Raw genomic sequence first — 72,089 nt, 5'->3', positions numbered from 1 at the left:
AAGACTGTAAACCTTGATTAGAGATGTGCGGCGAAGTCCAACTGTGTGGCAGCCGAGGGGTTAAAAAGCCTCGGGCGTGCAGTAACAATGTGAGGCCAACTATAGGTCACTTTTAAGTCCCAGCCACTGGACGGCCAACCTGCAAGACAGAGCATAATTATCCCAGCCAGTTACAGTTCAATAACTCCATCAAGCTGTTAGCCAGATACAAGGTTTCCCTGGTAACGCCTACAGAGTGAATCCCAGATTGGAGAGAGAGGGAGGGCAAGATGACATGGGACCTCAGGAGGAAGAGGAGCCAGAGGAGTCTCCTCCTTAAAAACAACATATTTTTGCAAAACACACACACACACACGCACACACACACACACACACACACACACACACGGAACCGTGTCAGAGTCTCCTCCTGTTGGCTGTGCTCAGACCTCTGGCCCGCCAGGCTGACAGCCGGCTTCCTCTGAGCTTTGCTGTTTAGTTTTCAATCATCGGCCCCTCTTTCCAGGTTCCTGCTCCGTACCCACAGGCCCACTGTGACAATCCGCCAGCCTCAGCGCCTTTAAACAGACATCCCCCCCTCTGCTCCTCCTCCCCCAAACCTCCCACAGCACTCGCTGTAATCTGTGAAAGTTAATGGAGTTTATCTCTCGTCCCCGTCGCCCCGAGAATAATAAAGAAACTTTTGTGCTTTTGATGCACGGGGATAATTACATTACAAGTGGCACTGTGATTTATACCCCCCTGATTGAATTAAAAATTAAATTGCTTGTTCGTAAGATGTGTGTGTGAGCGCGCGAGCGAGTGTGGGGCGACTGCACACGCCGTCGTCGGTGCACTTTCTGCGTGTGTGTGTGTGTTCAGGTGACTGTCTGGCCTCCTGCCGCAGTGTCTGGAAACACAGACGCCGCCCCCTCTGTTCTGCGCCCCGTCAGCCGTTTACCTACACCCCACACTCGTCCCCAACACCTGCGCCCCTCCACCACCTCCACCCTGATGGGATTCAAGATCCAATGAAAGCAGAAAACAAGATCCATCAGATCTGAACCTAAACCCAAACCTGGCAGATAAATATGAAATCCATCCTTCCTGCCGTTATCAAAACTGTGTTACGTGACCACCTTTGAACAATAGAGCGTAATCTCTCTCCCTTTCTCTCTCTCACACACACACACACACACACACACACACACGTGCACACACACACACGCACACACACACTCTGGAGTCATTTGAACCGAGAGGCACAAGGAGCGCTCCGACTGTTTGTTATTGGGAAGTGACGGTGAAAGTGTGACGCTTCGCTTTGAGTCGAGCTGAGGCGCGAAGTGTTCGGTTTCACTAAACGGGTTTCAAAGCCACCTTTAACATGAAATTAAACACACTCAATTTACGCTGCCACTGATACCAGATTGTCATTTTGTCAAGTGGATTAGCCGTTTGGAGAGGATGCAACAAAATCAAGGAGAAACAAGCCAAAATCCCCGCCCCTCCCCCCGCCGTGTGGTGATGCACCAATCAGACGTCACCTGGCTCCAACCAGCTCCAGACGATATTATAAGATTAAGTCCAAGAATTACAAGATTGTCTCGATTTATGCATCAATGCATCTCTCCCTCAGCTTTTTTAAAATTTTGTAATTAAATAAAATCATAAAAAGCATCAAAGAACTTGCTCTTGTTTCTTGTGAGTTCTGATATTATTTACCGAGACGTCAGCGTGTAACGTCTCATCAGAAGAGAAAAACAATGAATCCTGATTCTACGTCTGTAGAACCTTGGCGAGTAAATAAGAAAAATGTTATTTTATTTTACCATCGGGAACACACGTCACAGTCTCCAGAATCAGATATGTCATGACTGTCAGCTCTATCAACGTGGACACACCTGAAGCAATTTTACTGAACAAATCACGCTTTAAAACTGGTTGATATGAAAATATCGGCTGCATCAGAGTCAATGTTGAAGAGATTTTAAATGAAAGAGTTTCTTGTAGAAATGCAGATCAGCAGCAGATCACCGAACTTTGACTTTGAACAGTTGCTTTTCCCCCCATAGAGGAGCTACAAACCAGCCAGAAGCTGATTTTTACAGGGTGATATTTATTGGCTCCTTGGTGGATTATTCTCAGCTTGCTACTTTTTTTTTTTTTTTTTCTGTTGTGTGTGTATGCGTGCGTGCGTGTGTGTGTGCGTGTGTGTGTGTGTGTATGCGTGTGTGTGTGTGTGTGTGTGTGTGTGTGAGAGGATCGGTTTGCTGCCAGACTTTGCTGTGTGTCAGACAGACCCTAATAAAACTGTCTGGCTGTTTTGTGGCCACCAGTTTCATTCCGGTGCGCCGTCGCCGCGCTGCGCCCGGCTGCTTGGTATTCACGGGGCACGGCGCTCTTTCAGCTGTTGCTGGGAGCGCCGTGGCACAGACACACACAGACACACACACACACACTGATTAGTTTGGCATCGACATTTTTCAGTGCAACACCAAACGGAGGTGGCGGGAAAGAAAAAAGAGAAAAAAAAGAACTTAATTAGGGAAGGAGAGAGAAGTGGAAGACAGACAGAGAGAAGGGTATTAGAGGAAATCAAGTGTTTTGAATACAAGTCATTTAGGAGAAATGAGGTTTTCAGAAAAGCGTGCTGCCTTGGGAAAAACGTTCAAGTTTAAAAAGCAGGTCAAGCTGCTACACCGAATGAATTCAAGCCTTTCCATGGCACACAGAAGAGCAACTACTCTTTAGATCCTAATTACACCTCTACCGTCAGTGTGAGAAAGAGTCGTGGAATACTTTCATTCTGCCTCGTCTCCTCTCAGCTCTGTCTGAGCTGTTCTCACCCGCCTCGTTAATGCGGATTTAGGCCATGAACTAATTTCGTTGGGACATCTCGCCACCGTGACGGGACAGAAAACACAGGGACGCCTGTGGAATTCAATCAGCCTTTTAAATCATAAACTCTGGTGATTAGATTAAACACAGAGAGGAATTTGGTGTGTTTGAACAAATCCACTTGTTCCCGAAATGAAATTCCCTAGTTGCTTTTCTCTGTTCAGTGAAAATCTATTGCCTGTACTTGTGAGTGAGCTGGTTGCTGCAGGTGATTATCAGAAGTTTAAAAATCAATATTTCTACCTTTCTCACGTACTATTAGTTAGCTGAGAGGTGGCGTATGCACAAACACTGACTTCAGTGATGAACTAGATCTGTTAAAAATTAAATTTAAGTCTCTATGCGTATATTAAGCAACTGCAGAGGTGAGAAAACACAAATTGTGAATCAGAAGGAAGTGTTGAAAGCAGCAGACGAAGAATTAGTCTCATTACTGATTGATCAGAACGCGATTCGGTGACCTGCCATTTCTAATCGGATCGTATCGCACCAGAGTGGCGTTCGAGTGTGGATGCTGACACAAAGACTCAGAGGCTATTTGACAGAATCTGGAAGCAGTGTTCTTGCCGCAATCGTAAATTACATCCAACATGTTTGTTGTCTTTTCAACAAAAAATGATTTTAAAATGAAAAGCAAAACATGCACATTCCTTTACGTTCACACAGCAGAAACGCCGAGATGTGCTTCCCACTTCCTGAAAGTTGCATTGCCCTCGTGCAAATGCATTTCTGTTGCCGCTTGATTCCGACTTCCACTTTTGGAACGTTTGTTAGAAAGTCGATTGTGCCCTCCGCCCGCGTCCCGAGAGCCGAACCCGTGATTTTTTATCAAGAGAGCTCACAAGTTAGGGTCTCAGGGAGCAGGTGAAGTACGACAGAGTCTACAGAGGAGCTGCAGTCAGCTGCAGGGCAGTGAATGACACCTTATTCTCCTCGTCACTCACAAATGCGCGCACACACACTCACACACACACACACACACACACACACACGCAGTCTCTTCCAAAAGCACTGACACTTTAAAGCGCTGCGGTTTTAGCCCAGAGGCACCCAGAGCCAGAAGGTATCTGTCTGCCGTCATAAAACCAGACAACTCAGTCCTGGGAGCGGAGGAAAATGCTCCCGCATCTTCAGTCTGAATGTTTCTCATTTAGCTCAAAAAGGCTTGAACGCAACAATATGTGAAGGTGAAAACATGTTTAGATGTAAGATCAACTCGGTAAAAGCAGACGACAGCAGCGGCAGGAGAAAGCGATAAATTGTCGGACCTAAAAGATCTCCGCTGCTCCCGGCTCAAACAGACAACAGCCTGCACCGCCTGCTCTGTGCTAACTAGCCTTTGTGCTGGAAAAAGAAAAGCCTTTGTCCTAAAGAGCGCCAGCTGATCGCCAGTCCACATTTCTCCCTTCCAGGTTGGTTGGAGCAGAACCTCTCTGCTGGACTGTCCCTCCCTCTCCTTCCCCTCTGACTGATGGGTGCAGGGAGCCCCCCCGGCAGCCTCTGGCTCACCGACAAAAGGTGCAAACGCCATCGAGTTCACTTCGATGTTCGGCAGCTCCACGGCAGTTCTGCTTCACGGAGAATGCGAGTGAAATACCACGTACGAAGAAGATTTTTAATGAACCGTTACATGAAAACAACAAAGACGAGCAGACTCATCCCCGGCGCAGGTTCACAAGCCGTCTGCTGATCCTAAACCTGACCTCCCCACCCTCTCACCCCCACTCCCCTTCCCAATTCACTTTCCATCACTTTCAAAGCCAGCCGAACCATGGCGGCGACTTGTCAGAGTCAAAGGAACCGAGCTTCAGGCTCACAGAAAACGATGCAGCGCAGCTGGAGGGAAGAATCCAGACAATAACAGCAAAAAATGACAAACTAATTTAGACTGAAACACTTCCAAGTCCTTTTTTTGGCTACTGTACCCCCCCCCAAACCCTCTCACACACACACACACCACTGTCTGCCCCCACTCACTCTCCCAGCCCCCCACCCCCATCTCACCAGCCACCTCCTAACCCCTCCCCTTCAGCCAGATAGATGTCTTTGACTCCTCTCTGGGGAGCGTCAGGCAGAGTGGAGGCTTCCGCTCCACCTGACGCGCCACCGCCGCGCCGCGCTCCTTCCTCCGTCTGCCGCCGAGTCCTTTTGTTGTCCGCCTCGGTGCTGAGGATGAGGAGGGATGGAGGCTGGAAAAGGGCAGCGGGGGAAGAAGGTGTGAAAGAAAGAGATGCAGAGGGGGGCTGTGGGGGGTTCGTGGGAAGCTGCAGCCAGACGCAGGTCAAAGGCGTGGGACAACCCGTCCCCTCAACTCACCCCCACCTTTCGTCCTCCTCATCCGTTTGCACTGTCAGCTCCATCTCAGCATCCTAGCCCTCCCTCTCCCACCACAACTCCCCCCCCCCCACCACCATGCCAGACGGGGGGGACATCAGCCATGTCGTGACACCCTGAGCTGGTGTTCTTCACTCCTTCCTTCTATCCTGCAACACGACACCGACAAACAACAACAAACAGCCAGAAACATCGCTCCATCCAGCCTGACCCCCTGCGTCCTGAGCCCTGCCTCTGCTGCCCCCCCATCCCACGCCAACACGCACACAAACCCCTCCCCACACCCTCAGCCCACGCCCGTCCCCTCCCATCCCGCCAGGTCTGTACCTGTCTGCTTGTCTCGCTTGTCTGCAGCTGCTTGCCCAAAGTGAGATACTGCAGCAGGAGTCTGCAGCGACAGCGCGCGCTCTATCTCTCCCCTCTTTCTCTCTCTACACACACACACACACACGCACACACACACACTCCCTCCATCCAGCCTTTGCTGGTGAACACGTTCCTCCCTGTGTGCTGATCAATTTTTCCTCCTTCCAGCAGCACACACAAACACACACACACACACACACACACACGCACACACACACACACTGCAGTGAACTGTCTGTGAATGGAAGGAGATGCACTGGAACGGACGGTACCGTCACAAACAAAACACGAGCCTGGACGCCAACGACGGACGCCCAGCGTTACCGGTCACTTGAGACCGACGGAGACGACACACACAGACTGTGACACGGTCACCACAAGAGGCGTTGTCACAATATTGCGTCTGCGGCTGGAAAAACGGCACTTCGGTCAGCCCTCTGTCCAACAGCCGAGAGTTTTCTCTTTACACTTTAGAGGACTTGCAAAGTCAGATTCGCACATCTGCAGCAACAAGGCAGTTCAAAGTGCTTTACAACATAAGAACATGCTACAGGCTCCAACTACGAGACCAGCAAGAAACATTACAATTTATCAAATGCCAACATCAAAGCCATCAAGCAGCTACACATCAAATACGCTGATCAATGTTCTGCTTACGAAAGCAACTTTGAACAGGTGGGTTTTGAGTCGTGATTTAAAGGAACTCTGTGTTTTTGCTGTTCTGCAGTTTTCTGGAGGTTTATTCCGCATATGAGGTGCAGAGAAGCTGAATGCTGCTTCTCCAGGCTTGGTTCTGGTTCTGGTTCTGGGGCTGCAGAGCAGAACCAGAAGACCTGAGTGGCCTGCAAGGTTGATGTTTTTGTGACAAGCCGTTCAGTGATTTGGTAAAAAACAAAAAAAAAGGTAATTTGCTGAAAGAACAGTCACGTCACTTCAAGTGGCAGTTTTAGCTTCACCTGGTTCAAAATCTGTAAGAAAATGGGAAAAAAATCATATGCTATTATTTTTTTATTTATTTTTTTACCTGCATGTGCCTCCTTTGCTATTGGTCAACGTTAACTAAATGAATGCTATGTTGTTGCATTTTTGGAAATAAAATGTTGATTTTCTCATTTAAAAAAAGAAATAAAATTTTTGTTTATTTGCATCTTATAAATTATTTCAAATATTGTATTTTTTTTTCATACAAAATAAAAAGGTTAAATGGAAAATCCACAGAATGTGCCTTTTTTCTAATAATAAATAGCATAAATGATTACTAAAATACTTATTAATTGCAGCCCTAGTCATAAATGTAATACACATTTGAGCTACGGAGATAAAACTTAAACAGATCAAACTTTTTTCTAAAGATCTATGCTAAAGTCTCTTTTGGTGTCACCTTTGTTACCAAGAGTCTGCTTTATCTTCAGACATATATTTTGCATAATTATCAAATAGCTGCTTCAATTTTGAATAATTTTTATTCTAGAATCTGGACTCTATCGACTTTCTCTTGACCGGTTCTGATTTTGGTAGGCAAAACTGATGCACTCTATTCATTAAATATTTATTTTATGAATGTACATTTAATGAATTTCAAAACTTAACCTGTTAACTTGCGGCATTAAATCCCCAAAAAACACTTGAAAAAGCATGCCAAAATTCAATCAACTACTGTTCTTGAATGCTTTGGTGTACATGCAACAGCTTGGTTCATCTGTAAAGATATCAAGCAAAATTTTAAAAATGTTTTAACAATAATTATTATACAGTTATTAAATTTGAAACACAGCAAAACTAGAACATTTTTGACCTCGCCTGGGTTTTTCTTCTTTATTTTTAAAGAAGAAAAATGTATAATTTTTATGCATTGAGTGTTGATAGTATGGACTGGAAAATAAAACCAACTGTAAAATGAAGTCTTTTCTCTTTGTACTTCAAAATTGATCAAAACAGAACAAAAAATGACTTTTCTGTTTTTGTGTGCTGATATCCAGGCGATGTTCAACCCACCTGGACGACGCCTGGCATCCAAACTTCAAAATGCTTCAACACTTAAAACTGGCCTTTTCTTAGAAGGTAGTCATAAAATAAATAGTTACATTAAACATGTTTACTAACAGCATACACTATTGTTTTAGATTAATAAAGAGCAGATAAAGCTTGGGTACAAATAGATTTTGATGCATAAATGTGATGATCCTTTAATTCCTTTATTTTCCTACCTCCATCATGAAAGCTACAGCAATTTTTTTTTCTGTGACAGTCCCTAGACAAAAAAATCTGAATTGAAAGGTCAGCTGTCAAACAAAAAAACAAACAAACTATAAATTGGTATATATATTAATGATATAAATACAAGCAGTTGGAAAGATGTTAAAAAGGATATTTTCCTAGCTGCCCTTCCCTCACACCAGATTTGTCCTTGGCAGCTTGTCCTATTCTCAGAGCTTAATCACCTTCAGGACCCTTAGATAGATTAGGGTTATGACCCTGATCCACATAAAGGGCGAGAGGGAGAGATCTGCAAATGTTATCATTGATTGATTATTAATTCAAATGGAAATCTGCTGTCCGAACTGAAAAATATCTATATATTCTTAAACATAGCAAAAGATTCGTCGCGCTTCCATCTTGCAGAAAAACGACGAGGCACGTCAAGTTATGCACCCGGGATGTAAAGAAGTAAAATCCTGGAGCCAATGTCAAAACCGTGGCCAGGTTGAAGTCTATAGGGGGGATGGTTGGCGCGGTGACGCAGAGACTGAGCGGAGGGGGTTGGTTGGGAGTTGGTGGTATGCTAAAGCCAGCGGGGCCGGCAGGCGGCAATACAGGTGATCAATCAGCTCCATTACAGCCGTGTCACTGCGGAGTCTGGGACCGTCGCCACATCTCGCCCCTCCTCATCCAGTGCCGCTCAGACAAACACCAACCCCCCCCCACCCCTGAACTCCCAACCCCCCATCTTGTTTCAGCTGCAGACTGAACACGCAATTCGCCAGAGAGGAAACGAGTCCACAACCATAAACCCGTACACAAACAGATTCTTGATTTAAAGAGACCAGAGACATCACTCGGCTCACACATTTGCTTTTCTACAGTCCACTCTGCGTGCAGTTTGGTCACTGAGAACATTAGCGGTGAGGGAGGCGGTGGGGAGGAAATATGTGATGCACAGCGCCTCGCCTCGCCAGCCAGCCAGCCAGCCAGCGGGACATTAATGACGATCATGTCTTGTCACACTAGCTGTCGGGCCAGTCAGCAGATCCTGCCCTTGTCCCTGCCCTTCTCCAATCGATGCTATTGATCTGTCCCAGGGGTCAAGGGGCAAGAGCGTATCAATAGGGGGAGAGTGGCTGATGCAGCAGGCGGAGAGGGGCCGTCTCCAGACAGATCGATGACAGCCCCGTCTGCCATCGCTGTGTTATGATTATTCATTTGCCATTAACCAGACCACACCGAGGGGCTACGCTTCCTCGGGAAGAAGCAGAGCAGGCGAGCGGCTCGATTTTACAAGGAGAGAGAGATTTTGTGAGTCGGTGGAGCCGAAGGGCCGCTCCGGCCAGAAATGTCAGCGTTCTGACCTGGGCCGATTTGTTACCAAGGTTTTCTCCCGTCTGTGACGTCCAGCGTGAGAGGCCAATCACCGCTCTCTAAACCGAAGGTGGTAACCGGATGACTTTGAACTTTTTTTTTTTAATCTCTCTCAGGTACTCCCTAAAGAATATGTGGCTGTCCCTGAACTCAAGTTAGAACACGTATAAAAGAGTATTTTATCTGTTGAAATGCAGAAGTTGGTGTGTTGGGAGATCAGTTTTCTGTTTTCCTAACTACTGTTTCTGAGTCTCTGTCACTTTAGCTGGAAAGACTTAGAGGACAAGAATGTTTTGGGGCTTTTTAAAATAGAAAGCAGTAAGGCTTTCCTTTTTGCATCTGTTAATATGATGAACAGTTGCAGGAATGAGTTTTGTTTTAATAAATTACAGTAGTGAAAACTTTTACTTATTTTCCAGAATAAGAAGTCCAGCTTACAGTGTTCCTACAAAAGTTAAATTTCAAGCCAATGTGAGAACATTCTGGGTGTAAAACATTTCCTTCTTTCACTTTTACTACATACTTGTTCTTCAACTCATTAATTAGCACAATGCTAAACTTACTAGCATCTGGATCTGGAAACTTACGAGTTGTCATACACTAAACAGAGTCTCAACAGGTCGTATTTATGACTTTTTCAGCCTACTATCATTTTAATTTATGAGTTAAACCAAAATGTGTTCATACGATTGGTAGATTTAGATTTAAAGTTTTGATCTCATCAGTGTGTTCTTTGTGGGAGGAAGTAATAATAACGAAGAGAAAACTTGAATTATATAAAAGCTGTGATTACTGAAATGCCAGTGCAGGATTCTCCACTGACTACTGAGGAGGTTATAAATTATTTTCAACATGCTGTTTTTAAATTTTAACAAGAAATCTAAAAAAAACTCCCTTGTATATTGTCTCATCACCTTTTGGTTATCAGACAATATTATTGGTCAGCACCAATAAGAAAAGCCTGACCTGTCGACACTGATTTTGTTGTCTGAAAATTTGTTAAATATAGCGACAAAGTTACTAAGATGGCAAAAATGGAGCGACTATTGATAAACGCAGACATGAAGACAGGACCTGGTGACTGTAAATCACTTTTAGTCTCTATCTGAGAGGCGTATGAATCAGATTTGGGCATAGCTGTTCAAAACAAGTGCATGATACCAAACAATAACAGCTTTTACACAGATGTCTGTACAGTAAGCATTATAACAGACATTCAACCAATTTCTTTAAGAGGGACCAACATTCCCTTCTAATGGAATCAGTAGTGGATTAGATAATAAAAATATCTAATCCAATCAAAAACACAGTAAGACGGTGTCATGTAGAGTTTTGTTTTGCGGGTGTGTGTAAAATGCCGTGTGAAAAATGTCTTCCAACGGCGCTGTTAGCAACGCTGCATCAAGAGCCTTGTAGTTTGGCCACAGTGTAGCAACATCCTAGTTCCTTTGACAGAACTACAACACAGAGCAATGACTGCTGCCAGCACAATTCACCCTAAAACACAGAATTGAATAAAAAAGGTAAAAACTGAATAGTAAAATAGAGACAAAAAGATAAATTAAATGTGAAACCTACGAAGGAAAATCTGCACATACTGAAGATATTTTAAAACATGAAATTAAAGCGTATTAGTGATTTTTTTTTTTTTTTTAAACCTTAAATGCATATTCTTTAGAGCAGTTTGTGATCTGATCCTTTCATTTCTGGATCATAAATGAATCCATTGTCTAAAGTCCAGACAACACAGAACCAGACTACAGTCCTGATTTATTAGGGTGATTTTGCCCTTTGTTGATTTTTTAAGTAGTGTACATTTATCTAAGGGTTTTGTGAATAACTCAAAAACATCAATAACTTGTTGATTTGTGCTGTTGCCAATGAAAGCATAGAGATTCATTTAAATAAATCAATTTTCAGACATTTTTCCCTTTTTTTAAATTATTTTTATAAATGAATAAGGGAAAAGTCAAACATATTTCCATTTATTCTTAATACTTATGCAGACTGAATATGTAACATGTTCAGGCTTTTCAAGACTATTTAGAAACGAAGTTAATAACAAGCTAGTTTGGAGACGAGCTGAAGATGATTAAAATGATCTTTTTTTTCTCTGTCATCCAACTGTTATGGCAGTGTAGGCTGGAAGAAAATAGAAACACTGCAGCTATTCAACGCACCAAACTTAAGTAGTTCCTATCAATCCCTATAATTTATCTGTTTTACCAAACCCTAAATGTGGGCGCAGCTGGACCCGACGGCTTTAAGCCGAGCTGTCGGAGCAGCTGGACAGGGGAGTGCTGAGGCAGCACGATTCGCAGCAGCAAAGCCTCCCTCCACACATCTGGAGGAGCCATTGAGGTCCAGAGGTGAAGAAAGATGAAAAGTAATTGCAGGTCTTAAAATAAACACTGGCAAGGCCCGGCTTGAGTCTCTTTCTGCTCTGCTAAAGATGAGAGATGTTTCCATCTTTGAAATAATCTGTGATGAAATAACGCCACAACATTTGCTTTTGAAGGAAATATTACCTTGCGCACTTTGCACGTGGTAGTAGCCGGGTTTTTTGAAGTTGCTTCTGACCGTTTTTTGTTTTTTTTGTAAGCGAGAAGCCGGATGATGTTTAGGTGACTGAGGAGGCAGAGCTTCCCGACAGGGATGTTGAAAAAATCCAGGATAAAAAGGGCTTCTAGGGTTTCTGGGAATTCACCAGGATCGTATTCCCACACGGAAACCGGTTTAATGACAAAGCCTGGGATGGCAATCTGAGGCTGATTCAGGTTGAAACTGTTGGCATTGCTAGCTGTCATTGCTGATAACCCAAAGATCTCTGCTTCATTGTGCTCAGTATCTGCACTAATAGGAAACAGAGGGCTACGTTGAGGGGTCTTTGTGCTTGATTTATCCTTTCACTTAGAGTACGTTTCAACACTAGCCATTAGGAGAATATTGTTGATAAAATCAAGGGCTGAATTTCAACTAACATAAAGCCAAATCAGTTCCAAGCGATCATCAAACAACCACAAAAAAAATGATGCAAAGTCATCCACTTGAAACCTGACCTAATTGTTTAAATGACAAAGTTTTAAGCGAGTCGGTCCAGTCAGCGGCGGCCCCAGACATAGCGAAAACACCGCCATCCATCAAAGTGAAAATACTCTGTCACAATGATAAAGAACTACAGCAGGAATTACGACCAGCGCTCTCTGCACAGGCTGCATTTCAGATCAAGTCACCCTGAAGAGAAACAATTTCAAGCCATTTTTCTCCGGCGTGCCGCTTCGGAGTCATTTTACAAGCGGCCGTGGTCGAGATGAAGTCTCGGGCAGCCGCACCGCGTTCACGTCCGCAGTAAACAGAGATGCAAGCTTCAGCCTGAAACCAGATCTCACATCGCAAATGGTCATCGTACAGAACTGTGGACAATGCATCACCAGGCGCAGAGGAAACCTAAACAGATGAGGCAGCATCCAGTTTGATCATCGAGGAAAAATTGTCAACTGTTCAGGAGGATATAAACACCTTTCTGGCTAAAACAACACATTATGTGTAGTGTATATAGTGCACATGGTTTCTTTTTTTATAGTTTTTTAAATTGGTATAATTTTAGAAATTTTTAAAAGAAATCTCACTTTAAAGCATAAAACCAGGAATGCACCGATCCACTTTTTGTTTTACTTCCAGTACAAAAATCTGAGACGTTTCTTTTATTTTAAACAAAGACTTAAATGAACTGATTTACAAATTTATTTGAGATCACATTTATTACCCCGATAGCTTCACAAGCTTGGTCAAGCATGTAAAAACAACACAATTTTAATTTATTCAGTCAATGAAAGTAGCAGTAAAACAGCCAAACCAAAATAAATAATAAAGAAACCGAAGCTGACAAAAACAAAAGGTTGACTAACTTTGTCAAGAATAAACTGCGACAAACCTTAAGAACTCTAAATATAATGTAAAGTAACTAATAAAGCATGACGTTGCTCAGAGCACAAAGCGTAGAGTTAGACTGGATAGATCCACTCTTATTCATTGGACACATTGTCATCGATACTCAATTTAGAATTTTTTTTCAATATCAGGACTGATAAAGATATTAATATCAGATAGGTGCACCTCTACATAAAACTGGACCTATTTTGTTCTTAAGTAATGTTTTTATTCTGCATATTTACAGGCCAGTGCAACTGATGCGTAATGTCTGATATGACAGCATATAAACATGTAGATGAAATATTGATTAAAAGTTTTGAGCATCATGCGGTAGACCACATTTAAAGCTGATCCTTCATCATGAGATGCACAGATGGGTAAACATTCCAGTTTTATTAAACTTTTAAGAGCCACTCCTAGATGTTTAAGCATGTTGATGTCATACATGTACTCCAAGGAAAGCTAGAAGGTTGTACAGTTAACTCCCAGGGTATCATTCTAAACCATACAACCTACTACCTCAACCCGGATGTACACATTTTCAACAAGGGCCCCTCCTTCCCTAAATGCAACAAAAACTGATTTGTTTTCTGTTTTATTTTAATTTTTAGCATCGTCAAATTTCATGCTTAAGCACAGGGAACATTCTAGATCAAGTGTCTGCAACCTGCAGACCTGGAGCTGAAAGGGGATATTTTACTTTGGCCAAAACTAATAAAGAACCAACAGGTAGTTTTAAAAGCAGATATTATCAGATTTTAGATTTTTGCATTCAGTTTCCACAACAATATCACATAAAAAATAGATTATTAAAAAAATTAACTTGACTATTTATTGGGTTAGAAGCTATGTGTATTTTTTTTTCTTTAATTTTCCACAAACATCATCACATAGAATAATATTTATCCATCCTTTTGTTGCTTAAGTTTTATATTTTCCTCTATCGTAAAACCTATAAGTAGAAATAAAATAGTTTATTTAATGAGAAATTTCATGTAGATATTTCTGAAAATGTGTGTAACAGTTGCAGCTATAAACTAGTCTCAGGTAGCCGGACTGAGGGCAAAAAATGCATCTTTGGTTTGAAAAGGTTGCAGACTCTTGATCTAGAACTGGAGATGCACCGAGAATTCAGCTGGAGATCCGGGATCATTTTTCACCCTGATCCGACCCGATTCACAGACTGGGCATGTTTTCTGATCGGTGAAAGCACCACACATAAATGCTACGGAGTTTAGAAGACGACAATGCTGTTTGGTGTGGAAGTTGTTATAAAGTGAGGAGAGTTAGCCATTTTCAGCTCCACTGAGATGTTTACAAAGGAAGTCAGAAACTATTTAAAAGAAAACTTGAAATAATTGCCAAAGAGTGTGAAAGAGATGAAGACTTAAAAGAGATGTGTGTGAAACTGTTTTGGAAATCTCAGAATTACTCTCAAAGATTAATGCTTTATTAATGTTAACTATCCTAACTCCGCTAATTGCTAATTTGAGTACTAATAATTTAAAATGCAAGCTGTTTGTTGGTAAATGTTCAAAGAATCCTGTTTTGTAACGTTTGCTCTCTCACACTCTCTGCTCCAAATATAAATAATTAATGACCACTCAAGGTACAAAGGTGTTGTGTATGTCGTTATTTTATATCTTCTTAAATTTCCAAAGAGATTCTGAAATCAGAGGATTCTGAATAGACAGCTTTGTAAAAACACACGGTGCATCTCCATCTTCAACAAAGCTAAGACAACCAAGCTTCCAGTTTCCACACGCGTTATGGGTCTGTTATGTGAAACGAAAAACAAACAAAAAGTCAAAGGACGATGTTCACACCACAGTGACAAAGACCCACAGAAGCGAGCTTGTGCTGTTAGATTTGCCACAAGATCGGATCTACGGGTTTGTGCCAAATGGTCATGGGCAAAGTACCAAAATAACTGGGCAAAAGGCTACTGATGTACTGATGTGACACTAAATAACGTCATCACAAAAACATTTCTGGCCGAATGTGCTAGAGGGTGTTTTGGCAGCAACTCTTCTCTTTAGCGTTCACACAGTTCTGGAACAATTCCTTAAAAGTCAACGCAAACAATCAGAGTTCATCAAACAGATGGAGAGAGGACTGGGCTGACTTACCCATGAATGTGTACTGGGCAAGGACTTTCTGCCGAGACAAATCGGAAGTTCACCGCCCTAAAAGAAAGGAGAGAAAAAAGTTGTTTTTAGATACCACACAACAGAACACAACTGTAGGCCTCTGCTGCTGAAGATCTACAGTTTTAATCCTGAACCAAAAGCCCGCAGTGCCTGAGAACTCTATGAGGAGTGTCCTGGTGAAAAACTAAAATATCACATGACGAAATCTGCCGGGAACTGTTCTGGCATCCGATCTACATGGGAAAAAAGCATTTAAACACAAATTACAGAACACTCTAGAGTTGCCGTGCCTCGGCTTAGAAACGATGCACTTCTCAGCAGTTAAATATGATGATGCGTACCTCCTCCGAGGCTGAAAAAAAAAAAAAAAAAAAAACAAATCCTGGATTTCCACCCATCTCTAAACCAATCCGAATCCCACTTTTACAGGAATTTCCCCGAAGAAATATCGGACAAAAACTTCTTAACCTCAGAATCTCCTTGGCAGAGTGAATTAATAATAATAATAACCAGCATGGTGGTGTTGCATGTCATTATTCCAAAGTAGGCCGCAGAAGCGCCACAGTAGTCTCGTTGCTGGCCAAATGCAATGTGGGGAGAGGTTAGCTTGACTTAGCCAAGACCGCAGATAGCAGAGAGCAGAGCTTGAGAGAGATGCCAGTGTAATCAAGCATGCTACGGTCAGCTAACATTAACTGTGGCGCTGCCAGAGAGCCACAAGCTGCTGAATATTCCTGCAGCCGCAGTGCACCAAAGCAAAGTCTGAAGTGAGACCTCTCTGTTGAAGTTTTCTGTCAGCTTCAATAAAGCAACACGTCTGCAGACGCAATCTGAGCCAAAAGCGTGAGAGTCAGTAACAGTATGGTTCATCAGTGACCTGTCCGCCATTTTCTCTGACGCTAAAGAGAAATTAGAGACGACCAAAGAGGATAAAACTAATTTTCTTGCCTCACATGTTAATGTTCTCCCCTTCTCCTTCCCGTGTCTTTCCGCCGGGCTCCTGCCTGGCAACGCTAAATAACCCCGACTGAAAACATCACCTGGTCTGTTGCCACAGAGCCAAAACATTCCCACTAAGCGTTCTACTGACACTGGAAAGACATCTTTTGTCTAAATCAACATGTTAGCCCAGCCTGCCCCACTCCCTAAATCTGGCACCTTCTGGGGGGAAAGCGGTGCAAAGCGGTGCCATGGCAACCTCTGTCTGCCAGGCTGCCCGGCTAACTGAGTCGGAGGAGTGAGGACTATTGTGCGGAGCTGGAATACTCCACACCTTCCAGAGTCAACTCTCCTGGCTCGTTGCTCAAGATTTCACTGCAGATGTCACTTTGTTTTCAAAATAGAAGACACAGCGAGATAACGACAGTCCATGTCCCACCTCTTGATTTAAATATATCAAGTTGAATACAATAAAGCTCACAGCCACAGGCTTTATTACCCACTTTAGCTCAGCTGTATGTGACGTTTCAGCAACACAAACAGTGAATTGGGTTTTAAATAAGTCATTGAAATACAATAAGTGATGAAAGTGGAAAAAACTAGGTTCTCGGCTACGTATTACATTCCTCTTAAATCTCCCCTTCAAAGGAAGCCAGGAAGTCTGATTTAACTAAAGCTTCAGTTTAACGACCAGAAAATGGAGGATGATTCTCTTATGAATTAACAACAGCTCTTTGCTTTTTGTTTCTACACTGTTGATTTTATAGATCTGCTGTTACAGTAGTTACTGAGTTACACTTGACGACACAAGAATATATGCTGAGTGAACCTCTAGCACTAAAAGGAAGAATTATGGCAAAGATTATGGCTTTCGTATTGTTGTGTAAAGCTATTTTATGCTTTTAAAATGGCTAAAATCTTCCATCATATTATTCCTTCACTTAAGAGTTTTAATGAGATGCTAGAGAAAATGTCCGAGTGACCGGAGTTTGTAGAGTTTTGCTTGTTTTGTTTTTAGACCTTTGTAGCTCACAAGATGTAAAGGGTATTATAAATAAAATTTATTATTATTATTATTATTTATTATTACTATTATTATTAGTAGTAGTAGCAGCAGTTTTGCCACAACTTCACACTCGCTGCTAGTCAACTGTTTAAAATATAGTTAATTTTTTTTAACTCACTAAAGAAAAAACCCCAAACCTGTTCAAGAAATTCTACTTTGAAAAACAATGTTTAAGAAAAAGAAGTACAAACTATCACTTTTATGCACACATTAAAACTAAATTAAGAATATGTCTATTCTATAGTTTACTTTATGCAACCAAATCAAACTCACAATATATGAAGATTACAGATAAATAGTAGCAGAAACCGAGTTTTAGTTTTAAACAAAAGCAATTAAATCTCTATACATACATTGTTAATATTCTGTGCAATTACTTTGACATCATGATAATTTAACTCGAGTTTATTGTACTAATTCTGCCTCGTCATGTTAAAGGTTGCCACATTTCATAGCTGTCAGTCGTCTTTGTGTCTCGTGTTTTTTGTTGTTTTTTGCGTTGGGATGGGATAATATTGGCATGTTGCTTATGTTTTGTTAATATTCTGCAAAGTTAAAAACCTTTAAATTAAAAAAAGACTCACTGGCCAAAATATAACACATTAATTTTCTAATTTTAGTCCATAAAAGGGTGACTTGAGGTAATGAGCTGACAAGGTGGCTAAAGTGTAAGTAAATTTAGACGTTTGCTGAAAACTTGAACAATTTAAGCACAAAGCAGAAAGCCAAATTGCTTCCTGCCATTTTAGCTTCAGGACATGCAGCAGTTCTATAACTAGATTTAACATAACATGTGTTAATATGGGTTTCTCACTCACCTACACACACAGCACAAACACCACATAGCAGAGCTTCACACTCAGTGAGCTGAGGTTGAAAACACAGAGCCTGTCGTCGATTAGAACCCAAACAAACTTTTCACCAGCTGGGATTTACAAACTGGATCGGCTCTCAGTGATGTTCCTCACACTGGCCGACTCAGCTGGGTCGTCAGGAAGCGCTGCTCGCCATGTTCCCGGCATTTTAAACAAACGCTTCACAATAAACCTCGTATCTAGCATCATCAGAGTGTGGCTGTGATTTGATTTAATTTGATCTGGAATCTGTCAGTCACCGTCCCGAGTATATTACAGCAAAGGACACTGCTAATGTTCTTGCTAAATTATTATTTCACAATAAATAGCTAGCAACACAGATGAATGCAAATGTGCATCATCTTCACTCTAATTTGCCTCAGTTTTCATAAGTTCCAGGAAGTCATTTTTCTATCTACCTGTTAACTTACACTGGACTCATTTAATTTAACTGGTTTGTTGTAATATGAGGGGAAAAAACACTAAATCAAGATATTTATCCAACTCTAAAAACTCCTTTTGAGTGACGAGAATAAAAACACATGACGTCTACAGCCAGCTGAGGAACTGAAATAAAACACAGGCAGTCTCTAACTTGAGAAGTGTTATGCCCTGGAGTGTTATCATAAACGTTACAACAAAAATAATGGATATTTCAATATAATTGGCATAATTTTTTTTCTCTTTTTTTCTGTATTTTTCCCACATACTTATTTTTCTGCCCTGAGCAGTGGCTCACCTGAACTGTCTGGGCTGCCAATCAAAACAGTGAGTTGTTGGAAGGATAACACAGCTGTGACATGGCAACGTAATGCTTTCACAACGAGAACGGTGACTTATCAAGCATTGTAAGAGTTCTGTATCCTTCTCTAAATATTAGCAAATTTCTGATGGCAAATGTATGGCTTCATTGCCCAGTTGTCTGTGCACTGACCATCTAAAACATCCAGCAGAGGACGGCTTCATTAGGTACGAAGCGAAAAAAAACTACTGAGTTTCCAACCCCATTTACACTGGTACAGGAAGGGTTTTATTAGTACTATACAATGAGTAATGTTAAAGAAAATCACAATAAATGTTACACGTCTCAATAGTTTGGGGCGTCATGATTTCCCCCTGAAAGAATCGCGGACATTAACAATCAAATAAAAGAAGAAATGTCACAAAATTTGCAGGAAAAGCTACACAGAATTTTGGCCTTTTGGGCTTCCGTCTAGTAGGGCGGGGCTTGAATCAGCTCGGCTCAACCCTCCAAACAGACAGAATAAACCAGTTAGCCGTAGTTGAAACACTCTCTTAAACATGGACTTTCTCCAAAAAACTGAAAAATTAAAAAAAAAAATTAAAAATGTGAAGCTCAGTGCAAAGCTCGGGGCTAGGAAAACTTTTCCATAAGTTTTGTCAGGACACGGTGGACTGGAGGTGTAAGGATTCATGTGATGAGTCGCATCAGAAACATGGATAAGCCACAAGCTAGCAGGAGCCGGTCACACCTGCTAATTCTCCAACATTCAAATACATCAGGAGGAGTGAGGAGAGACTTTGTGAAGGTTTTGTTGCTGTGTGCTGAATCAGATATTCTTTTAGGGGAAAAGAAAAACAACCAACAACTTATTTTTGGTTAAGCAATGTAAACAGAAGGCTGCGAGGACATGAGTGCTAAACACAAAAACAGTCGTGTGTTTTACTGGAGATGTCTCCATATGTCTCAATAAGCATTTTTAAAAAGGGAGATTTTCATGAAATGTGAAAACAGATTTTTAGTTTTGCACTGTTTGAGTTTAAAATAAAAAAAAGACAGGAAAATACTTAAACACCTTGTTCTGTTGAACCACTGCAGTTTGTTATATTTATGACAGTAAATGTGGACATCTGGGCGTGGATCTGTTGAGCTGCTTTAATTTCATAGTTGAACACATTTTGGGTTAGTAAATGTGGTTAGAATGGAAAAGTGGAAATCGGTAAAATTAAAAATGGAAAAGTGGAATTTGGTAAAAAAAAAAAAAAAGTAATTTGGAAAATAACTGAGAAGAAAACAGAACTATTTTATTGCACTGCTAGGATCCCTGTTTTTCACTTTTTGAGCTGAATCAGAGCTACATATTTTCATTACGGACATTAAGTGTGTTATTTTCTACGGTTTTGATAAACAGAGCAGTGGTACTTCTCTGTCGACGTGGCTGTTGAGTTGCCTCCTACTTATCTACTTACAAAGACAATAACACCGTCATAGCATTACTGAGTAGATGTTTTAGGCCTTTTTATGTTTTAAAAAAATCCATCGCAGTAAAAATTGTATCACTTATTAAGTATTTCAGAATAAATATTGGGTTTCAAATTTAGCATTTAGCATAATTTCAGATATTGGTGCCTGCTCAGCTCCAACTGTCTGTAATGTTTTGGTAATCAGCCTGCAGAAAATGGCGACAACAGAGAACACACAGCCTCTTTGATGCAATCAATTCCTTTATCAACACTTTCTATCGTCACCTGTAATTTGAATCTGTTTCGTTACAAGATTAGAGAACAATAAGGTAACAATATTAGATTTGTGTTAATATCACACAAGCCCTTTACTGGTAGTGGCTGGGTAAGGGTGGATTGCCTTAGGAAGAAAACCTTTCTACCACGTTGAATAATAAACTGAACTTCACTGAATCGATTTAGCCGTCGTTCTGACACCCAAACTGTCCACAAACCTCAAAGCAAGATGGCCAAGCTGTGGCCACCTGAGCCCCTCATCTACTGTAGACGGCATTAAACAGGCTCAAACCAAAGCGGCTCCAGCACATCCCCACACCAAGAGCCTCATTTCATATCCAGGAAGGCAGGAGGCCTGGGTCAAAGTTCAAATGAGAATTGGGGGGGTAAAAAACTCCCCTTAGGGAGAGCATATACCATGGAGAACCAGACAGAGGTGGAAAAAAAAAACAAAAAACAGACAGACTTCTGGACGGAGCGATCTATAAAATGCAATATATCATTTGTCAGAGGGGGAGGGAGAGGCCAAGGAGGATGAGACAACAAATTAGAAGTGGACAGACATGAGAAGCTGAGGAGAAGTACGTTATTTTTTCAAAATGTGTTCGTATACACCCTAAAGTCAGCCACGTGGATTTTATGTGATAGGCTTAAACAAAAATGGTGCATGATGTGAAATGGAAGGAAAATGAGTAAAACTCTGAGAATCCATCAAGCAAACCCCCAACACACCCAGGAATGCTTGAATTTTAACACAAACCACAAACCCTGAATAATAACATTTGATTACAGAAAATTAGAATACTATTAAATTTGATTTACAAGTTTCAGATAAATTAAAACATTTTAAATGGCTGAACATTAAAGTTTAAGATTTAAAAGAACTGTGCACAAAATAACCTTCATACTTTCATTGCTGAGTTACCATAGCTACAATCGGATACTTTGAGTTTAATGTTCAGAAATAATATCTCAGCAAATAACCAATCGTTCAGGCTATGCCAATTAAACTCCGCCCCCTCCAAGTCTTTACTCAAATACTGTTAGTGACGGTGATGGTGATGTTTGTAACACGTAGAAGTTCAATCATATTGGGTTTCAGGCCCTGTCATCTATGCAAACTATTTTAAATGCAGCTGTTCTGTTTCTGGCTTTAACAGGTTGTTACAGAACTATTCGTTGTTCACTCCTTCATAACATGTGGCATTAAAAAAACCCATTACTGAAAGACGGCCATCTTCATTCTTTCATCCCAACACTGTAGATTATGAAGACATCATATCCAAGGCCAAAAATGGTGGTGGGCTTGTTTTTTGTTGTTTCATTTTTCGTGTAGCAGAGAAAGGGGAGCAAGTCTGAGTTGATGTGAAGATGGGCAGAGAAAACCCTGGGAGAAAACATTTTAGAGGCTGCAGCCCAAACTACAAATTATGTTCAAGTGTTCAAATTGTCCAATCAAAATGCAGACCTAAATTTGTAATTGGTTACTTTTCAAATGCCAAATTGTGTAAACTGCTGAAAACTATTTTTCTTTCACCTCAAACGGGGGCTGGCCTATCACACAAAATCCCAAAAAGGTTTAAGGTCCATCGTGACGAAATGCAAAAAAGTTTTGACTTTCACAAGGTACTGTAGTTACCAAAATCACAAAGTTAAACTTAGAAGTTAAATGTCAAAGAAATTAGAGGAAAAGTAAAACCTAGCACTCTTTTCCAAAAAGAACAAACATATAATGTGATAGATTAAGAGCTAAACACAGGTCCCCTTTCTCTCAGTCTTTCCCATAATCATGCACTGATTAATTTGGAAAACCTAGAACTTCTTTTTGAGCTATTTTATTCTTCCCATCCAAACAGGAGACATCACTTCTCAAGCCATGACAGGAAAAAAAGCCAAGAGTTTAAACCAGACAGAGGTTTAACAGCAGAGGTAACTAGAGCCCAACTACTTGACAGGACTTTAATCAAGGTTTCTGCAGGTTGCACCAACTCAAATATAAGACTTTTTAAGGCCATTATGAATTAAATTTAAGACTTACATCATGATGGAAATATGTGGCAGTAAGCATATATTTTTACATTTACTTACTTTAACAATGTTTATTAGGTTGTTGGCTGTTGTATGCCTGATATCTGGACTGTAGTTCCCAAAAACTTCAGTGTAGGTCCAACTTTTAGGTTCTGGTAGTTTAATTTAGACCTTCACAATGCAATTCGTATGGTTGACAACAGCAGGGAGTTGAAAATGAACTTTGTTCACGCAACTGGCGAAAAATTTCCACTTAAAACATGGCTGAAGCAACAAAGCTAGCTAACTAGCTAGCAAGGATATATTAGCAGCTAGTTGCCAGTAGCCTCATCTGTCTCCAGTCGCATAATGCAAGATGTTTGTGTGCAACATGGTAGCTTAAATATCTGCCTGACAGAAAAGTCCTGACAGATAAAAAAACAACAACATATAGTTAACGAGAAAATACGCATATCTGCCTAGACAGAATGTAATACCTGTGATTAGCAGATTTTAGGCTAACTGACCTTTTTCATATGAATTTAAGACAATTTAAGGCCTTAATTTTAGATAAATAAATGTAGGATCTTTTTAAGGGTGTGGGTACATCCGGTTTATAGAATAGATGTAGAAGCCAACAGGAAATGTGACTGCTCTTTTCAAGATGAAATGGTGCAAATTCTGTAAAACAAAAACAACCAGCTCAAGGATCATTTTAATTTGTCAACACAGACACAGCAGTCATCCGAGTGTAGGACAACAACAGAATTCAAATGCCACGATTCTCAATCTGCATTTCGGGGTTCAGCACACAGAGCAGTCTGTCTTTAAACAGACCTTTTGTTTATTGTCAGGAGAACCAACTCGGCTTGTTTAGGATAATAGAAGTATTGTCAGGGAACTGTTAAATTGATGTGATGTTGCTTTAAGAGCCAAACTGCCATCCATGGGCGATGACTTTGCCTGACCCACCTATCTGTTAATGCCGCTGCCTAGCACCAGACTAAACACCGAGATTTCATCACGCCCTATTGGCCACAGATGGCTCCCCTTCAGCCAATCACTGCGCAGGGAGGGATGATGGAGTGCAAGCTTCAGATAGTAAAGAGGGGGCAGGGGGGGTTGAGAAAAAGAAGAGGCTGTGTAGAGACAACCAAACCAAAATAAAATAAAATAAAATAAAATAAAAAAGCACCAATCTGAAAGAAGAAGAATTTCTGATACCAAAATTTAATCAGAAATGCATTTGGGGAAAATATTCCTACATCTGAACCAAAAGAGGGATTATAGCAGGGGTTTGAAATGTCAATGCGTTATAGTGAGAAGGGGAAAAAAAAGGTTTGTAGATTGATCACCCGACTTCAGACCAGGCCACCGTCCCACCCTACTGTAAGCGTCGCTAAAAAGGATCAATAGCTAATGAATTCCAAATGGCAGAGTTTCACAAACATAAATATATCCTCCACATGGCTGCATCAGGTAGGCTCCTTGGATCGATGGATATAACATTACACACAGGCAGAGGAATGCATCTTCTTAATTGACCTGAGCACTTTTAAATTCATTCAAACAGCAATTAAAATGGATTCAAATTGTGTGGCACCTCCATCCAGGAAATTTTACTCTGCATCCCACTCGCATTACGACCTGAGCTTTTGCTGCCACTGAGATATATCAGGCCGATTAGACAATTTGACTAAAACCAGGGAGAAGTGAAAGGCTCAGAACAGCATTCACACCGTTATCAGATTACAAGTCATCAAGTAAGAAATGAAGAAGTGAAACAACACGATTTTGCTCCCACTGAAAGCAGGATTATCAATCAGGTATTGGCTGGTTGTCAGAAAATCTTTGTTTCAGAAAGTTGCAATTTTAAAATTTTCCATTATACAACTCACGTTAGGGCTGGCCGTATCGATCTAAATATTGATACTATCGAAAGCAGGGTTGGTATTGGATCAATACTAGAACGATGAAACTGATACCTTGTTTACCGTTTCTCTCCCATTTGTCCACCAATTCCTCAAATTTCCTCACAGAGCTCACGCCGGCACATATGAAGGAATTTAAAGCTTGCATTTCAATTTTAGAGCAGGATTTCATGCCTTTGTATAATGTTTGCACTCAACACGTCCGCTTTCTTTCAAATACAATCTGTGTAATTCTGCTGTAAGCATAGTTTTATTATCTATTCAGGCAGCAAAAAACAATCTTACTTGAACTCAAAAATATACACTTATGTAAAAACATACCTCAAGCCTTAAATGAATATGGTTATTAACCACTGAAGGAAAAAAAATATTTAAAAAAATATAAAAAGATTTCCTATTTAGTGTGTATTAGAATGCTACTATTACTTTCTATTGTAGTTAATTAATAAAAAAAAACACTTGTATTTACCTACAATCTTTGCCCTGTATTTTATCATAGTCATAATGAACAAGCTGAAGTCCAATCACCAAATTATTCAATGATAATATTTTTTTTTAAGTATTGGTATCAGCCTGTATTTACTTGGTACCAAACTGATACCAAAATTGCCAGTTGATGTGGCTTAAAGTCCTTCTACAGGCAGGCATGAGGATGTCAGTCAATAATAAAATTGTACAAACTGCATTTTTAAAAATTATTATAACTGCAATAAACAACAAATTACTTTGCAACAATAGGTTGCAAATAAACTGTGGTATGCATATATGAGCTTTATAATTCAAGTGTGAATATCATAATATCAATGAAAAATCACACAGGGAGCATCTCATGCCAGCCCATGTCTGATGTCAATAATATTAGGTTTAAGCAGCTCAACAGAAACTTCATGTCTTCCATTCCAAACTCTTCAGCAACATGTTTTTCATTTTACAACAGAGAGGGGTTCTTGTCTAGGCTTTGACTAGAAAAAATATGAATCTGGACTTTAACACTGACAGTTTTATTGTCATTATTGTACTTGAAAAACGTTCCAGAACAAAACAAGGCCAACGTCTCTCTCTGTTAGACTAATTTCAGCATCAAGTCTGCACAGACGGAAAGACGCTTTCATGTCTGAGTCTCCCAAATCTCTCAGGATTATCAATCCTTTTTTTAATCGCTGCAACCCACAGCAGTAACGTTATCCAACAAGGAGATCATTTATTGTTCCTTTCGGCTGCATATGATCATAGAGACCTCTGTAAATTTCAAAGACACTGAAAGCCCCACGACGGGCAAATCATTTTGCCCAGACTGCGTCTTGCTGAGCAGATTGTAATCGACCACGAAGAGGATGACTTGCCATTTCGGAGGCCGGGTAGACAGTTATTATAACAGTACCTTTTCTCTGTGACCCCAGTGAAATCCCTTCCAAAAGACAATCCTTCAGCACAACCTCTCATTACCAAAGCAATTGTCTGACAATGCGGAGGAGAACACTAGAAATTAGCAAATTAGTGCAGGACTAAGGAGAAATGACTGCTATAATTAGGCCTTTGCAAAACAATCAGACTCAATTACGAGGTCGCAGTCAATAGGCTGAAGCTCTGACGAGCAAGACGAGATAAATTCAGATTTGATGATTTTTAAACGGTTATGGGAGCCGATGTGCGGTGTGCTCTCGGTTTGACGTGACAGGGTGTGAAATCTCAACACCTCCAGCTGCGGCCAGTAAGACAGGTGACCGCCAGGTACATCAGCGAGCTAATAGACCCTGCCGTCAAACGAAAATGAACATTAGTTTGTTTTGTAAGTGATATTCTGAGATCCGTCTGAGTGCTCCGTGTGCTCAGAACAAAGAGGAGCAGCTGCAAGCCAGCAAATTTCAACTCGGCGGCAAAGATGGCAGAAATGAGACAGAAACGTGCAAATTTAAATAACTAAGCACAAACACAAGAGATGCTAAAATAAATTCAGTTACAGGAAACATTCCCAAGTCACTTTTTTGACACAAGTTACATTCAATTCTTTAATTTACAAAGACAATATGTTTCTATTTCTAGCTGCTTATTTACAATATAATACCCGTTACTTTTGGTTAGTCATTCAGTATTTGTTATTTCTAAGAGCTTCGTAAAAGATTGCTATAAGCGACCCAAAGGAAAATATGTTTATTTATGGCCCAAGTATAAAAATTACAGATGCCACAAAACTTTGACCTTAGGGCTGAAATACTGTTTTAAACTGCAACAAATTTTCCCAAAAAACACATTTTTGTTTAAATCATTGCAAAATTTGTGTGATTATGTGAAAAAATACCAACATTTTCGGTCAGAAAATATGGCATTTACATATTTTAAAACAATGTATGAAGAGAGAAAAGCATTATATTAAACAGAGATAATAAAATAGCAAACAATTTGTGACTCGGACAGAGGCAGCTTGACATTCTCAGCATAACTTAAAAAACAGCGTTGCTTAATATTTATACAAAAAGGTTACTATTTTACAAGAAAAGCAACAATTATCTCTACCAGTGCTAAAGTAGCGTTGATTATTACAGTTTTAATAAAGTTATCCAAACATTTATTTGTCAGTTTGACACACAGACTTCAGCAAAAACACCAACCTGACTCCCACTAAACTTCTCAAAAATTTCAAGAGCTTATTGTGCAGAAGCTTGTTCTGTTCTTTGTGACATAAGTATAAAAGGCTGATATTTGCTTGTTTATTAGTTGGTCAACCTGCTCATGTAGGCAGCCAGCTGCTTAACAGACACGCAGCTACTAACTTCCAATACAGAGAAAAAGTCTAGACTCTCAGGCATGTTGAGAAAATATCAACATCATATTAAAATCTTGCACACTATGATATCCAGAACTGAACTGTGAGCATCTGACTGTCACATCTACAACTACACCGCCACATCCCAATACTCATGTCAAACTGCAGTGCAGTGGATAAAATCAGCTAAAGTTCCCATCCGTCCTGTTTTAGAAAAAGAAATCAGTAACTATAAAACTGAATTCAGAGACAATGAGCCTTTGTAGCCACCAAGCAGCTCTTCAGATTAAAGTTGTGCAGGCTTGTCAGTCATGTGTGACTGCAGGAAAAGCACCCGGGATGGGACAGCGCAGGGATTATAAGGCAGCCTGGTGTTTCCACTGGGGTCTCCCCTGCTGGGCTACATGATCCCAGCTCCCTTTGTCTGCTGTTAACCCGTTAAATCCCGCGGAAGAAGCCATTCACAAATGTGTCACACACCCCGGGGGTGCTTTTTGTGTGGAATAATGATCCTAACGGGGTTACACAGCATTGTCACTGATTCTAATGCACCCCTACTCCCCCCCCAACAAAACACACAGTCAATTGTTTCAGGAAATGTCTGTGGTTCGACTCCATGTCATCTTTTTGTTTAAAGCTCCATCAACATCAGTTATCATTAGCCTCCAGGAACTTTTTAACACGTACAAAGTAGACAATGAGAGGATAACTAGAGATGTGAATATTTCAGTGTCTAGCGATTTGATTAGGATTTTGGGGTCACAATTTGATTCAGAATTAATTTTTTATTTTTCTATTAAAAAGATCTAGAAATTCTGTTTAATTTCTGTGATTGGCAAGAGGAAAATACTCTGCAAAGAAATTAAACGCATTTAAAACAATTCTATAAAGTTTCCATACTGAATTAAATTCCATCCGTTTATATTTAAACAGAAATAAGTTTGTGCATAAAATTCTGTAACTTAACAGTATTAGGTTAGCTTAGCCGCCTGCCTTTTTCTTCAATAGAAAAACGTCAAAGAATTATTTAAGAAGGCAAGACAGCCTTCTAATGTGTAAGGTGATATCAGGAATGTGAGCGGCAAAGATGTACAGCTTCAAAATTTATTTATGAGTATTTTGAATTGAGTCAGAATTCCCAGAAATAGAAATTGCGATTCTTTATAGCTTCAATTTTTTTTTTCTGCACCTCTCAGGAAAGCAAGCTCTGACTTCATGAAGGTGTGAGGATTCTGCACGCCCCTTCGCTTCCTTCCCATGTAGTTCTGGCTAATGAAACTGCTTGTATTATAAGCAGAGATACGAAGCATGCACTTGGGGAAACGTTGCGCGCTCACTGAGAGTAAGTGTAATTATACTGCAGTAATGCCCTCCATGATTAATGATGTGGGCCTCTGAAACTAAACCATACAGCCAATGGCAAATTACCTCAGCAAAAATAAACCCTGATGTGAACAGGTCAGCGGGGCCAGAGCACAAAACGTCTCTGAGTGTGTATTTATGTACTGTGGAGAAGTGAACGGGGGAACCAGCTCCAGTAACCCAATTAGTGTCCGTCCGCTTTCAGAGAGCAGCTCCATCACTGCTAAACAGCTCTGTTAGTCGGACAGAAAATGGGTTCCCGTACTCTGCCAGTATTCAGGCGACATGTTTCCGAGACACAGAGAAAAGCTTGAAAGTAAAGAATCGGAGGAAATCAAGCCGCAACAACGATACGCTCGAGTGTATGAGAACAACGAGGAAAGTTTGTGTTGCTTAAATTCACAGGCTCACTTTTAAAGCTTTTTATTTTGGTACAGTCATCTAATATTCCTGTTCCAAAACCCTTTAGAGAGCCAAGGACAAAACTAGATTTGATTAGTCCTCAACCCTACATACACACACACACTCTCACTCACTTCCTGGATGAAGAGCACTTGAGAATCCACATTGAACTCTTGTGCTTTTTGCTGTCAAACTGCAACAGAGCATTTCACTGAGGCGCTCAGAATAACAGCAACCAGGAATACTTGTGTTTTAAAAAGCATCAACATTTAGAGGCACCTGAAATGATTTTAATATCATGCTTTGATTTCCTGCTGCACAAAGTCGCCAGCTGAGGCTCGTCTGCCAGATTAAAGGCAGCTTTTGAAAACAACAACCTTTAAGCAGGTGTTATTAAAGCCCACACTATTTTCTTAAAATACAAACTTTTGTTTTTTTTAATTTATTGTCCTGATGCAGTTTTCATTAGCTGTAAGCTGAAAATCACAAAAAAAAAAGCATAAAGAAAAGTAAAGAATGCTTGTGGGAAATAATCTGGTCGTTACCAATTTCCTTTTTTTTTTTTTTTTGAGGTCTGATCTGCCAATTTACTGCAAACACAAGTTTTTTTGTTAACACAGTTTCTAGTTTAAATATTGTAGCACACTTGAAATAAGACAAAACTAACTTTCCACTAACATTTTAGCAACATATAGGAACTTGTTCCACTGGCAGATTATTTCACTTTTCACAAGATATTTTTCATGTTATCAGTGATGTAATCTGCCAGTGGACAAAGTAATTTTTAATCAATATTAAGGAATTGACTTAAAACAAACTCCTGAAAAATCACTTGTTAGTTTTGTCTTATTTGAAGTTTTACCGAGATATTTGCTCTAGAAACCAGACAAAAATACTTGTTCAGATTTTGTGTTTTTGCCGTTTCTAGCACTGTTTTCAGCTGCAGTTTCTTTAAAAACTGATTTAATCCAATAGAAACTAAAGGAATCACATAACATTTTTAGCAGCCATTTCATTTAATGACAAAAGCGCATCAAGGTACACACTGAGAGTGGAGGTTTTTTTATTGAAAACTAAGGATATTCTAAGTTTTAATGTATTAAATGAACATGAAAATAACAGATTTTTAACCTGCTAATCACTGATCAAATCAGAAGTGATCAAAGGAAAAGCAGCCGATTCTGATTCGAACTGATCTGGTTCATCTGAGAACTTTTTCTCCACAGTTCACATGGACGGAGTGATTGGATAATGTTTCTAGAAGCTTAAACCCAAATGTTTAATTTGTATTGTTGAAGTACTTTTAGATTAAAGCAACATGTCACAATTCTAGCTTACAGAAAGGGATGAAAAAAGCCAACAGTAATAATATTTAGGGATCTTTAGACCACAGTGTGGAGTCTCTCTGCATATAGTGATTAAAGTCCAAGTTTAAGTGTTGTTATTTTAGTTTTCTAACTGGCCCGGACCAAAGTATTAGTTTCACACCTGTGGGAACTCTTTCAAGCGGCGTCCTTGTGGACTCCAACTGCACTCAAACTGAAAAGAGCTAAAGACAACACTTCAGCTCAGGTGATTCATCTCACTTGAAATGCATAATTAATGACCCATTAAATGCACAGCACTTTGCTTCTTGCGAGTGTGAACGTAAAGTGTGCATGCATCTTGGCATCGATCAGATGAAAGCCTGACAAACAGCCCTATTCTTCTCTAATAGGAATAAATCAGAGCACGCACATGGCAGTGTTTCTGAGACAGAGATAATCAAAAGCAGACACGGCCAAACATCTTGTCTAATGTCTCAACAAAATGGTACCAATTAAGACGACAAAGAAATCTCCAAAAGCCAGAATGAACCCATCCACCCTGTCTCCTTTTCCACACACACACACACACACACACAAATGAGTGATGTTTATTGATTGGTCTTTAAAGAAAAAGAAAAAAAATACAGGTCTCATTCCATTTTTTTTCTCCTCTCTTGAACCATCAGAGAAGAATGCTGGGACCCTCTTCAAAGCCTCGCCACCGCTGCTTTTATTCGCTGTAATTTCTCACTTCTTTCACTGCAGTTTAATCCAGTCACACAGGCTCCCCCGAGCAGGTGAAGTCGGCCAAAGACGTTCCCACGGTCTCCGAGCAAATCCAAACGCCCCGAGCCCTTCCTGAGGGCCGGCCATCTGTCTGCTCTGTGTGGAGTGTGTTAGGGGGTAAAAGCGTCAGCTGCGCCACCAAACTCAACGTTCCAGCACACCCCGCCTTCGCGGAGAAAAAGCCCGAGACGTCCCCCATTCGAGCCGGCCCGCGCGGGCGCCTCACACATGCACAGCTTGTGCCCAAACACAAACAAATCAACAAACAAACAGGCGGGCAGACGCGACTTGCCACATTTCACTGACCCGCAACCCGATCCAGCCTGTTATGGGAACAAAAAGCCACTAAGCGTGAATATACGCTGTAAAAAAAAAAAAAAAAAAAAAAAAAGTAACATCCTGGCACTTTGTTGCTGTTTTACAGCTTTTAGGCTGCCTGGACGGCATCTTCATCAACAACACATCAACCTCTAAACAAAGGAGTTCACCACATAAAACTTGACCTTTGCTCCCTTCAGGAATAAATCATTCATGCCGATTCCTTAAAAACCGAAGCAGAGAAGAAATAAAGTAATAATAAAAAAGCCCTAAAGTAGCTGCAGTTAGTTGAGTTCAGATTTGTGTTGACCATGTGACGTATTTCTTTCTTCCTTTCTTTCCCCAGNTAGCAGGAGCCGGTCACACCTGCTAATTCTCCAACATTCAAATACATCAGGAGGAGTGAGGAGAGACTTTGTGAAGGTTTTGTTGCTGTGTGCTGAATCAGATATTCTTTTAGGGGAAAAGAAAAACAACCAACAACTTATTTTTGGTTAAGCAATGTAAACAGAAGGCTGCGAGGACATGAGTGCTAAACACAAAAACAGTCGTGTGTTTTACTGGAGATGTCTCCATATGTCTCAATAAGCATTTTTAAAAAGGGAGATTTTCATGAAATGTGAAAACAGATTTTTAGTTTTGCACTGTTTGAGTTTAAAATAAAAAAAAGACAGGAAAATACTTAAACACCTTGTTCTGTTGAACCACTGCAGTTTGTTATATTTATGACAGTAAATGTGGACATCTGGGCGTGGATCTGTTGAGCTGCTTTAATTTCATAGTTGAACACATTTTGGGTTAGTAAATGTGGTTAGAATGGAAAAGTGGAAATCGGTAAAATTAAAAATGGAAAAGTGGAATTTGGTAAAAAAAAAAAAAAAGTAATTTGGAAAATAACTGAGAAGAAAACAGAACTATTTTATTGCACTGCTAGGATCCCTGTTTTTCACTTTTTGAGCTGAATCAGAGCTACATATTTTCATTACGGACATTAAGTGTGTTATTTTCTACGGTTTTGATAAACAGAGCAGTGGTACTTCTCTGTCGACGTGGCTGTTGAGTTGCCTCCTACTTATCTACTTACAAAGACAATAACACCGTCATAGCATTACTGAGTAGATGTTTTAGGCCTTTTTATGTTTTAAAAAAATCCATCGCAGTAAAAATTGTATCACTTATTAAGTATTTCAGACTAAATATTGAGTTTCAAATTTAGCATTTAGCATAATTTCAGATATTGGTGCCTGCTCAGCTCCAACTGTCTGTAATGTTTTGGTAATCAGCCTGCAGAAAATGGCGACAACAGAGAACACACAGCCTCTTTGATGCAATCAATTCCTTTATGAACACTTTCTATCGTCACCTGTAATTTGAATCTGTTTCGTTACAAGATTAGAGAACAATAAGGTAACAATATTAGATTTGTGTTAATATCACACAAGCCCTTTACTGGTAGTGGCTGGTTAAGGTTGGATTGCCTTAGGAAGAAAACCTTTCTACCACGTTGAATAATAAACTGAACTTCACTGAATCGATTTAGCCGTCGTTCTGACACCCAAACTGTCCACAAACCTCAAAGCAAGATGGCCAAGCTGTGGCCACCTGAGCCCCTCATCTACTGTAGACGGCATTAAACAGGCTCAAACCAAAGCGGCTCCAGCACATCCCCACACCAAGAGCCTCATTTCATATCCAGGAAGGCAGGAGGCCTGGGTCAAAGTTCAAATGAGAATTGGGGGGGTAAAAAACTCCCCTTAGGGAGAGCATATACCATGGAGAACCAGACAGAGGTGGAAAAAACAAAAACAAAAAACAGACAGACTTCTGGACGGAGCGATCTATAAAATGCAATATATCATTTGTCAGAGGGGGAGGGAGAGGCCAAGGAGGATGAGACAACAAATTAGAAGTGGACAGACATGAGAAGCTGAGGAGAAGTACGTTATTTTTTCAAAATGTGTTCGTATACACCCTAAAGTCAGCCACGTGGATTTTATGTGATAGGCTTAAACAAAAATGGTGCATGATGTGAAATGGAAGGAAAATGAGTAAAACTCTGAGAATCCATCAAGCAAACCCCCAACACACCCAGGAATGCTTGAATTTTAACACAAACCACAAACCCTGAATAATAACATTTGATTACAGAAAATTAGAATACTATTAAATTTGATTTACAAGTTTCAGATAAATTAAAACATTTTAAATGGCTGAACATTAAAGTTTAAGATTTAAAAGAACTGTGCACAGAATAACCTTCATAGTTTCATTGCTGAGTTACCATAGCTACAATCGGATACTTTGAGTTTAATGTTCAGAAATAATATCTCAGCAAATAACCAATCGTTCAGGCTATGCCAATTAAACTCCGCCCCCTCCAAGTCTTTACTCAAATACTGTTAGTGACGGTGATGGTGATGTTTGTAACACGTAGAAGTTCAATCATATTGGGTTTCAGGCCCTGTCATCTATGCAAACTATTTTAAATGCAGCTGTTCTGTTTCTGGCTTTAACAGGTTGTTACAGAACTATTCGTTGTTCACTCCTTCATAACATGTGGCATTAAAAAAACCCATTACTGAAAGACGGCCATCTTCATTCTTTCATCCCAACACTGTAGATTATGAAGACATCATATCCAAGGCCAAAAATGGTGGTGGGCTTGTTTTTTGTTGTTTCATTTTTCGTGTAGCAGAGAAAGGGGAGCAAGTCTGAGTTGATGTGAAGATGGGCAGAGAAAACCCTGGGAGAAAACATTTTAGAGGCTGCAGCCCAAACTACAAATTATGTTCAAGTGTTCAAATTGTCCAATCAAAATGCAGACCTAAATTTGTAATTGGTTACTTTTCAAATGCCAAATTGTGTAAACTGCTGAAAACTATTTTTCTTTCACCTCAAACGGGGGCTGGCCTATCACACAAAATCCCAAAAAGGTTTAAGGTCCATCGTGACGAAATGCAAAAAAGTTTTGACTTTCACAAGGTACTGTAGTTACCAAAATCACAAAGTTAAACTTAGAAGTTAAATGTCAAAGAAATTAGAGGAAAAGTAAAACCTAGCACTCTTTTCCAAAAAGAACAAACATATAATGTGATAGATTAAGAGCTAAACACAGGTCCCCTTTCTCTCAGTCTTTCCCATAATCATGCACTGATTAATTTGGAAAACCTAGAACTTCTTTTTGAGCTATTTTATTCTTCCCATCCAAACAGGAGACATCACTTCTCAAGCCATGACAGGAAAAAAAGCCAAGAGTTTAAACCAGACAGAGGTTTAACAGCAGAGGTAACTAGAGCCCAACTACTTGACAGGACTTTAATCAAGGTTTCTGCAGGTTGCACCAACTCAAATATAAGACTTTTTAAGGCCATTATGAATTAAATTTAAGACTTACATCATGATGGAAATATGTGGCAGTAAGCATATATTTTTACATTTACTTACTTTAACAATGTTTATTAGGTTGTTGGCTGTTGTATGCCTGATATCTGGACTGTAGTTCCCAAAAACTTCAGTGTAGGTCCAACTTTTAGGTTCTGGTAGTTTAATTTAGACCTTCACAATGCAATTCGTATGGTTGACAACAGCAGGGAGTTGAAAATGAACTTTGTTCACGCAACTGGCGAAAAATTTCCACTTAAAACATGGCTGAAGCAACAAAGCTAGCTAACTAGCTAGCAAGGATATATTAGCAGCTAGTTGCCAGTAGCCTCATCTGTCTCCAGTCGCATAATGCAAGATGTTTGTGTGCAACATGGTAGCTTAAATATCTGCCTGACAGAAAAGTCCTGACAGATAAAAAAACAACAACATATAGTTAACGAGAAAATACGCATATCTGCCTAGACAGAATGTAATACCTGTGATTAGCAGATTTTAGGCTAACTGACCTTTTTCATATGAATTTAAGACAATTTAAGGCCTTAATTTTAGATAAATAAATGTAGGATCTTTTTAAGGGTGTGGGTACATCCGGTTTATAGAATAGATGTAGAAGCCAACAGGAAATGTGACTGCTCTTTTCAAGATGAAATGGTGCAAATTCTGTAAAACAAAAACAACCAGCTCAAGGATCATTTTAATTTGTCAACACAGACACAGCAGTCATCCGAGTGTAGGACAACAACAGAATTCAAATGCCACGATTCTCAATCTGCATTTCGGGGTTCAGCACACAGAGCAGTCTGTCTTTAAACAGACCTTTTGTTTATTGTCAGGAGAACCAACTCGGCTTGTTTAGGATAATAGAAGTATTGTCAGGGAACTGTTAAATTGATGTGATGTTGCTTTAAGAGCCAAACTGCCATCCATGGGCGATGACTTTGCCTGACCCACCTATCTGTTAATGCCGCTGCCTAGCACCAGACTAAACACCGAGATTTCATCACGCCCTATTGGCCACAGATGGCTCCCCTTCAGCCAATCACTGCGCAGGGAGGGATGATGGAGTGCAAGCTTCAGATAGTAAAGAGGGGGCAGGGGGGGTTGAGAAAAAGAAGAGGCTGTGTAGAGACAACCAAACCAAAATAAAATAAAATAAAATAAAATAAAAAAGCACCAATCTGAAAGAAGAAGAATTTCTGATACCAAAATTTAATCAGAAATGCATTTGGGGAAAATATTCCTACATCTGAACCAAAAGAGGGATTATAGCAGGGGTTTGAAATGTCAATGCGTTATAGTGAGAAGGGGAAAAAAAAGGTTTGTAGATTGATCACCCGACTTCAGACCAGGCCACCGTCCCACCCTACTGTAAGCGTCGCTAAAAAGGATCAATAGCTAATGAATTCCAAATGGCAGAGTTTCACAAACATAAATATATCCTCCACATGGCTGCATCAGGTAGGCTCCTTGGATCGATGGATATAACATTACACACAGGCAGAGGAATGCATCTTCTTAATTGACCTGAGCACTTTTAAATTCATTCAAACAGCAATTAAAATGGATTCAAATTGTGTGGCACCTCCATCCAGGAAATTTTACTCTGCATCCCACTCGCATTACGACCTGAGCTTTTGCTGCCACTGAGATATATCAGGCCGATTAGACAATTTGACTAAAACCAGGGAGAAGTGAAAGGCTCAGAACAGCATTCACACCGTTATCAGATTACAAGTCATCAAGTAAGAAATGAAGAAGTGAAACAACACGATTTTGCTCCCACTGAAAGCAGGATTATCAATCAGGTATTGGCTGGTTGTCAGAAAATCTTTGTTTCAGAAAGTTGCAATTTTAAAATTTTCCATTATACAACTCACGTTAGGGCTGGCCGTATCGATCTAAATATTGATACTATCGAAAGCAGGGTTGGTATTGGATCAATACTAGAACGATGAAACTGATACCTTGTTTACCGTTTCTCTCCCATTTGTCCACCAATTCCTCAAATTTCCTCACAGAGCTCACGCCGGCACATATGAAGGAATTTAAAGCTTGCATTTCAATTTTAGAGCAGGATTTCATGCCTTTGTATAATGTTTGCACTCAACACGTCCGCTTTCTTTCAAATACAATCTGTGTAATTCTGCTGTAAGCATAGTTTTATTATCTATTCAGGCAGCAAAAAACAATCTTACTTGAACTCAAAAATATACACTTATGTAAAAACATACCTCAAGCCTTAAATGAATATGGTTATTAACCACTGAAGGAAAAAAAATATTTAAAAAAATATAAAAAGATTTCCTATTTAGTGTGTATTAGAATGCTACTATTACTTTCTATTGTAGTTAATTAATAAAAAAAAACACTTGTATTTACCTACAATCTTTGCCCTGTATTTTATCATAGTCATAATGAACAAACTGAAGTCAAATCACCAAATTATTCAATGATAATATTTTTTTTTAAGTATTGGTATCAGCCTGTATTTACTTGGTACCAAACTGATACCAAAATTGCCAGTTCATGTGGCTTAAAGTCCTTCTACAGGCAGGCATGAGGATGTCAGTCAATAATAAAATTATAGAAACTGCATTTTTAAAAATTATTATAACTGCAATAAACAACAAATTACTTTGCAACAATAGGTTGCAAATAAACTGTGGTATGCATATATGAGCTTTATAATTCAAGTGTGAATATCATAATATCAATGAAAAATCACACAGGGAGCATCTCATGCCAGCCCATGTCTGATGTCAATAATATTAGGTTTAAGCAGCTCAACAGAAACTTCATGTCTTCCATTCCAAACTCTTCAGCAACATGTTTTTCATTTTACAACAGAGAGGGGTTCTTGTCTAGGCTTTGACTAGAAAAAATATGAATCTGGACTTTAACACTGACAGTTTTATTGTCATTATTGTACTTGAAAAACGTTCCAGAACAAAACAAGGCCAACGTCTCTCTCTGTTAGACTAATTTCAGCATCAAGTCTGCACAGACGGAAAGACGCTTTCATGTCTGAGTCTCCCAAATCTCTCAGGATTATCAATCCTTTTTTTAATCGCTGCAACCCACAGCAGTAACGTTATCCAACAAGGAGATCATTTATTGTTCCTTTCGGCTGCATATGATCATAGAGACCTCTGTAAATTTCAAAGACACTGAAAGCCCCACGACGGGCAAATCATTTTGCCCAGACTGCGTCTTGCTGAGCAGATTGTAATCGACCACGAAGAGGATGACTTGCCATTTCGGAGGCCGGGTAGACAGTTATTATAACAGTACCTTTTCTCTGTGACCCCAGTGAAATCCCTTCCAAAAGACAATCCTTCAGCACAACCTCTCATTACCAAAGCAATTGTCTGACAATGCGGAGGAGAACACTAGAAATTAGCAAATTAGTGCAGGACTAAGGAGAAATGACTGCTATAATTAGGCCTTTGCAAAACAATCAGACTCAATTACGAGGTCGCAGTCAATAGGCTGAAGCTCTGACGAGCAAGACGAGATAAATTCAGATTTGATGATTTTTAAACGGTTATGGGAGCCGATGTGCGGTGTGCTCTCGGTTTGACGTGACAGGGTGTGAAATCTCAACACCTCCAGCTGCGGCCAGTAAGACAGGTGACCGCCAGGTACATCAGCGAGCTAATAGACCCTGCCGTCAAACGAAAATGAACATTAGTTTGTTTTGTAAGTGATATTCTGAGATCCGTCTGAGTGCTCCGTGTGCTCAGAACAAAGAGGAGCAGCTGCAAGCCAGCAAATTTCAACTCGGCGGCAAAGATGGCAGAAATGAGACAGAAACGTGCAAATTTAAATAACTAAGCACAAACACAAGAGATGCTAAAATAAATTCAGTTACAGGAAACATTCCCAAGTCACTTTTTTGACACAAGTTACATTCAATTCTTTAATTTACAAAGACAATATGTTTCTATTTCTAGCTGCTTATTTACAATATAATACCCGTTACTTTTGGTTAGTCATTCAGTATTTGTTATTTCTAAGAGCTTCGTAAAAGATTGCTATAAGCGACCCAAAGGAAAATATGTTTATTTATGGCCCAAGTATAAAAATTACAGATGCCACAAAACTTTGACCTTAGGGCTGAAATACTGTTTTAAACTGCAACAAATTTTCCCAAAAAACACATTTTTGTTTAAATCATTGCAAAATTTGTGTGATTATGTGAAAAAATACCAACATTTTCGGTCAGAAAATATGGCATTTACATATTTTAAAACAATGTATGAAGAGAGAAAAGCATTATATTAAACAGAGATAATAAAATAGCAAACAATTTGTGACTCGGACAGAGGCAGCTTGACATTCTCAGCATAACTTAAAAAACAGCGTTGCTTAATATTTATACAAAAAGGTTACTATTTTACAAGAAAAGCAACAATTATCTCTACCAGTGCTAAAGTAGCGTTGATTATTACAGTTTTAATAAAGTTATCCAAACATTTATTTGTCAGTTTGACACACAGACTTCAGCAAAAACACCAACCTGACTCCCACTAAACTTCTCAAAAATTTCAAGAGCTTATTGTGCAGAAGCTTGTTCTGTTCTTTGTGACATAAGTATAAAAGGCTGATATTTGCTTGTTTATTAGTTGGTCAACCTGCTCATGTAGGCAGCCAGCTGCTTAACAGACACGCAGCTACTAACTTCCAATACAGAGAAAAAGTCTAGACTCTCAGGCATGTTGAGAAAATATCAACATCATATTAAAATCTTGCACACTATGATATCCAGAACTGAACTGTGAGCATCTGACTGTCACATCTACAACTACACCGCCACATCCCAATACTCATGTCAAACTGCAGTGCAGTGGATAAAATCAGCTAAAGTTCCCATCCGTCCTGTTTTAGAAAAAGAAATCAGTAACTATAAAACTGAATTCAGAGACAATGAGCCTTTGTAGCCACCAAGCAGCTCTTCAGATTAAAGTTGTGCAGGCTTGTCAGTCATGTGTGACTGCAGGAAAAGCACCCGGGATGGGACAGCGCAGGGATTATAAGGCAGCCTGGTGTTTCCACTGGGGTCTCCCCTGCTGGGCTACATGATCCCAGCTCCCTTTGTCTGCTGTTAACCCGTTAAATCCCGCGGAAGAAGCCATTCACAAATGTGTCACACACCCCGGGGGTGCTTTTTGTGTGGAATAATGATCCTAACGGGGTTACACAGCATTGTCACTGATTCTAATGCACCCCTACTCCCCCCCCAACAAAACACACAGTCAATTGTTTCAGGAAATGTCTGTGGTTCGACTCCATGTCATCTTTTTGTTTAAAGCTCCATCAACATCAGTTATCATTAGCCTCCAGGAACTTTTTAACACGTACAAAGTAGACAATGAGAGGATAACTAGAGATGTGAATATTTCAGTGTCTAGCGATTTGATTAGGATTTTGGGGTCACAATTTGATTCAGAATTAATTTTTTATTTTTCTATTAAAAAGATCTAGAAATTCTGTTTAATTTCTGTGATTGGCAAGAGGAAAATACTCTGCAAAGAAATTAAACGCATTTAAAACAATTCTATAAAGTTTCCATACTGAATTAAATTCCATCCGTTTATATTTAAACAGAAATAAGTTTGTGCATAAAATTCTGTAACTTAACAGTATTAGGTTAGCTTAGCCGCCTGCCTTTTTCTTCAATAGAAAAACGTCAAAGAATTATTTAAGAAGGCAAGACAGCCTTCTAATGTGTAAGGTGATATCAGGAATGTGAGCGGCAAAGATGTACAGCTTCAAAATTTATTTATGAGTATTTTGAATTGAGTCAGAATTCCCAGAAATAGAAATTGCGATTCTTTATAGCTTCAATTTTTTTTTTCTGCACCTCTCAGGAAAGCAAGCTCTGACTTCATGAAGGTGTGAGGATTCTGCACGCCCCTTCGCTTCCTTCCCATGTAGTTCTGGCTAATGAAACTGCTTGTATTATAAGCAGAGATACGAAGCATGCACTTGGGGAAACGTTGCGCGCTCACTGAGAGTAAGTGTAATTATACTGCAGTAATGCCCTCCATGATTAATGATGTGGGCCTCTGAAACTAAACCATACAGCCAATGGCAAATTACCTCAGCAAAAATAAACCCTGATGTGAACAGGTCAGCGGGGCCAGAGCACAAAACGTCTCTGAGTGTGTATTTATGTACTGTGGAGAAGTGAACGGGGGAACCAGCTCCAGTAACCCAATTAGTGTCCGTCCGCTTTCAGAGAGCAGCTCCATCACTGCTAAACAGCTCTGTTAGTCGGACAGAAAATGGGTTCCCGTACTCTGCCAGTATTCAGGCGACATGTTTCCGAGACACAGAGAAAAGCTTGAAAGTAAAGAATCGGAGGAAATCAAGCCGCAACAACGATACGCTCGAGTGTATGAGAACAACGAGGAAAGTTTGTGTTGCTTAAATTCACAGGCTCACTTTTAAAGCTTTTTATTTTGGTACAGTCATCTAATATTCCTGTTCCAAAACCCTTTAGAGAGCCAAGGACAAAACTAGATTTGATTAGTCCTCAACCCTACATACACACACACACTCTCACTCACTTCCTGGATGAAGAGCACTTGAGAATCCACATTGAACTCTTGTGCTTTTTGCTGTCAAACTGCAACAGAGCATTTCACTGAGGCGCTCAGAATAACAGCAACCAGGAATACTTGTGTTTTAAAAAGCATCAACATTTAGAGGCACCTGAAATGATTTTAATATCATGCTTTGATTTCCTGCTGCACAAAGTCGCCAGCTGAGGCTCGTCTGCCAGATTAAAGGCAGCTTTTGAAAACAACAACCTTTAAGCAGGTGTTATTAAAGCCCACACTATTTTCTTAAAATACAAACTTTTGTTTTTTTTAATTTATTGTCCTGATGCAGTTTTCATTAGCTGTAAGCTGAAAATCACAAAAAAAAAAGCATAAAGAAAAGTAAAGAATGCTTGTGGGAAATAATCTGGTCGTTACCAATTTCCTTTTTTTTTTTTTTTTGAGGTCTGATCTGCCAATTTACTGCAAACACAAGTTTTTTTGTTAACACAGTTTCTAGTTTAAATATTGTAGCACACTTGAAATAAGACAAAACTAACTTTCCACTAACATTTTAGCAACATATAGGAACTTGTTCCACTGGCAGATTATTTCACTTTTCACAAGATATTTTTCATGTTATCAGTGATGTAATCTGCCAGTGGACAAAGTAATTTTTAATCAATATTAAGGAATTGACTTAAAACAAACTCCTGAAAAATCACTTGTTAGTTTTGTCTTATTTGAAGTTTTACCGAGATATTTGCTCTAGAAACCAGACAAAAATACTTGTTCAGATTTTGTGTTTTTGCCGTTTCTAGCACTGTTTTCAGCTGCAGTTTCTTTAAAAACTGATTTAATCCAATAGAAACTAAAGGAATCACATGACATTTTTAGCAGCCATTTCATTTAATGACAAAAGCGCATCAAGGTACACGCTGAGAGTGGAGGATTTTTATTGAAGACTAAGGATATTCTAAGTTTTAATGTATTAAATGAACATGAAAATAACAGATTTTTAACCTGCTAATCACTGATCAAATCAGAAGTGATCAAAGGAAAAGCAGCCGATTCTGATTCTAACTGATCTGGTTCATCTGAGAACTTTTTCTCCACAGTTCACATGGCCGGAGTGATTGGATAATGTTTCTAGAAGCTTAAACCCAAATGTTTAATTTGTATTGTTGAAGTACTTTTAGATTAAAGCAACATGTCACAATTCTAGCTTACAGAAAGGGATGAAAAAAGCCAACAGTAATAATATTTAGGGATCTTTAGACCACAGTGTGGAGTCTCTCTGCATATAGTGATTAAAGTCCAAGTTTAAGTGTTGTTATTTTAGTTTTCTAACTGGCCCGGACCAAAGTATTAGTTTCACACCTGTGGGAACTCTTTCAAGTGGCGTCCTTGTGGACTCCAACTGCACTCAAACTGAAAAGAGCTAAAGACAACACTTCAGCTCAGGTGATTCATCTCACTTGAAATGCATAATTAATGACCCATTAAATGCACAGCACTTTGCTTCTTGCGAGTGTGAACGTAAAGTGTGCATGCATCTTGGCATCGATCAGATGAAAGCCTGACAAACGGCCCTATTCTTCTCTAATAGGAATAAATCAGAGCACGCACATGGCAGTGTTTCTGAGACAGAGATAATCAAAAGCAGACACGGCCAAACATCTTGTCTAATGTCTCAACAAAATGGTACCAATTAAGACGACAAAGAAATCTCCAAAAGCCAGAATGAACCCATCCACCCTGTCTCCTTTTCCACACACACACACACACACACACAAATGAGTGATGTTTATTGATTGGTCTTTAAAGAAAAAGAAAAAAAATACAGGTCTCATTCCATTTTTTTTCTCCTCTCTTGAACCATCAGAGAAGAATGCTGGGACCCTCTTCAAAGCCTCGCCACCGCTGCTTTTATTCGCTGTAATTTCTCACTTCTTTCACTGCAGTTTAATCCAGTCACACAGGCTCCCCCGAGCAGGTGAAGTCGGCCAAAGACGTTCCCACGGTCTCCGAGCAAATCCAAACGCCCCGAGCCCTTCCTGAGGGCCGGCCATCTGTCTGCTCTGTGTGGAGTGTGTTAGGGGGTAAAAGCGTCAGCTGCGCCACCAAACTCAACGTTCCAGCACACCCCGCCTTCGCGGAGAAAAAGCCCGAGACGTCCCCCATTCGAGCCGGCCCGCGCGGGCGCCTCACACATGCACAGCTTGTGCCCAAACACAAACAAATCAACAAACAAACAGGCGGGCAGACGCGACTTGTCACATTTCACTGACCCGCAACCCGATCCAGCCTGTTATGGGAACAAAAAGCCACTAAGCGTGAATATACGCTGTAAAAAAAAAAAAAAAAAAAAAAAAAGTAACATCCTGGCACTTTGTTGCTGTTTTACAGCTTTTAGGCTGCCTGGACGGCATCTTCATCAACAACACATCAACCTCTAAACAAAGGAGTTCACCACATAAAACTTGACCTTTGCTCCCTTCAGGAATAAATCATTCATGCCGATTCCTTAAAAACCGAAGCAGAGAAGAAATAAAGTAATAATAAAAAAGCCCTAAAGTAGCTGCAGTTAGTTGAGTTCAGATTTGTGTTGACCATGTGACGTATTTCTTTCTTCCTTTCTTTCCCCAGCACATGCTGCCTCCACCCAACACACACACACACATACGCACGCACAGACACACACACATCCCTCCTAAAAGCTGACGTGCTTTCTTTTTATTCCCCCCCCTCGGTCTAAAAAGGAGCGACCACACCGCCGGTGGACGTGGTCCTCTGCCCGGCCTGGCGCAATTTTAAAATGCGTGACATTGCCTCTGTGGGAGCATGAGAACGGAGCTTCCTCAATAGTGGGGTCCCCATACCCGGCCCGTAACCATGGAAGCAGATGCCTGCCCTCCCGGCCCTCCTTACCTCCTGTCGATGGCGGGCTGTGAGCTGCTCGGGCGGTGAAAAGAAGCTGCGCCTGCCTTTCTCCTCGCTCTGACCGAACTTGCCCCGCTCCTCAAAAGGAGCCATTGAACAGGTCACCGGTCTAGACTTGTTTGCACGGTCCAGGGAGCAGCCTTGATGTAACCCTTGCTCTCCTCTCTCTCCCTATCTCTCTCTGCCTGCCACACCAGCCGCCCAGCGACTGCAGACTCTGGAGGGGTGGTGGCGAAGGGGTTGGAGCGGTGGTGGGAAAGGGGGTGGGGGGGACATTGGAGACGTGGTTTTGAAAAGGAGCCCGTCGGATTTTGCCATTGTGCCTTTTCATTCATCGATCGCATGAATATCGAACCTTCTGTCCCTGCGCGTGTGAAACGGATAGCTTAGCCAGCATTTTTTTATTTCACCCCCCCTCTCGGGTCCGTGTCTGGGGCCCCCCAGAGCTACGATTTCTTTTCACACTGCTTCTAAGAGTCGTTTTTAATTAAAACTAAAACTTCCTGTCTAATAATTCTTGCTAGGCTTGATCCCAACGAGACGGGGTAAACGATGCGGGAAACGGCTGATTTTATCTCTCTGAACTCGTGAGCACGTCTTGAAATACATCAGTGCATGTGAGATTTTATTTATAGACTCATTTAAAGTTTGGACTGTTTAAAAAGGAGCTTAAGTGAAACAAATCAAGCAATTAACGGCTGGGAACCATAAATTTGTCTTTAAAACTTGTGAAATAAAGGCAGAATTACTTCATTTAATCACCTGAAATTTGAAATAAACTAAAAATCTGTAAGAAATATGCCTATGGTGAAATACATTGCAGTTTTTTAAAACTGCTGTGTTATTATAATAATTATGAATTACCTTTGAATCTAAAATAACAAAATCCATGTTTTTATTTTCCTCAGATAAAGAAAAAATAGATTCTAACTCTCAATTAGGTTTTTATCTGATTAAATAAAGGTTATTGTTCATCAGAGAATTTCGTACATAAGCAGCAAATTAATAAAAACTGACTAATCCAAAAAAAACAGCAACAAAAAAAAAAAAAAACAAGCATATCCAATCAACATTGTCAGTTTGTTTCAGAAAGTAATAACATGTTTAATCGTTTGCTAAGGCTGGACAGAGATTTGATTGAAGGTGTCAACATATAGGATGAAAGTTTGTTCTTTGATTTATTGAAATAAAATGATATTTATAAATGTACAGTTTAGAAACTATTCTTCTTCCAATCTTCTTGCTCTCATTGTATTAAAATTACTGAAGAAATATCAAAGTAAATTAATTGCAGGCTTTATTTCAGGATCTTGGATTTGGCACATAAATAAATAATAAATAAACAAATAAAATCTCATTTTGTATTTTACTTAAACGATACGGTTAACATATGTTGATGAGCATGAAAAGTGGTGAAAAGTTTCAGGCATGTGATTCAGCATGAAGTGTAGAAAGCTGTGAGGAGGCCCGGCTGCAGCCGCCATGCTTCATGTGACAGGTTGCTATTGGAGGGGGCCGAATCAAAGGGGGAGAAGATGAGGGGCGGGGGTAAGGGGTGACAAACCGGGGCAGAAAATGAGCAAATTCAAAGGCAGAGGAAGGAAAGCGAAAGGAACCAGTGGAGTAAGAACGACAGGGTATTGTGTTCATACAACAATCAGGGCAGTTCCCATCACGAATAAGAGGTCTGCCCAGAAATATTACTGCCACTAATAACCACTTGCAGACGTAACAAAACTACCAGCCGTCAGCAGGGGGTCAGGAACTGGTTAAAAAAAACAAAAAGAAAAAGGCTTTTTGTGATCATACTTGATGCAGAAAATCATTTGGAGACATTTTCCAGTTAAGGTGAGCCTAAAATGTAAAATGTCACTGCAAATTTACACAGATAATTCAATCCAATAGTTCAGTATCTGAATTCTTGCAGTTCAAGTAAACCAAACAGATTTCATTTCCAATTCATAAATACATTTTAGTTTAAACTACCAAAAAAAGTGCTTAAATGATTGGACACTTATACAAGAAAAAAAAGACGTTAGTTAGTTAGCCTTGATATTTAAATAAACACATTTGTTATTGTTATTATTAATGACCTCATTGGAAAATATAAAAATAAAGACAAGCACAGTAATATTTCCCTTTACCTGACATACAAAGAAGACATGTATGTTAAATCAGAAGTGTGTGTGTGTGTGTGTGTGTGAGGATTTCCCTGCTCAAACTTCATGTCTATGAATACATTTACATTTATCAAATAAATTATTTTATGTAGGATGTTTGACTGAACGGAGAATGTCATTAACATTTTTAACAAACTGTTTTGAGATTTGTTTCCAATTTTAAAATATTACACAAAGAAACACAGGGGATGCTTTCTAAAATGTGTTACGCTCATACATCAAACCGTCCCCGAGTACAGCTGAACAGTGACTCTGCCGGTAAAACTTCACACTTTTTTGCTAAACTGGAAGCAACTAAAAGGCCAGCAGAGCGAGAGTTTACCCACCAGCGTTGGGTTTGTTTGCACAGCTCAGTGTCTCTCTGCACCGCTCAGAGAAGCGAACAGCAGCCCTGGCAGATGTTGCCCTGGAACATCATCACGCCTGGAAACGGTGGCAGCTCGACGCCGAGGGCTGCGGCACCGCGTCTCCTCCCCCGTGTCAGCGGCGCTCACGCGTCATTACGAGGCAGCAAAGCAAAGCAAATACAAAGGAGTTCCGAACGGATGAGAAGCTCCAGCCCTGCCGCTGGTTCTCACTCTTTTTTTTTTTTGACACGGCGTCTGAACCGATCCTGTCTGTGCTTTCTGAAAGGGGCCCGGGCTGCCAGCAGGCTGTGATTGCGGGCAGAGCGAGAGGACAAAAACAGTTCGTTCATCTTCGAGTTATAGCTGCCGGAAATTCAAAGTATCATTTAGAGCATGAGGGGAGAGGAAAGCTGCACTGAAAGCGAAACTAATGGAATCCTTTTATAGCTGTAAGGGCGAAAGGCCCCAGCAGACATTAGGCCTTTAGACAGTAATAATAATTTTTTTAAAAAAAGAAAAGCAAAACACTGTTTTTACAAGTTTCAAATTAAAATGGTAAAAAAAAATGATCTTGAAGTGTCAGAAGCTGCAGAGAGTCCCCTGTGGGTTAGGAAGATGTCTTTAATTCCTGTTAAAGAAAAAACGCAAATCTGGACTTGAACTGACTCAGACACCACTGCTCCTGATCTGTTGTCCTTGTGAGGGCCACAAGGGCCACAGGGGCCTACAGGGCCCGTCTCCCTCCACCCCGACTCCTCGGGTCAAGCCCACAGGCTGCTGCACAAAACACAGAGTTCACCATCATTTCCTAAAACCCTGAGTAGTCATATTCCTCTCGCTGCAGAATAATCTTCACATTTCAATCAAAACCTTCCATTTGTTCTTCTTTTATTAAATAAATTTGTTTTAACGAACGAGTCTACAAAATCATTTTGCATCAAAAGTCTCAACGACAGGAAGAGGACAAACTCAGCCCTTGACTTTGCAGCAGATCACAAGCGGCGTGACGCTGTGATCGGCAGCATGAAAGGCTCCAGGACCCGCTGCGGCGGTGGCCGGGTCTCTGCCCGTCTCTTTTTTAAAAAAAAGCAGAAACGTAAAGGTGGGCGAGGAACAAAACAGCCTCTTCAGCATAACCGCGGTTTAAAGTGCTGTTTAATTAAGTGCGGAGCAACAAATCCTCCCCATTCAGCGCTCGGACACTTGTGGGTGCTGGAGTGGAGTGCGACGCCGGTGAAAGGCTCCCGTCATAACACTAGAGGAGTGTCCCCTCCACTGCCAGCGACACACACTAATTCACCGCTGCCTGTGTGTTAACAAGCCAGTCGTCTGCTGCTCTGAGTCTTTGTGTCTTCAATGAGTCCAAATGGAGAGACAAAACAGAACGCACACACACACACACGTCGAGGCCCTCCTCCTGCATATTGCTCTTTTTATAGCCTGACACCGGTTTAGAAGTTGAGCTGAAACGTGATTTACTTAGTCTACCATAACACTCAGACTAAATAACTTCTAAGTAAATTAAAAATGTCACGATTGCTTTAGCTTGAATTGTAAATTTTATGGATGATATTTTTTGTATACATTTATTTGTTTATGTAAGAAATGCAATATTTGTGGAAGACAACACAAAAAAATTAACGTGGTTATCTTTATGCACATATATTTTGCCTGTTTTGTGTTTAAACATGTATCTACATGGATGATTGATTGATGCGAAGTTGTTTATGGTATATTGAATTGACTTTTGAGAGAGAAGGCAGACTAAGATTTTTTTCTTCTACTCTACATTCAAAACTTTTGTTTATATCAACATGTGACACGTTCATTTTAAACTGTGAATTAATTAAACAAATAAATTTCAAGATCAAAACCAACCAAATTTCTCTTAATCAGCTGTGATCAGGTCAAGTACTGAAAATGAGTTTTTTCCTTTTCATTAAACGCCTCAAAATCAAAAATTCCTACCATTTTCTGACTATAAACAAATCAGCCATATGGACCGTACAAATGTTTAGTTTAATAAAAATAATTGATGTTATGTGCTTTACTCAAAAAAATAAAAATGTCTAGATTAGAAATTAATCAAGAGGGAAATATCTGACCAATGCAAAAATACCCAAAAACCTATTTCAAAAATATTTTAATGCCATGAAATAAGATATAAATAATATATTTAAGGTTAAGCTAAAATCCAGATGTAATAAAAAAAAATATCTCGTCTTTCACTGTGCATGGTTGCCAATGAGATGATTAGTTAATTAAAACTAAATCGAACAGAAACTTTTGTGTGTGAGTCAAAGACAAGAGGAGCTCAGACTGGAGTTGGGTCTGGGTGGTGGGCCTCTAATCCTGGAGGACAAAAAAAAGGGAGGAAAAAAAAAACCCGGCACATCCACCGAGACAAATCGCGTTTGATGGACGCCCGCTGTTAGATCCAAAAGCAGCGGTTCGGTCTGTGAGGCCCATTGTGTCGGAGGAACCCTGAGAAGGAAACACGCTCAAAATTTATTAGAAGCGCGGCTCCTCAAATACGATATTAATTCACGGACAGCGCAGTGAATGCAGATAATCCTAATTCAATCGGAGGAGTGAGTCGGTGACGTCGCAGAGCCGACTCCTGCTTTTAGACGTTTTGGCTTCTCACAGGAAAAACAAACAGAAAAATAATGAAAATGGGGAAACATTTTTTTCCCTTAAAAAAATAAAATTTCCCTTTTTTTTTTTTTTTTTTTTTTTTTTTTTTAATCCTCTTAACAGATTCCCTTTTTAAAAATGTTGCAAATTAAAAATGAAAGACGTTTTGAAATATGTAAGGTGAAGATAAATAATTTAAATCTCTTTTTCTAACTAGCTTAGAAGAAAAATTGGCATTAAACTTTTAGGTCGTCTATTAACTTAATCTTAATGGAACAAGAAAAAAAAAAGGGTTTTCAGGATAAGGAGGGGAAAAAATACGATGCAACGCTACCGCCTGGCAGGGATTCAGTGCTGCAGTTTGTGTGGGTAACAGATGCTTGCAGTGGTAGAAAATGTTCCTGAGAGCTCAGGACCAGCAGACTGTGGTGAGGAGGATTATGAGCGTCTCCGTGTTTATCTCTGGTGTCCACATGTGAGGATATATTGGTGTGTTGCGGTGGTGCCCTGGGCTCTGTGGTCAGATGGAGGAGGCTGGCCGGTGCGTTCGAGTCAGCTCGGGGTCAGTCCAAACACTGGCAGCTATTCATGGACAGATCAAGTTGATGTGGGATTCCTCTGCCCCTCATTTCCATATGAATGTAGATATGCTAAAGTTAAAAAAAAAAAAAAAAGCAAGATCCTCGTCCCTGAGCCACAGACGGCTGAGAAAACAAGCATTTGCCAGAAGGAATCTGCATCTATTCCCATGGCAAATAAATACATCGGCGTGTTAAATATAATTATGAGAAAGGAGGAAAAAACAGATATTACACATAAAATTAATCTTTGTTTTGCATCATAAATTATTCAAAGTCGACGCCGTCAGCCTCACGGTCACAATACAAACACGTTGGGTTATAGTGAGACGCGTCGCTGTGAATGGGCACGCACACAAGAACAGGCTCCATCCCAGCCAGCCGGTATAAAGGCTGGAGCCAGACAAAGAGTCTGTCCTGAAAGACAAACAGCAGGAAGCACGAAACCCAGAATGAACGTGATGCAGAGACGCCGGCATCAAGCAGCCCGTGAAGCATGAAGCCATGTTGGTGAGGCGGCGGTGGACTGAAACACACGCAGATTAAAAACAAAACAAATAGTGGAGATCTGCATACCCTGGACGTCCCGTGTCCCGCCTGCTACCTGGCGCGGTAGGGCCGGAGGGAGCTGCGTCGACAAAGCGCCGTCACGTGTTGGTGCCCGGGGCTCGGGGTGGCCGCGGGCCTCTGTACGCAGACGGACGACCTGGAGCGCGCCTATTGTTGCGGTCCATCGCTTGGCTCACAGACAAACCTCCGTGGCCTTTGGCTGTTTAAAGGTGGGCTCAAACCGAGAGCAAGGGGACCATCTATTACGGGGAGTGATGAGGGGAGGGGACACACACAGACCCCCAAACGGGGGTAACGCTCAGACAGCCAGGTTTATAGCTGCAGATGAGGATCACTGCTTTCTGCGGAGCGTCCTCTTGTACAGATACAAATGATCGACAAAATACACCAGAAATCAATCATTTAAAATGTATCTAGGTGTAAAAAAAACAAACAATGGAGTCAATTTGCTTGATGACACAAAAATACTGCAAAAAGAATGAGTTATTTAGCATTCCCTGAGAGCCAATCTTTGCCTTATAATTACAAAATCTATACTTATTAGAACCTTTGATTACAGCCAGCAAAACAAAACATTCAAAATAAAACTTAAAAAACTGTCAGAGATATAGATTAAAATGGCAATTTACTTAGCTCAGGTATAGTAGCATTTACCTCAAAATAGTCGCACATGTATATGCATGCTATCGTTTATCTAGTGTAATGTGACCATTTTGGTGCAGATGAAAAACTCATATCAAACCAAAATGTTCTGTAATGTTTGAATAAAAATGTCTTTTTGGATGGAACATCAAAAATATTACTGGGTCAGGATAACTGATTTAACACTGAGAATCCTTGCTAGCTAGGACTAATTATGTAGAAATATGAGTCATAGTCAAATTTCTCGTCATGTACACTTGTTTTATCCATGCTATATTACATTCTGTCATTACAGAGCACCATTTGTCATTAAGTTCAATCAGAATTTGAATGTAAAAACCAGAAAGACTAAAAAGATACAAAGAAACAGAACCCTAAAGCCCGGATGGAACGACCTTCCAACCGGGAAGGTTCTGGTGGATAGCACGACTGTCTGGACCTCAGGGACTTCGTTTTAGAGGAGGAGTCTCCAACCTCGGTGCTTGAAAACTCCTGTCCACCAGGTTTTAGATGCAACCCTGCTCCCACACAGCTGAATCAAATGAAAGTCTAATTACCACGGCTTTGTCAAACCTGATGGAGTGTTGAAGAGGTAATTCAGTCTTTTGACTTATGTGTGGACCAGGGTTGGAGATGCCTGTTGTAGAGGTCCTTCAGGTTGACTGGAAATATTTCCAAATGTGTTTTTCTTGCATGAAAAAGTGTAGGCGCCTTCTTTCAGCCAGGTGGCCGATATCACACAGCAATACGAGTCCATGATCCTCCAACTACTTCTTGTCACATTCTTGTTCTTTGTGGTTTGCACCAGTGGCAACTTCCAGTTGTTGATTATTTGATGCAAAAAAAGTGTTTCTATTGCAGTTTTGCAAAGTTAACCAATTTTGATATGGCCAAAAAAGAAAACCACCTCATCCTAACAACAAAACTTTTTGTTAAAAAACAATATTTTTGGGGGGGGGCGGGGAAATTGCAGCGCTTCCATTAACCAGATTTATTCTCGAAATGTCAAATTGCTCAATTATATGGTCAATGGGAACACATCTAGTGTGGCACTTTCTCTTGCATCTCAGTAAAGGACCTTAAACTGTAGTATCAATTTTCCAACCGTAACTCTGAAAACCTTGGCTGACCTTGATACCGGTAACTGGACCGTACCTCGAGGCAAGAGGAACACAAGAAATATTAGACTTTTTCTTTTCTTTTCACTTTAAGTCACAGTGTGTGGCTATCTTGAGCGGCTCGCTCGCCTCTGCCAGCTATACAAACAGAGAGAACGTGACATCACTTCTGTAACATCTCCAAGCTACGCAGCAGGCTCAATGAGTGCTGCAGACTCAGTCTAACGTTCACTACCGGCCCTTACGAAGGCCTCACGAAACGCATGCTAACAAGGAGGCTCTGATACTGTTATGACCGGAAAGAACTTTAATTTTCCGTCCACAGTGTTAGAGGGACTGTTTGCTTACACTGGACGTTGATCTAAAGAACAATATGTCCCCAGCGCAGGTCCCATCCAGAGCGCACCCACGGAAATAAAGATGACAAGCCCTGGTGGGAGCAAACAGAGACAGAAATCCCTTTCAGGCAGAGCACATCAATTCCTGCTCGTCATCGTTTGAGCATATTTTATTACACTTTGACAAAAATCACACCCATTGCCCTACAGCTAACATGAAACAGGAATTGAGGGTTTTGACTCCATGTTAGAAAGTTGGCAAAGATGGAACAAGTGGGTTGATTGTTCCTTAAAAGGTCAGTCCTTAAAAGAGGAGTCATCATCCCAGCATAAATCTGTCACCTTGAACAGGAAAAACAGGAGCTTCTGACACAAACCGATAGGCTGTAGGGAGAAGAATGAAGGCTGAGGGTTGAAGGAGATGAGAAAAAAAAAAAATCAGCGGTTCACCATGTGGCCCACAATCTATTCATTGCTCCCGTTTAATTTCTTTTGGGTGCATAATCCTTTCAGTTTCAATGGCAAATTTAACAGTCCCCAAGGCCTAAGCACCAGACTGGTCAATACAAAACCAGACAACTAATTACTGAGCGCACCGTGCTCTCCTCTGCCCCCTCCTCTCTTTTTCTTCCTTTTTTCTCTCCTTCGTTCCTCTTCTCACTCCAGCAGCTGTGGGGATCATGTCCACAAGAGCAGCAGTCAGCCAGTATTAGGTTTCCACTTCCCAGATCTCCCTTAAAAGCTTGTCCCATAATGGCCCTTCAGTCACACAAACACGCATAGGGTTTCATCTGAAAAATGACGCACACCGTGGGACAGGGACATGCGAGCGATGATGCTCACTTCAGCCGTTTGAAAGATTTTTAAAACGTACTTCAGTTTGATTCTCTTTTAGTTCTTCTTTTAGGTGTTAATTTACTTTTTTTCAAGATTTCAACTTCAAAAATACAGAAACCGCTTTCCGGGAGACAAAAACGTAAATGTTCTTGATGTCGAGCAGTTAAGTAGCTGCTTTAAGAGCATGTAATTACCACGTAATTGACACCTTGTTTTAAAGTAATAAACATGGTTACAACCTGACAAGCTAGCAAGCTCATAAAAAACACTCAGACCTGACCTGCACCTGAGAGTCAGGAGCCAGTGTGGCAGAAAACGGCAGTAATTTAATCAGAAAGTTTGTTGACATTGAATATATGACAAGAAAACCATTTTGATTAATGAATTCAGTTAACTGATTTAATTAAATAAGCGAGTGCTGTTTAAGAAAAATTTTTAAAAAGCACTGTAACAAATGTCAGAGAGTATTAAGGTATTTTCCCTCTATTACCTTAAAGTAAATATTTTTAGGTGTTCAGTAAAACCAAATTTTGATTTAATCCCAACCTCCCTGAGCTCTTCCTGTTCAACGTGATCTCTCTCCTCAAAACAGAGAATTCAATTTATTTGCTATTTTATACAATAGATTTTATTAAAATAAACAGCACACTTTGCATTTTTTATAGATAAAAGCTCTGGGTTGAATAATATTCAGACTGAGCTGAAATACTGTAAATCTTCAGCTGGAGCTCAAATTGAATATTTGTTTTTATTAATGTTTTGTTGTGAATAGGTGCTATAAAAATGAACAGAATTTATTACAATTGAATTGTAATGAGATTATTAACAGGACTGGGTATTGTTGGGGTTTTAATATCCTATTAAGCACCTTCTGCTATCAAATTAATAATCTGTTAACAGATCAGCCTTTAACTGTATTGGTGTTAAGTCAAAAAAAATTTTTTTAGCTAAAATGCATCCTTTGCTAAAAAATTTAATAATAAACAATAACTAAAAGTTATGCTGTTACTGCATTTTAGGCAATAAGAAGTTTATTTCCTTATTTAAAAAGGAATTAAATTATTTGTTAATGCACTTCTAAAATTGTATTAAGAAGGCTTGAGTGATTAAATTAAAAATCTGCAGAATGTGGCTTTTTTTCCCAATCAGAACAATCGATAATGAAAATAGTCGTCAATTGCAGTCCTATAATTTAAAAATGTACATTCTCAGACGTTAGTGAAACGTTATTTTACTGGCTATTTTAAGAGACGCATCATAATAATGGAGTTGCTTCCTGTAAAACGACGTTTTAACTCCTCTGAAAACCCAAGTGGATGCATGTGGTGCATGAGACCCGTAGCGTTGCCTTTCACACATGGTGCTGCTTTTGGTGCAGATGAGAAAGAATGCATCCTGTGCTTCCCAAGAGTAAACACCACGGCTGTGACAACGGTAGCACAGTCATGATAGCATGCTTGCTGTTAGCCCAGCTCCACGTTTGGCGACTGCTGTCCTGAGCTTTGCGGGGATCCTCTGTAAACAGATGCACTGTCAAGGCTTTGATCATGACCCAGGCACACACCAGCAGCCACTAATTTGCTGATGGGTTTAAAAACTCCCCCAGTTAAGATCACTTCCCTCAGATAATGGGAAGAGTTGCCCCCCGGTGACCTGAGTGGAGTGTCCTTTGTCTCACTCCTAATGTTTGACTTAGACCATTGTGTCTGCATTATCCACCACCCTACCCCCCCAATAACAGCCAAGCTGCACCACCCTCAGAACGGAAACGCTAAATGCATGGACGCCATTTCCCTGCATGCCCCTCAGAGCTGTACCCCTTACTACCCACCCCAGCACAGGGTTTGTGTGTCCACAAAAGGCAGAGCTGTTTAAAACGATACAAAGGGAATCACGTGGGACGGACTCACACACACACACACACACACACACACGGGTTCACAAAGAAGTCCTGCAACCCCTTGGTTTGCAAAGCAGGAGGACAAACTCCTGTTGGCTCAAAGAGAAGCAGACAAATTGATCATGATCTCTTGACCCAAGTAGCAGGCAGCTGTCCAAAACAAACATCTCTGAGATTGCTCAAACACAAAATGAGATAAATCCCTCAGAATAAAACACTTATTGGATTGTTCAGAAAATAAACAATGTCAGCAGTATTTGAAATGAAATCCGTCAAATGACCCGACATTCAGAAGGCAAGTTTGTTCCAAGCACCTTGCAGTAACCTCTGTTACAGCCGCTGTATTAGAACATGTAGATTCAGTAAGGGGCAACTGCAGAAAACTCTTAACTCCACGTAAGCCGCATTTCCAACAACCTTTATTTATGCGCATTTTGAAGGATTGCATTGAACAAAGATTGACGGAAACTGCCAAATTCAAAATTTTGGAAAAATGTTGGCTTGAGGTGGTGTTAGGCTTTTCCAACAACAAAAAAAGTTTATGCGCTAAGAGGGCAACAGAAATACCTTTTGCCAAAAAGTTCTGAGGTAACGAACGCTCCCATCCTCTGGCAGGTCAAAGTGCAAACCTCCAGCTCAGAGAGGAGGACTCTATTTTTCAGAGATGTGTGGTTTATTCTGTTTATTTAACGTCAACATCTGATGAAATTATGCCTAATTTGCATTTTCCTTTTTTGTAACATTTTAAAAGTTTGCTCACGGCTGGATGGAATCGTAGCTACAGCTAACTGAGGTCCAACTGGTCCATTCGTTTCATTTTCCACCTGAGGGATGTAGGCGCTAAATGATGCAGGAATTTAAAGCTGAACCATTTTCTTAATTACTCAGAGACCAAAGACTGAAACATTAATACTGCTCATCTGTTTCTAATATTTTAGTAACCTTATCAGTTTAACAAAATACTGTCGACAGAAAAAAATATAACCACGGGACTTTAATTGAAAACAAGACCAGAAACGAAGCTTTTTTTAATGTCTTGTTCTATGCTTCTGTGTGCATCATAAGAAATGGATCTCTGGTAATGGGTCACACAGCCTCATTTAAAAACCTGACATCATCATCAACATCATCAACCCACTTGGGGTGTTTTATGCTCGCATTCGATCCTGTTTGTGGATTTGTGTGTGTGCAAATAAAAGGCTCTGGGTCAATTTGCCCCTTCACCAATTCCTAACCCTGTTTTGTTCCAACCTTTTTTCAATTTTGTCCCCATAAACAAATGATTTCTAAGCATACCATTGATGCTATATATCAGTTATTTTTTTAGTTACTGATCATTTTTCTAAATTATGGAAATAGGGACCAAAACTGCAGGAAAATGGCAAAAGGTCCAAACAGGTGCAAGCAGACAGCAGTTCAGCATGACGGACTTTGGATCATGTCATGTTCAATAAATTACAACATTCGTCCAGATGAATCTCATTTTTTCAGATTAAAAGTAACTTTTGAAAAGGACGACCTTTAAGCAGATATCTAGCATGCTTTTTATTAAGCCCTCATTTCTTTTTGCATAGTTTTTTATTCATCCAATGTAATATTCTAATTTTAAATGTCATGTTTTTATTAGCTGTAAGCAGAAATCTTCATGATTAATAGAAATGAAGAATGTGAATCATCCATCTGTGTGCAATTAATCTATAAAGTGTTTAGCTTGGTAATAAAGTTGCTGAAATAAAAAGATTTTTCAATAATATTTTAATTTATTGAATGAGACTGCTCAGTTTTACCTTACTTAATTTAATTTGACTTATGTAACAGAGTGCACTTTGTCTTCTTGCTTACCTTCAAATGAAAATAGTTTTTGTGTTTGGCAAATATTACGAACCAACTGTGTTTGACTCAAGTTGGCAAAAGAGGAAACTCTTCTCATAATCGTTCTCTGATCTAAATGGAACATTATGTGTTTTAACTTTAATAACTACACAAGCAAATTGTTATTTCTACTGCAAAAAAATCTGTGTAAGATCATTTTACCCCGTTGCCCATCCCTACTTTGCACTATCCTTTTGAATGTTGCCTTAAGATTAAGAAAATGGGCTTGTTGTGATAAATTGGAACCAATTCAAGACGCAGTCATAGATAATAGATATTCAGAGGAATGCTGAAGACTTGGCCTAACATCATTAAAAATTAAACAACAACTGATCTATGATCATTATCGTCTGTCATTAGTTAAGTGCTGAAGACAAACCAACAGAGTATTGAGTTCTTACTTTTGTTTTCATCAAAAGAGTGAAGGTTAAGCAGTGTTCATGATTCATGACTTGCTCCATGAAGATAGATTTCGAAACAGAACATGTAAGAACGTATCTTGGAGTTTCACTGAGAGAGGCCCTGAAATGGTGCAGAGACCTCTTTGTCTCTGCATTTCACTAGGAACGGGTTAACATCCAGCCACAGTACAGCATCCCATTTTACCCTGATTAGCTCTAAGAAAATATCAGCAGATCAATTACTGCTAAATCTTTTTGTTTCATTAATACATCAAACTGTAAATGCATCGACACGCGGCGTATTCTCTGATGCTATGATTGTAGTCAGTAAGGTTAGGCACATGGGCTTTGCAGGAAACATAAGAATGATCCTGCAACTGTTTCACACTTCCCAAGGTATTTTTTAATCACTTAGGGCAGAAGTTTGTAGCATTTATATAAAGTTTACACAAATCAGGTGTAGATGTCATAGACCTCAAAATATGCAAATCGGCTGAAAGCTAAATTTGTATGCTGGAGAAAATCGTAATTACTAAAACCCTTATAAGGTGGATAGGATAATATTCAAAACTAAAACTAAACAGTAAAAGTTAAACTACAGTGGCAAAAAAATAAATAAAAAAAACATGGATAGTACAGGAACTAAAGCAGTGCCAACTATTCCACTTATGGTTAACACTGTCTAGGACTAAAGTTAGCAAGCTACAAGCAGCATGTCTATTATCACAGCTGACGGGTGACCCAAGCAGATTAGCCTAAAGAACAAAAGCTTTATTAGATACTGAGACTAAAATGTCCAGAATAGCAAAAAGGGTTAATAGTTAGTGCAATAAGTTTGTACCAACTTATTGCACTTTTGTGAGACTATGTCACAAAATCTAAATAACTAAATAAATACTGGACCACAATACACCATGCTATATTATTTAACCAAAAGCTGTAAATGTTGCTTTTGTGTTTTAAATGTGAATCATCAAATTTACATTTTTGTTTGAAATATCAAGTTTAATTTATTGCATTCTTCTTACATGAGGCCCATGTTGTTAAAGACATGAGGCACCCAGTGCACTATTTAGACTCCAGCCTCTAATCATTTTAATGCCGGTGTTGGACACATAACACATTAAAGTTTTCAGTTTTTTTTAAATACGATTTAAACTTCCAGATTACTTTATCAGAGTAGTTTGTTGACTTTTTCCATGTCTCTATGTGACTTCCTGACATTACTCAGTCTTTTATAACAATCCACAACCCAACTTACCTGGGACAAACTTAAAAGAAAAAGAAACCAAAGACTTACAGACATCCCTAAAAGAAATAATGGAGTGTAAACTCCATATACGGAACCTAGTTTACTATTTGGACTATTATTCCCACACAAATCTCTTATCTAACTTTGCTCAATCTTTAGGACTCTTACAAATATGTATGGCTACAACATCTTAAGATGCATAATTAGGAGCTAGAAAAATAAACAAACTTGAATTTATTTGTATTACTTCATGATTCATTGTTTGTCTCGTCACCTTTTAATGAGCAGCCATCTTTCTATCTGTAATGATATAATAATAATAATAACACCTACAGATTTTAGGCGTGTTGAAAATCTCCACCTCAACACACCCAAAGTGGATTTAGGTTATTTTCCTTTAAATATTAGCAGCATGATAAATGATCAAATGCCTCTCCTTCTCTTCCTCCGTTTTTTGACAACATAATTAAAGCCGAGCCAGTGACTGGGGTTAGCATTATTAGGGCTACATGCTCAGTGGTTTTCTTGGCTCAAACTGAGTGAACTTGGCTGCTCTCTTCAGCAGTGTGAAATTCAAAATTAGGCAAGCCTCCCAGCATGATCTTCCAACAATTTAAAGCAGAAATACTGTCAAAACCGCTGTTTGAACTTTGTGGTAATCAACACTAAAAACAGGTTGTGCTTTAAGCGTATTACAGATGGTTGTGAAGGGGACAGGAGAGGCTAGAGAGGCCCACTTATTTCATTTACATGCACTCTTGTAATATGATCAGCGCCCGAGTAAGACAATACCCAGATTGGGACTCTCATGCAAACATCCTAACAATATTATCTTAGTTGCATTATGGTTGTAATGGAAGTATGCACAACTAGATTTACAGTGATGGATAACCCATTGATTTTTAAAAGACTTTCAGCATACAGTGTATAGAACATACAGATACAGGAAGACGACGCTTTTACAATCTACAAGTGGAAAAGGTCTCTGTCAACAACTGGCACAACTTGTATGAATGTACTGAAGTAGTAAGAGGTGTAGTTTGAACAAAAACCATCACTCCAACAGTGAAAGAAAGAAAAAACTGCGGAGCAGGAAACAGTGAAGCGTAACTACCGTTTCTCTGCTGGTTGAGTGGCAGTAAGGGAAAACCACTTCCTATTTCCTGAAGCCTTCCGATCCTGCCCGCTTCTGGGTTTCTGTTTTCATCCTCAATGCCACCTGTGTCATTCAGATGTCAGCAGCAGCCCGACAACTAATAAATCACTGCTGCTAAGTGAGCTTTTCCTTTTTACTGCTTGCACACAACAACTGGGCTAATTTATAACCAGACGAGGCATGAGGCAAAGGCTAAAACTGGCTGTGTGGGTCAGAGGGGTTATCTGACAAGTCTACGCTTGGTGTGAAGGACAAAAAGCTGCTGCGATCTTCTGTATGCACACATGCAGTGGAAAAACATGTTTGCTCCTTTCAGATTGGACAACAGCAATTTTATTTAGTAAGGTAAATAAAGCCAAAGTTTCTCCATTCAACTTTTTCAAATTCATATGGACAGATTCTGAATGTGACTCAGAGTAGGGAAAGGCATTTATTGTATTGGTTTTGATTATTTTTTAAATTATTATTTTGATATGAAGAATATTAATATTACTTTTTTATTTTTGTCACTTTTCAGAGTGCAGTGAAAAAGAGTACTACAAAAAAATTGCAGTACTTCATGTATTTTGTGTCCTGAAGCACTATTCAATAATCTGTTCTTTGATTTTTATTGACTTTTCTGTTTGTTTGTTTTTTAAGCAAAATTTATGCTTGACATAATCTATCATAAAAAAAAGTCTGCAATGGATTTTTAAGTGTCAATTTTATCCATATTATAATAAATACCACAAAATATACTGGTGAACTTTTAAGTCCGTATCACCCATCCCTAACTGAGAGAACATTATGCTTCTTTTTCTCAGTGCTGAGTAAGCAGTTTGTGGTTTTTAGCAGGCACAGTTGGAGCAGAAAGAGGAGCCACCTCCATTAAAAGTGCAACTTTTTGACAGCAAACTTCACGAATCCTCATGACGGCGGCCTACTGTTCTGCTGCTTCATTATACCGTGACCTACATGCTCAAAATAGAGAACTAGATTCTGCAGTAGACATTGTGTCTGTGTCTATAAAAGAGCTGTGCTGCTGACTGAGATCCAGCGTGCGCGCACACACACAAAAATCCCCTGCATCATTTAAATAAGGCAAATTAAAAACAAAGGCACAATTAGTTGAAATTACAGCTTGACAGCACCTTCCACAAAAGAAATATGCTCACAATTGCAAGTCAAGACATTTAATTCCCATGTTGCTGCCATGTCTAATGACAAGAGGGAGCGAGGGAGGCAGAGAATGAGTCAGACAGAGAAGGGGTCTGATTTCTTCAACGAGCGAGAGAGAGGGGTCAAAACCCGCCAACAGCCAACGAGCCAACAAGGTGAAGCACATAAATCACAGCACTAAAGTTCAGCAGCTGACCAAAATCGCTTCACTTTCTCATTGCATTCATGCAAAGTGAGGATGGTTGAGAAGTTTCTCACTGGTGAGGTTAAAATAAAGACCAAAGGAATAAACAGGCCTAGAAATGGTGATGTTTAGCAAATGTTTTTGCAAGTGAAAAACTGCAGTTTTATCTGTTGCATGCAGAAATAGGAAATTAAAAATATCTTGCAAATAATTTGTAAAAATATAAAATAAAATAAAATAAAGAGTTAATTCAAGATTTTAGAAATGCACAGAAACTAAATAAACATAAAACACTAAATGCAACAATTCATTGTCAAATAAATACATAGTTCAAAATGTACTATATAGATGCACAGAGTGCTGCTGAGGTATCCTTTAGATTTATCACACAAAAGGCTCATTCAGGGAGCCTGCAGAGAAATGTTCATTTGGAACCGCAGCAAAATCTACCAATATCTTCTTCAGCTTTCTGCAGAAAGCAGACAGCAGTCATGATAGTCAGAAACATTTCATTTCAGCAACACCACCAAAAAAAATCTACAACCCTGAAGCATTTCAACAAAGGCCGACCAAATCCAGATCGGCGCTCAGCCGACAGGGCTTCTCAACTGTGAAACTTTTGCAGATTTCTGGATTTAAAACAAGTGAGCGAGCAATTTGTTAGCAGAAATGCTTACTCTACAATTTTGTAATATAGAAATTCTCCAGATCTTGTCCTTATTTATTAAAGAAATTGAGAATTTTTTTTTTTGTGTGTGTGTGTGTTCTACAATTTAAATCCATCATAACTGAGCATTGGGTAAATTTTATCAGGCAGAAACGCAGATCTCCTTCACTTCAGCTCCAAATACAAAGAGACGTTTCAGTGTCAGTGTCACAACTAAAAAAGTTTTTTCGAGCCATCGTGCCATTCTCTTTGACCCCACCAAATTCCCTTCCCCCATATGGCCCTGTTTTCCATCCCCCCCGCATCAGTCCACCTTGACCCTCAAAATTTAAAATTCAACAGCCTCTTACAGCCGTGGGACGACAGCAGCTTCAAACATAAAGTGAAAGAAAAGTTCTGTTTTCTTTCACTTTGCCTAAAACAAAACACCAGTCCAACACTTTTTAAAAAACCCATTTTGCTAGCTATGGAGCAGGGCAGGCAGATGGAGATTCTCACTGACACAACTTCTGAAAAGTGCTTCGCTAGAAACAGAAGAGCACTTACCACATAGTTCCCGACATCTGAGCTCGCAAATGTAAGATTCCTCTCGCTTTATCTCCGATCCGCTTAAATTTTTCGGAGCTTCCATATGGCACCCCCACCCCTCCGACAGGCAGAAAGCAGAGACAGCGCGGCGGAGGGAGAGTCAAACACCCCGAGAAGAGAGCGGGAGAGGGAGGGGAGCATTAGCCCTGGTGTGGGGAAGATGGAGGGGATTCTTGCAGCTGTGAAACACCACCAGCCCCTCCCCGCCTCACCCACCTCCCACCCTGTCACTATCTCCTCAAATTCAATCCTCTTCTCCATGTGTGTCTGCAACACCGCGGAAAAAGGCTACGGAAACAAAGTGATCTCCTTACATGCAGCCCAGAGAAGGAGGCAGAGGGAGGGTGGGAGCAGGAGAGCGAGAAACATGCGCAGGCAGCGGCGGGGAAAGAAAACAAGCTAGGAAGGCCGAGGCAGCCGGAGGAGAGCAGCAGATTCAAGTTTTCAGCGTTTTCTCCACTTTTGTTGTAAAACTTGCCGGCTGAGTGGGAGGGAACAAGCGCTGGGTTTCTAGGCAAGGAAATAGTCCATAATATCTTCCAGCTTCTTTCAACCCCCCTCCTCTTCTCCCTCCCTCTTTCTCTCACTCTTTCTCTCGCTCCGGTAATAAGCCTGGCTGCTCCAACCCCCCTCCTCCAGGCGCTGGAATGCAAAGAGAGACTTTCAAGAGGCCCAGTCAGACAAACCCTGGAGTCAGTGCACCTTGACCTTTAGGTCAGATGTAGTGTGTGTGAGCGGCTTGCAGCTTTAACTGCGACTGTGTCTGTGTATAATTATATACATATATATATCTGTGTGTGTTGAGTGGAGGATGGGGGATGAGGAGGGGGGGTTCCTCATGAGATCATGTAACTGTGGTCAGAGAGCCACTTGACACAGATAATTCTGTCAGACACTTGGACCCCATCACAACCAGCATTCCACCGGCTGCTGTTACCTTCACATAATGCAGGCCTTCCCTCCAACACAATCGCCCCGTTGAAGGGAACGATACTGAATGTTCTCTTTTTACTTACTTAATAACTCACATCAGCAAGAACAGGCCAATTACGGAGCTACAGGGAGAGACAATATGTTCAATAGGGTCTGTGCAGCTTTTCCGTGTTATAGATTCGGTGTCAGATTAATGATGTAATGATGGCTGAGAAGTCAATGTGAACAACTGAAGAAGGGGAACCGTTTTATTTTGATGTTTTCTTTTAATGTGGTTATATTTTTCACTTCTGTCAAAATGAGGCAGTCAAACTTTTTCTGGCCTGATAGAAAGGCTGATGTATATACACCATAAATGGAAATTTTAAATGTTGGCCAGTAAAATGAATCTTAATCTTAATCAAACATACTGGCTTAAAGACATAGATTCCAGTAAAGGTTAAATCCCATAACCAGCTACCTTTGTTTTAGCTATACTGATTATTCAGTGCAACTTCAATTAATTAATTATAAAGACTCGCTTTATCCTTCTAATTACTTTTTTTTTTTTTTAACGTACAAAAGGTTCCAGCCAGAACCTTCGCACTCAGGTGTTTCTGGTACGCCCATAAAACTGATGCACATCCGCAAACAACAATGCACGACAAAACTGCTTCTTTTGGCCCACTGGGGGTTAATTTACACTTTAAAAAAATGACTTGATGGGACGCCGGAAAAGACCGTTGTGTGCACATTGTGCTAAAAGGACTTAGACTGTCAGCGAAGCTCTTCAAGCCTAAAATAGCATCTAGATGCTAAACCTGCTGCAGAAGCACAGATGTCTCCAAAGCTAATGTTGGCGTCCACAGTCCATGTTTCTCAAGAAGGATTTTTTTTTTTTTTTTTTTCAAATAAGCTACAGAACTGATCTTTGGTTTCTGAAACACTTGAAAGCTGGATAGATATAACAGCAATCTGCACCAATATGATGTTGAATAACCTAAATAAATTAAAAACAATAAATATCTCTGTTGTTGAGAGAATAGTTGTATGCTATGGTGGACAGGTGACCCGCCTCCCGTCCAATGAAAACCAGCATTAACCCAGTAAAACTAAGACTTTCTATGGAACTATTGTGACCGCTTCTAGTAAATAACCTTTTAGATTTATTGGACCCCTTTGGTCTCGTTAAATCAGGGAATGGCCCAACTGGAGGTATACTGCCAGAAAATGATAACAATATATTTTTTTAAATACATTGATAACTATATTGCAGATGATATTCCATATTGGATTTAGCCAATTAAAACACAGTTTCTTTAACTTTCCTTTATAAACAGTCACCAGAATAAAAATTACATTTTCCAGATTCATTTATCACATGTATTTTATTCCCCTTTATATTTATATTCCCTCTTTATTAGTATAAAAGGAAATCGCCCTTTTAAAAATGCTCAACACTCAACATCTCCATTGAAGTAATATATGTCAATATTTTGATTTTTAGTTACCATTTTGTCCAAAATATTGGAAAAAAATAAAATCGATTTTGAAGGGCTTTTTGAATAAATCTATATCTGTCCATTTATAAAGCGTCTATCATCTGGGTTTAAAACATATTAAATGCCGTGTTAAGGGTTTTTACTTTGTCTTTAGCAATGGATTCTGGGAACAATGTTTAAATTGTGCTTAAAACATTGGGCAGCTCTGCAGTAGTTTATGTCCTACATCTCTGATAGGAGGAAAGGAAACATGTACTCTGATAGGAGTCCATGTCATCCAGCTGTATCCCTTCGTTTGACTCCAAGAAAAAGTCCAGCATCACAGATGTAGGTGTGAAATGGACCTCAGCCTAAAATCTGGTTCACATGTCAGTGCTGTGGTTAAGTTTCTTTCTTTCAGTTGAGGCAGCTGTCAAATGTTAAGCTCCTCTGCATAGACGCCACCTCGCGACAGTGATCCACGCTGTTATCACATCATGTCGGGATTATTGTGACTCTCTTTTGATTGACATTAGCCAAGCCATCCTCTCACATACACATCAGGTAAAAAAAATAAAAATAAAAATGCTACTGCACAATTTTTAACTTGTACAAGCAAATGAAAGCACATGCAAGTAGTTACAACTTCCCTTTACAGGCTTTCTGGATAATCCACTTTGGATTTTATTTCTTTCATCTTTAATACGTTAAATGGTTAAATGGTCTTGCCTCTTCTTATTTGTCTGATCTGCTTCACCTTTAGATGCCATTGTGTGCTCTTAGATCAGCGGACCTCATGGTGTTCACTGACATTTTATAAATCCAGAGGAAACAGAGCCTTTGCAGTTTTGGCTCCTAAAACGTGGAACGAGCTGCCGCTGCACGTCAGGCAGGCTCCATCGCTTCCTGTTTTTAAAGCTCTTTTAAAAACACTCTTTTTCTCCTTGACTTTTAACCTGGTGTACCAGTGCTATTTTTGATTTTCTATGGCTCATAATAATTTTGAGACAAACTGTTAAAAAGTGTCCTTTGTTAAGAATAGCAACCTGTGTCCTAAATATGCAATGTGTTTGACAAGTTTTTAAAACTGATTAGAAATTTTCTTTGCCCTGGTGACACTGTGATAATATCATGGTCATGAATTTAGTGTAAAAAAAAAATACCAATATTTGTATTAACTCCACATATACTCTTAAATGCTCTTAGTTTTAGAGAGAGGCATTGACTAGGGCTGCATCTTACTGGGAAAATACTAACATTGCCATTTTTTCAAATAGTACAGCATACATTGTGATATGACAAAAATACAGAAGTTTTCAACAGATAACCTCCTAATAGCACCTTAGGATATGCTGCACTCATGCCATCTTTTTGTGAAAGCATGCTTCTCTGTATTTTGGAGTTATTCTTACTATTAGGGCTGCATAATGTTAGAAAATCTTATGATAATGTTAGTAAATATTGCAATAACAATATAAGTTGCCACATATGCCTATTTTCTTCTTTCCTCTCCTCCTCATCCATTTCCATCACTCTCTGACCTTTAGGAGTGCCATTAGTGTCTGGTGTGAACATCTTCTGCCATAAGACTGTCCAACTGGATAAATACTACATTAGCATGAAAAATGCAAGTTCATAACACTTGGAATGTATTAGCCAACAGTTATTGCACTCCAAACAGTCCTTTTTGCGATGAGAATATTGCACATATTGATGACAATGTATTTGAGGTATATTGTGCAGCGCTTCTTTTGATCAAACTTTATCTTTAACTGCCTAATAAAACTTTGGACGTTCATTCGCAGTTCCCCTCAGGATTCTCCTTTAAGTAGTTAAACTGTATGCTTGTTTGTTTAAATAACTTAATTATTAATAGAAGCAAAGGTGGAGCAAACCGTTGCTTTGTGTCAGGGTTTTTGAACAGCTTATAATACTTAACTTGCTCTACACTGGACTTAATTACTCACCCAAGACGTCACACCAAACGTAAACATCACTGCTACAGAGATAAATAGCCAGTGGCCTGTAGTATTCAACCAGCCCCAAGTGCAGTGGAAGCATTTCTAGCAGCAGACATGTGATCGCACAGGACAGTCTGTCCACCTTCAGGAGGGGGTTCCCCATCAGGTGCACATCTATGAGGTTCGACTGCAACACTGGATTATACATTGAAACTAATCTGAAGTGAGTTGCTTAGGACCAACTGTCAGTACAGGGTTAATAAAAAAAATCTTAAAAACAATAATCGTTTTCATGTGTTTTTGTAGTAGAATGACTCGATTCTGTGAAACTACATCTCCTGTTATTTCTAAGCCACTCTTTATACAGCGTGGCAGAATGTATTGATAAAATCAATTTAGTGGTAGAAAGGTTAATGTTCTGGGTTTGTAGTTGACGCGTTGAACTGGGCACGAACCAGTTAAACCTGCCTGTTGGCATCACACACTACCATTTCCAAATTATGATGCCTACTCATGCGCCTACAAGTTTTTGTAACATTTCACATTTTTAACATAAAAACATGGTGGAGCGCCCAGCGCACCTACCACCAGGCTTAGCAGACTTTCTGGTGGAAACCCTGAGTATTCATATGAAAAATACCCGATGCAGCCCTGTCAGTTTGGTACACCTGTGCCAAACAAATACAGAGCTGCTTTACCAATAAACACCTGAACAATGTTCATGTGCGGAGCCAATCGTGCCATGCAATGTTCAACTTTAACAAGAGTCCAAAACAAAACTCCCAGCAATGACTGAACTCTGCTATTAGGAAACATTATGGTTTCTCAAGCGGCTGGAGAAACAAAAGTGGACCAAGCCGGAACTTTAAGCCATGATATGAATCTTTCACAGATTTCATAGAGCCCCACTTAACTGAATCCCTCACTTGAACATGTCAAGATTTTTCTTGACAGAAGAGAATTGGCTAGAATCAAAACAATATGTTTTATCTGCATATGATCTTGTACGTTGAATTGTCTTCCAGAAATATAAAAACCAGAATAAGACGAATGAAATGCTTGGCTTGAAAAATCAAGTCAAAGTTTTCAGAGCCTGTTAGATTGTGTTCATTCCACTTCCTTTAGAACTATGTGCTGTTCTTGTACCTCTGGTGATTTAGGGGTTAGAGAAATGAGACAAACACACATAGGAGTTTAAATTCCTCCAACCCTGCAAGTTTGCATCATTTGAACTGGAGAAGGTGGTTCTGTCTGTCCATTCAAAGCTTGGTACTCGAGCTGCTTGACATGCAAAAACCTATTCTTCTGATTCATTCAAGTGTCCCTCTTAATACGGGTTCCTTCCTGCTCACTCGCTCTCACTCTCTCTGTGAGTCTGTGTGTGTGTGTGTGTGTGTGTGCGCCTCCCTGTCCCACACAAACTCACTCCTTGCCAGTTTACACATGTTCAGCAAATACTGAAGCAGAAGAATTGATTGCAGGTTCGTAAACGTGAATAAAAGGAAATATTTTTTTCACAGCCAACTCTCTAAATTAAATCACATAATGAAAAATGTACTGCAACTACATCACTTTTTGAGAAACACCCCAAAACGTTCTGAGTCCAGTGTTCTGTGACAGAAAAAACAAATAAATAAAATAAATAAATCTGATCACTTGCCTCATGATTACACAGATCTGCCTTTAACTTCCACAACCAGGGAACAGACAGGAAGATCCTGTTAGAAAAACAAAAATGCATCACAAATTACATTCCAGAACCCAGATATACTTTGTCTTCAATTAAAGGAAAACTGTGTTTTATATTTGAAGAATCAGGACACATAATGCCCAGATCAACTCTCATATGCAGACTTGTTTTTCATAAGTTCTGATTATTAAAAAAGAAAAAAAACTGAGCAGGGCTTAAGCAAACTTGGCAGCTACTCAGGACCTGCTGCTTGCAGGGTGCAAAAGAAATTGAGTTCATTGAGGACAAGCTGACAAATGCACCAGCGGAGCACATACTAAGGAAATAAATGTGTTATGTAAACAGACTAATTTAATCATTTCTGCTGCTTGTATCTAAGCTTGAAAAATATGTTATTCTCACCGTAACTGTTTGCAAATAAAACAGGTGGTCATACAATTTGTTGATAATTAACACATCATACTCATGTAGAATGTAAAAAAAAAAAAAACAACTAAAAACATTTGGAGAAACACATCAACCTTAGATAATGAATGAAAATTCTGTGGTGGACTGAAACAAAAAGAAAAGAAAAGAAAAGAAAAGAAAAGAAAAGAAAAGAAATGAAGATACTTATTCTTTGTACTTAAAGGCCAACTGGAAGCACACAGATACATATAAAAAAACAAATAACCAAAAACAAATAAATAGAAACTGTACTGTGCAGAACACATAGCATAGATTATAAATTCAATTGTTTTCAAATAAGTACAAATTGTAGGGGTGTCTTTTATGTTCATGACAAAACAGAATATTTACGTGGACAGTTGTGGAGAGAATGACTTGTGCAGTGATGGTCACAGAGCCCAACATCTCTGACTATGAGTACTCTGTGCACTTAGGATGCTGTGGAATGCCTGGAGTAGAAGACATTATCCAAAAGTGACGTTATGTTTGCTAGAGTTCTCCGATCTCCCACCGCCTGCAGTGGGTTGAAGGGACATCCTGGGACAGTTAACTGGAAACAAACTGGATTCTCACTAGGGCCCAATTCAACCTTTAAAGGTAAAGGTAGGCTTAGATTTGTGTTACTAATTTTAAAATGTTGACGTTTTGCAAATTTGAATATTCTAATTCATTTGAACTTGCATTTCTCACACAGGATAAAGGAGTCATTTGGATGCGAGAGGACCACCACCGTTTTTAAACTAATCATTATTATATTATTCATAACTTTAAAATTCTATTTGTAGATCTTTGACGTTGCATTAATAAAGCTAATCTGCAGTTAGCAGGTTAAAATGAGTTGAACAAACTTGTAAAAAAATCTGCACAAAAGTCATGAAATATCAAATAACTGATATTTCTGTCTCTTACAAACCTGCCACTGAAAACAGCCTTTTCAAATCTTCCTTACTGAATTGTTTTTGTCGTTTAGTAAATGCAAAGCTTGGCTTCAGAATTCACCAAGTCCACATTAGTGAATTGTCATTATTGTAAGAGCTAAAGCTAGCCCGACATGAAAACTGGACGAATTGTGTGTTTTAGAAACTGAGCCTCATTCTGTCGTGACTTTTATTGGCCCCTCTGGGACATTTTATCACCGAATGATTGGAGACACAAAACTGTGGGGCTGAAGAGCTTTGAAATGTCCCATCTTCGTATCACCAATGTAAATTTCTCTGATGCCCTTTTAGCAGTTAAAATGTTCATATTGGAAGACCATTATAGGAAAAAGCTATGTGGCTCCAGGCTGATCCTGCAAATGGAAGTAAACCATTCGCTGTGGCTTAAAACCAGTTTATGTCCATTGTTTTGGAACCCACCACCATGTCAGACTGACATATTTATGGTTGAGTTTTAGCTCCTGTCTGAAACAGGGGAAAAGGAAAAGCGACAGTTTTTGTAAAATAAAATGAATTAACAATATTTCTGTTTCTGATTAAATTTTGAGTTCAGTATAAAGGAAACATTTTCAAATACCAATAAATCAACTTCCCATAAATATAACTACTAATTATTTCTACAGTGCCTTGCATGAATATTTGTATCCTTTAAACTTTTCTACATTTTATCATGTGAGAATCACAAACATCAATGTCATTTATTTATTTATTTATTTTTACAATTTAGTGCATATTTGTTAAATGGGAGGAAAATAATTGATTTTCAGATTTTTTTTTTTAATATATAAATAAAAATTACAGTTTTAGTCCGACCAGTATCCCTTTGGTTGTCTCAGTGTGTCCCATCATCCTGACGAATAAAGATCCATATTCAGTTTTTCCTCACAGTTTTACTTAAATTCAAGACACTTTTACAATATTTATTTATTTATACCTTATTATATGTATCCAGTTACCTCCAGTGTTTTCTCACAAATCCAATCAACGTGTGTATTTCTTAAGTTCCTCTTATAATTCTAATTGATTTATTTCTCTCATTCCTTATTTTTATTACTTATATTTACTTGTTTTATCTGTTTACTTGATGTCATTATTCTGATCATTTCATTATGAGTTTCCAGTATTTTTTCTGAACCGTACATAACTTCTGGTTCGCCTCAGTCAGTTTTAGAACCATTTTAAGTTGCATTTCTCTCCATTCTTACTCTTGTTTTTTGTCTGTCTGAAGCTTTGACAGATCTCCAGCCCACTACTGCCCCCCGCAGGTCATAAACAGCAACAGCTCAATTCCTATTTATGCACTGCTCATTTCTGGACTCAGTGGGGCTTAAAGGCTACAGAGCATGAAATAAAATCTCTTACCAAACCAGCTTGCTATCCTTTTAAAAACTGAGTCAGAATGAAGAGTTTCATGTCGAAACAAGATGATGTTTTCAGAAGGACAGACTGCAGCTTAGGTTTCTTTACTGAAACATTTGAGAAATTCAATCAGGAAACTGCAGCTTATCCAATATGCTGCTGCCAAACACCTGAATCAACACCAGGAAGATGCATTATCTCACACATGTTCTTAAATCTGGACAAGTTTATCCAAGTAAATATTTTAAAATTATGATGTTGGTCTATAAAACACTAAACATTCTTGAGCCATGTTGACATGTTTTTAGACATTTTCACTGAAGTTACAGAATAATTGAAACTAGTATGAATAAACTGAAGCGGATAGGTGAATAGTTAAGAGAGGGTCAATATTTCCATCAACATTTCTTGCCCAAGAACTACTGGAATAGTACCAATTTTGACAAGTGACAGATAATTTCATATTACTTTGTAGCCTTACACTTAATGGACAGGTTTCAAAAAGACGTAAATGAATCATATGCGCACGTGATGACAGATGTGTAAAT

At 39.6% G+C, this 72,089-nt stretch overlaps 1 long non-coding RNA gene across 1 annotated transcript; it reads right to left on the bottom strand.

Annotated features, from left to right (window-relative positions):
• Nucleotides 1-13,852: 13,852 nt before the first annotated feature.
• LOC107836727 (uncharacterized) lies at nt 13,853-63,438 on the bottom strand. Its single transcript, XR_001662672.1, has 2 exons — nt 62,712-63,438; nt 13,853-15,275 (listed from the first exon to the last, which is right to left on the bottom strand). It is a non-coding gene; the product is annotated as an uncharacterized LOC107836727 (long non-coding RNA).
• Between the last annotated feature and the right edge of the window lie 8,651 nt (nt 63,439-72,089).

This window comes from Poecilia formosa, unplaced genomic scaffold (genome assembly GCF_000485575.1).
Source record: "Poecilia formosa unplaced genomic scaffold, Poecilia_formosa-5.1.2 Scaffold79, whole genome shotgun sequence".
In the NCBI taxonomy this organism is placed as follows: Eukaryota; Metazoa; Chordata; class Actinopteri; order Cyprinodontiformes; family Poeciliidae; genus Poecilia; species Poecilia formosa.
Note: the sequence above shows the minus strand (reverse complement) of the source record. Positions and strands in the feature narration are given on the sequence as shown.